This window comes from Cervus canadensis, chromosome 8 (assembly GCF_019320065.1).
Source record: "Cervus canadensis isolate Bull #8, Minnesota chromosome 8, ASM1932006v1, whole genome shotgun sequence".
Lineage (NCBI taxonomy): Eukaryota > Metazoa > Chordata > Mammalia > Artiodactyla > Cervidae > Cervus > Cervus canadensis.
This window is the reverse complement of record NC_057393.1, coordinates 56782182-56849667: the sequence shown is the minus strand read 5'-3', so window position 1 is coordinate 56849667 and position 67486 is coordinate 56782182. Positions and strand designations below refer to the sequence as shown.

The following is a 67486-nucleotide window of genomic DNA, read 5'->3' as shown; positions in this document are numbered from 1 at the left end:
CTGTGTCCTAATCTTTTATAAAGACATAGGTCACAATGGATTAGGTCCATTAGGTGCTAATAATGACCTCATTTTACTTACTCCTTTTAAGGTCTTATCTCCAAATAAGATCACATTCTGAGGTTCTAGAGGTTAGGACTTTGACCTTGAAATTTGGGAGCAAAGGACACAATTCAACCCATGACAGCATCCATAACTGAACACCTCAGAGACTCCCATGGAAAGGTCAGTCAGGATTCCACCATCTGCAATGGACCGCCATCCTCTCCCACCAGCCTCATACCTGGACCACTTTGGTGATGTCACATTCCCCTGTCAATGCATCCTTCTTAGCATCTGCCATCTCTCTCTTCCTCCTTCTCTCCCCATTCTCCAGCTTCCTCATTTTTCCTTCTTCCTGCTGCAATGCCTTCCCCTTCTTTCCCTGCAGAGCCCCACTTTGATGATCTTCTTCTCTTCCCAGTTTCACTTTCTTTCAACCTTTCTCTCCGTTGACCTCCCACCAGTTTTCTCGCAAGATCTCCGTCTCTCACTCACAGCTGTCAACCTTGATCAGAAATGACGACACACCACAAAAAGAACTTTGCAGTTTAACTCTTGTGAGTTGGCTGCGTTCTCCTCGTTCATTATAATGTGCTCTTAAAATCAAAGCTAATTTAATTCAGAAGAGCCAAAGTTTAAGATGTCAAGAGCTGGGCTTTTGAAAGTGTGGTCTGTAGACCACAAATGTGGAGGCTGAAGGACCCTTGTGTCACTTCTAACCTCAGGTAATGTTTGATTAAATGTTTTATTGCCTTTTTATTATAAAATCCATACTTCCCCAAATAGAAAACAAAGAATAATGCATGTTACAGGAAAACTAAAACTTACCGACAATAATCAACTGGAAATAATCACTGATATTTCATTGCACCTGCAGTATTTCCATGAATTTCTATTTATCTAGTAAATGGACAATTTTCCATGTTATTTCCTAATTAGTTGCATTTAATACAAACAAAATTTTTGATATCCATTTTGTCTCAATCTTTCAATTACCTCTTTTTTTAAATTATTTGAGCTTCCAAGGTAAATATATTCTTTTTCTAAAAAAAGAACAGAATTTTCTATTATATATAACATTTTTGTTTCATGTTTTATTGAATTGATTGTAACTTTCAGAACAATGTTAAATAAAAATTGTGATAAATTACATATTCTAACTGATTTCATGATCCAATGGATGTTGGCAATTTGTTCTCTGGTTCCCCTGCCTTTTCTAAACCCAGTTTGAACATTTGGAAGTTCACGGTTCATGTACTGTTGAAGCCTGGCTTGGAGAATTTTGAGCATTACTTTACTAGCATGTGAGATGAATGCAATTGTGCAGTAGTGTGAACATTCTTTGGCATTGCCTTTCTTTGGGATGGGAATGAAAACTGACCTTTTCTAGTCTTCTGGACATTGCTGAGTTTTCCAAATTTGCTGGCATATTGAGTGCAGCACTTTCACAGCATCATCTTTTAGGATTTGAAATAGCTCAACTGGAATTCCATCACCTTCACTAGCTTTGTTCATAGTAATGCTTCCTAAGGCCCTCTTAAATTCATATATCAGGATGTCTGGCTCTAGGTGAGTGATCACACCATCGTTGGTTATCTGGGCCATGAAGATTTTTTTTGTATAGTTCTTTGTATTCTTGCTTCCTCTTTGTATTATCTTCTGCTTCTATTAGGTCCATACCGTTTCTATCCTTTATTGAGCCCATCTTTGCATGAAATGTTCCCTTGGTATCTCTAATTTTCTTGAAGAGATCTCTAGTCTTTCCCATTCTATTACTTTCCTCTATTTCTTTGCATTGATCACTAAGGAAGGCTTTCTTATCTCTTCTTGCTATTCTTTGGAACTCTGTGTTCAAACGGGTATACTTAGCAACTGAAAAATCACAGCAATCATCTGAAGAAATTTACTATCCTCAGTTCAAAAAATAATATAGGAATTATTGCTGTATTTGTTATTTTTAATTGCTATATAATTTGCATACTATAAAATTCAGGTTTTTAAAGCATAAAATTCAGTGGATTATAGGATATTCACAAAGTTGTGTAATCACCACTGCTATCTAGTCCAAGAATGTTTTCATCACCCCAAGAAGAAACCACAAATCCATTAGCAATCACTTCCCATTCCTCTTCTTCCCTTGAATCCCAAGCAATCATCAATCTGCTTTCCATCACTATAAATTTGCCTGTTTGAAAATTTCACATAAAAAGAACAATGCATTTGTAGCCTTTTGTGTCTAGCTTCTTTCACTTAGAATAGTATCTTCAAGGTTCATCTCTGTCATAGAATAGATTGGTACTGAATTCTTTTTATGGTTGAATAATTGTGTTTATCCATTCATCACTAGATGGTTATTTTCACTTTTTTGTATTAGAAATAATGTTGCCACAGTTAATATTTTTGAAAGACTGAAAATAAACTTGAGTTTCTATTTGCAAAGAAAAAAAAAGAAATAATGTTGCTATGAATATTCATGTACAAGTTTTTATGTGGGCATTTGTTTTCAATTATCAGAACTCTGGGCCATATGCTAACTTTATTTTTAGCTTTTTGAGGAACTGCCAGAATATTTTCTGAAGTAGCTGCATCATTTTACATTCCTACCAGCAGTGTATGAGGTTCCAATTTCTCCACATCCTCATCAATGCTTCTTATTATATCTTTATTTTTATTATAGGCATGTCACTGTAGTTTTGGTTTGCATTTCTCTGAAGACTAATGATTTGAGTATATTTTTATATGTTTATTAGTCATTTGTATATATCTCCTTTGAAGAAATGTTTTTCAAATTTTTCCAATTTTTTAATTGGGATGCTTGTTTTTTTTTGAGCTATAAAAATCTTTATATATTTTGGATAATACTAGATCTTTATCAAATATGTGATATGCAACTATTTCTCTGATTTTGTGGATTGTTTTTCACTTTCTTAATAATATTTTATGAACACAAAAGTTTTTAACTTTCATGAAGTCCAATTTAAATATTTTTTGTTTGCTTGTGCTTTTGGTGTCATATCTAAGAGAAATCACTGCTTAATCCAAGATCATGAAGATTTACACCTCTGTTTTCCTCTAAGAATTTTATAGTTTTAACTCTTACATTTAGATCTTTTTTATTTTAACTTTTATATATGGTATGAGGTACCATACCAACTTCACTCTTTTGCATACAGTTATTCAGTTGTTTCAGATGAAAAGATATTCTTTCCCCAGTTGAATTATCTAGGCACCATAGGTGAAAAACAAGTGACCATAAATATATGGGTTTTTAAATATTTTTCTTTTTAATGTCTACTGAAACTATCATAAGATCCTTCTTTCCATATGAAGTATTGTTAGATTTAATTTTGTCTTTACCGTCATGTCTTGGTGAATTGTTCTTTCCACACTATAAATTTGATTTGATATCATTTAGTGTTTCTAAGTGAGATCAATATATTGTTCACTGTTTCAGCGCCATCTTTATCAGGCTTTGTTATCACATTTCTGTAAATTTCATAAAACAAGTTCCATCTCTGTTTATAGTCTGGGAAAATAAAGGGTGTAGAGTGGTTCAAGATCTAAAATGTTTGAGATCCCACGATCCTCTGGAAAGGTTCCCCTTACTCACCCTGATGCTTGTCTTATTTGGTGGAGGTCCCAGGTCTCTACAAGATGATAAGTTTAAACCACAAATGAATGCTTTCTTGAGCAGAGTTTAAGATATGTTTTAAAGAAAAAGAGACACAGAAATACAGAACAGACTTTTGAACTCTGTGGGAGAAGGTGAGGGTGGGATGTTTCAAAAGAACAGCATGTATACTATAAAAAAAAAAATAAATAAATAAAGTCATTATCTTAAGAAAAATTTTGTCCCATCCTTCCTTCATCCATGTCAGCTAAAGTTATCCCCTACATTAGAAATTTGTTTCCCCATGGTTCTTGTCATCTTTCGTTTTTCCTGAACACCCGTTATTTTTCCCCTGATCTCCAGCTGCTACTATTTAATCCAAAGAAAATACAACCTGTGGAGTTGACATGTTTGCTTTTATAAATACCTTGCATCTGTCTTTATGTTAAAATTTGGCTTCTCCGTGCGATCGTTAGAGTGCAGGCTCTCGAGCCAGGCTGCCTGAGTGTGAAAACTGATTCCGCTGTGAACCAGCCCTATGACCTTGGCAAGGTCTCAGCTTACTCACCTATAGGACAGGACTGATCATAAGACCTACACCTCGCTGGATTGTGGCGAGCATTACATGACTTAATATTCATAATGTGTTTAGAACAATGTTTGGCCCTTAGAATATCTGTGTGTAACACAAAAATACACTTGTCTTTTAAAGGCTGAAATTCCAGAGCTTAGATACTATGCCTCATTTTATTTCCTTTGTAACTAATTTCTAAATAGAAAAGTTCTCCTCCTTACCAGTGCTCATTCTAGCTCAGCTTCTTCCTCCTAGATTGTCCTCAGAGTCTACCTGCTTATTGCTCCTACTTAGTCGCTTCAGTCATGTCCGGCTCTGTGCTACCCTATGGACTATAGCCATGTTCCTCTGTCCACGGGATTTTCTAAGCTAGAGTACTGGAGTGGGTTGCCGTGCCCTCCTCCAGGGGATTTTCCTGATCCAGGGATCAAACCCAGGTCTCCTGCATTGCAGGCAGATTTTTTTACCGCTGAGCCACCGGGGAAGTCCGCCTGCCTACTGCTGCTGCTGCTGCTAAGTCACCTCAGTCGTTTCCTATCTGTGCGACCCCACAGACGGCAGCCCACCAGGCTCCACCGTCTCCAGGATTCTCCAGGCAGGAACACTGGGGTGGGCTGCCATTTCCTTCTCCAATGCATGAAAGTGAAAAGTGAAAGTGACGTCGCTCAGTCGTGTCCGACTCTTCGCGACCCCATGGACTGCAGCCTACCAGGCTCCTCTGCCCATGGGATTTTCCAGGCAAGAGTATTGGAGTGGGGTGCCATTGCCTTCTCCGCCTGCCTACTAGACTCCCTCAAACACCACATAGTTCTTCTGATAAGATCTTGACAAAGTTTGAACCATTGTCCTATCCCTTTTTTCTTCCTGAGGATCCTCTAGCCTCTTTCAAAGTGAATTGAGAAAGTCTCTGCCCCTGCCACATCTTGAAAATGGTGCTGAGATATCATTCCCATGGTTGACATCTGTTCCAAAATGACCCCATGGCTCCTGTTGCACTGGGACCTGTAGAGAATGCATCTAACACTAGGCCACATAAAGCACCATGGTAACCACACATGCATAGATGACCACAAATCCATCTCATTTAACGTTCTTCCAAGTCCCAGATCCTTCTAACTAGCTCCCTTCCAAAGGTTTCTATCACAAACTGAGCTTATTCAAGAGTGGGCTCATCGGCATCCCAGCAAACCTTATCCTTTGGTGTTCCAAAATAGAACCTACGCTCATCAACCACACAGGGGGAAAAGAACAAAACTTGGAAGTCATTGTGGACAACTTCCTCTCACTACCCTCATCAAATATTTACCCAAACCTTAGGTGATTCCCATCTCCTAAGTCTCGTGAACTCACCCTGCCTCCAACCGTTCAACTGCACCCCTTGTCACCAGTGATGTTCTCTCATCCATTCTTGACCCTGCTCACCAGAAGATCTTTCACAGAGGCCAACCTGATTTGCTTAAAATTCCTCAAGAGCTCCTTGCAGTTTCCACAGGAAAAAAAAATTAAGTTCCGTCATTTTGGCTCCCAAGCCTTACGTGACCTAACTTCCCATGTGCCTATGAGAGAGGACATGAAGGGACCGTCCTCAGGGACTGGTCTCTGCATCTGGTCAGGATCCAGTCTCCTCTCACTTACTTGACTCCTCTTTTCTCATTTTTCTTGCACTCTCAGCCTCCCCCTCTCCTCTGGATCATTCCCACTAGCATATAAACTTTCTCTCTCCCCATCTTTGCCTTGTTGCAGTTTCCTTTTGTCCAGCTAAACTACCATTGCTTTCCTTTTTAGACAGACTTGCTAACAGAGCTGGCTAATGTTTGTGTTTAGTGTTTGTGTGTGTGTGTGTTCACTACTGCTCCATGCCCATCTGGCTTCTGCCCCTCTTAGTCTCCAACCCTGCTCTCCTATAGCCATCAGCAATTTCCATGTACAAAGGATAGGAAATGCTTTAGTCTCAGCTCTATACCACTTGCTCTCACTATTAACAAGGCTCACCCACTCCTAGAAACCGTCTTTCTTAGTTTTGTTGATCTGAAGAAAACTCCCTGTCTCACTAATTCTACCTGTCTTCCAAATCTTTGTGAGCATCAACCTCTTTGGAAAGTTTTCTTTTTCCTTATCAATCAGCATGAGTTTGGGAGCCTTCCACTGGGAGCCCTCCCCTTCCCTTTGCAATTGCCTATCCTAGCTACCGCTCACTGCAAGTTGGACTGCATGCCCATCAGCATGCCTAACACACAGTGGGCCACCAAATATTTTCCTGAAAGAATACAGCCCCATGAAAGGGCAAAGGCAAATTTTGCAGCAATATTTTAAAACAGTTCTGAATATTTTAAAACATATCTGAACTTAGGGTCAGCAGGACTTATCCAGCCCCATCTCTACCTCTGGGAACCTGCCATTCTCAAGATGTCCATGCCAGTGGGTAACCTGCAGAAATGGCAATTTCCTGTGGGTCCAACCCAATAACATGATTCACTTCATTAGTCATTGCCTTAAACTTTGGGTTATTCAAGTTTAATTCCAGTAAAATAAGATATAGAATTAGGGCCTATGATGAGTTCCTAACAATGAAAAAGATAGGGCTGAAGTTTCATTTGTAGTTCTCTCTCCTGTGAGTCATGACCTGCTTGACCCACCAGCAAAAATAGAAATCCCTGTGGCCACAAGCTTGCGGGTTTTCAGGTCTTGCACCCACTGTAAGAAACACTTGATTCACGTTTTGAAATGGATTCTGGTTGAAATGCTGTGCCCTTTGGGAGGGTGACTTCCCCGACGTCCTCACGGCCTTCCCACCTCTACACTCCGCTCGCTTCCTTCCCCGGCCCTCATCCTTTCTCCCTGCCCCGGTGGCTCTGGTCCTGATGGCCGGGGAAGGAGCGACTGAGGTGCCGGAGGTGAGGACAGGGCAGGGCACATACCTCCGGCTCAGTGCTTCTGCAACTGTGACTGTGACGAAGGCAGCTTGACACGGGGCCTTGGACATGCACTGCTGTCCGAAGCGCTCTCTTGTGCCTCCTCTGGCTCTTGTTCCTGCCCTTGGTCCCGGGCCCTCCTTCTCTCCAGCATCTCCTCGAAAAAGATCTGGCAGCTGAAGCCCTCTTGGATGCCATACTGGGCGTGCTCCAACAGTGCCTCCAGCGTGGGGAAGACCCGGCAGCAGGCCACGCACCGCAGCCCGTAGTTGGTGGTGACCAGCCAGTCCGGGGTGTCCCGCAGCTCCTGCAGGCAGCACTCCAGGGGCGCCAGCAGCTCCGTGTCCTCTGGCTCTGAGCTGGTGTTGTTCTTGCTGGCTTCCAGTTCCCAGCGCAGGTCCGTATTGGAAGCCATCTCAAAGGAGGAGCCTTTCCGCCTCTGCCTCTTGATGAACTCGGCTTCGTGGATGCGGGGCTGTCGGGTGACTGGCTCGAAGCCACTGTCGGTCTCCCAGGCCACGGCCACACCCTGCACGGTCTGCACGTGGGTGTAGAAGGCGCACATGCTCTGCTGGGCAGCGTCCTGGTCCCCATAAGTGCAGGAATAGCAAGACTGGTACTGGGAGTAGGACTGGTACTCAGAGGATGACTGGGATGATGGCGAGCTGCTCCAGCTCAACATCCCCCGACCCTTGCCTGGGAAGTAGATGTTCTCTGCGTGGGGAATGGCTGGGCCTGGCCGTGGAGACAGCTGCTCTCTCTTCATGGGCCCTGGGAAGTGGAAGGACATTTTTATCAGTGCCACAACCTACCTCAGGTCTCTGAAAGGATGCAAGCTCTGGGGGCCCCAGGCAGGTACTTTTTCTCTCTGTGCCTGTTTCCCCATAAATTAAGGATGATATATACTTTCCTTTTGGGGTGATGATAAGGATCAAATGTAGAGATGTAGCTGCGCCTTATGGATGTGATGACAAAGATCAAATAGTGTATGAATGTAACATCTAAGCCCTTGACTAAACCCCAAAGGGCCACCACCTGAATACAGATTGTGGGACAGCACAATCTTCTTCACTGATAAGAAGAAATGAACTACTGTGGCATGCCAAACATTGATGAGTCCCTAAGGCATTCTGCTAAATGAAAGAACTTAGGGTGAAAAGGTCAGAGAGTATTTGATTCCATTTAGATGACATTCTAGAAAAGGCAAAACTGTAGGGAGAGAGAACAGAACAGGGGTTACCTGGAGTGAAAGGCAGCAGGGGAACTGACTGCAAAGGGTCACTAGAACTTTTGGAGGGTGATGAACATATTCTGCATTATGGTATTGATAGTGGTTAAACAAATGTGTACCTGCCAAAATTCTTCAAATTGTACACAAAATTGATGTGGTTTGTATATGCGAATCACAGCTCAATAAAGGCTGGCAGGGGGAGTGCTTTGGCCAGACCAGTCAACCCTACCTTCCCCCTGGCACCTGTGGGACATGTCTCATCTTCCTCCAGGGGAATCTCACACTTTCCTTGAAACCCTCATTGGATCCCATCACCATATAAATGCTAAGTGCTTATCATATTTTAACTCCTTCAGTATTCAAACAACCCTAAGAAATTGCATTGTTCTGATTTTTGACAAGTTAGAAAACTGAGGCACAGAGCATTGAAATGATTGATAGAGCTGGTGCCAGTACCTTGGCCCCAAGATAGTGTGACCCTTGGGTGCTACCCATGGTCACTTCAAAATGATGTTACGGATTAACTTTCATCCATTTATTATAAAGGGACTTTTTATATCACTGCTGAAATCACAGAATTGGCACATCAATTCTGGTTTTTCCAAAGCAAGTTAAAATACATGACTCACATTTTAGGATGTCACCCTCATACCTCCTGAAATCACCTTGTGTACTCACAACAGCGGCCCCAGTAAACCCATGGTCCATGTTGATGGCCAACACAGGACTTTGGTGCCAACACTGAGGGGTGGCCTGGTGCCTTGCCTTCCCTTCCCCTTCCCCGCCAGGACCCCTGTCCTCTCAAAGACATGCCAGCCACACCCTTTCTTTCCACCGACCTGCCCGGTGCACTTCTATGCTCTCCTCCGTGGACTCTGGGCTGGCCAGGCTGAGGGTGGACTGGTCCATGGGTGACTGTTCTCCCCTACGGTCTGTAAAGTGGTGCTTCATGATGACCCCAGTGCCCAGGGGCACACACTTCCAGCTGTTGGGCGAGAGTTGGCTCGGCCAGTGCTGAAGCCTCCGCTGGCCTCAGCCCGAGTGGCTGCTAGGTGCCCATGGTCACTAGGCTCCTGGCTTTATTCTGTGACCTCATCAGTGACTTTGGTGTGTTCTGTGACCCGTGGCCAGGACAGAGCCCCAGCCAGGCTGCCAGGAGAGGCTCCCCATCAGGATCTCATTCCCTGCAGGACCGTCCCTGCTTTGTGTATTGTCAGAGACGCAGACATAAAGTGCTCACACGCACACACACACATACACATATAAACACATGTACATACACAGAGACACGAATGCCTAAAAATACACATGCAGACACTTATACACACGTGAACACACATACACTCATGCTAACACACATAATCACTCAGGCACACATACACTCAAACATACATAAACACACATTCACACACACACACACACATTCAGACCATGTTCGCTTAACCGCACACACGCTCACATACATACGATCATCACCCAACATCAAAGTGGGCCTACCTTGAACTGTGGCGGCAGCAGGGGACAGAAATCTTGCCTCCTCCTCACTGCTTCAGAGTCCCCACCGCTGGCTCTTTAGGGGTTTTGGCGCTCCGTGGCCTGGGTACCCAGGTGCCTCCTCACGTCTCCCCACTCTCTGCTTACCCTCGCTCAGGTCTAGGGGCTCAGGCACACACCAGGGATGCTCCTGACCCCGGGCTTTGCATCGACCCTCCCTTCTGCCAGGAGTGCCCACCCCTAGGCCCCACAAGGCTCACGCTTCTCTGCAGTCTCTGAAACAACTCCTGTCAGGGCCTTCTGGAATCCATTCCCCTTAGACTCTATGATGTGTGCGTGTACAGTCATAACCACTTCCCAGCATTCATCTGCTGCTACTTAAATGTCAGCTCCATGAGGAGAGAGACATCATTCATTCATTTTTCCCCCATTATATCTCCAGCATCTAGTAGAATACATGGACACATTCACAAGGATTCCATAGATTATTGTCAAATTAATGAATAAATAGTGAGCGAACATGTCGGATGTATTTGGAGGGACCGACAAGGGCGAGTCTGTCTAGAGGAGTTGCCTTCTCTCTGTACCTCAGATCCCTGCAGCCCCAAGGCACGCTGGTTCTCATCCCACAACTCCGAGTCCCCTCCTGCTTCTCCACCTGCACAAACCTCACTCCACACTCAGGCGCTCTGGCACTTCTTCCAGCTTGCCATCTCTCTCTGCTCCAGGATGTCTTGAGCACACTTCCCCCAAAACATTTCTCCCCATATCCCTCCAACCCCTGCTCAGTCTCACCAACTCAGTTCCTCCGGATCCCAAATTCTCAACAGCTCAGAAGATGATTGGTTGAAAATAATCCCCAAAGCAACACAACCACCGCCAGCACAGACAGCACCTAGGAATATTCTCCTCTCCAGAACTAGAAGCCACTATGTAAAGAAAAATGCCACAGAGCTTTACTGAGTGAAGGAGAGTCACACTTGCACCTATAAAGAGACAGAGCTCCCTGGCAGGAAGAGGAAACACTGTAAGTGTATTCTTTCTCCCTTAATAAATCAAGAGACTTGCCTTATAAAAATAAACAGTAAGAGCACAAAAATTAAATAGATCAATGGAAGACAAAGGTAGTCCAGAAAAAGATCACGTTATGTATTAATATTTGAATTTTTAAGAGATGAAGTAAATAAAGGTCTAGGAGGAAAAAAAAAGACTCAGTCAATAAATGACACTGAACATTTTTATTCACTTTTTAAAAAATCAACTTTGGCCTTACCTCATATAAAACAACTAAGACTAATATCATGTGACTCTGGGGTTACTTTCTAATGTAAAATATTTAGAAAGAAAATATAAATTAACATTTGTTATTATAGGATGGCTTTTCTAAACTTAAATGCATCAGTCAACATGAGCATTGAGAATCTTTTTAAATTTCATTGCTTAAGAAAAACACAAAAAACTTGCTGTTTCAGTTTCCACTTCTCTGCTTTTTAGTAAAACTGAAATGAATAGTTCAGTAAAGGAAATGAATAAGCAATCCCCAGGAGAAGGGCAGATGGCTGATAAACATATGAAAAGATGTTCAACCTAACTCTAGGAAGGAAACGACAAATTAAAAACACATGCTATATAGTATATTGTTTTCACCCACAAGGCAAACAAGAATTAAAAAGATTGACAGTTGTTAAGTGCTGGTGAGAACAAAATGAAATGAATATGTTTATATTCTACCTGTTAGTGCATGGCTTGCCTTTCTCAAGGGAAATTTGGTAGCACCCATTACAATGAAAAGCGGGCTCTTTCAACTCAGCAATTAACATCCCTTACTGGGAAGCATTCACATTTTGTGCTAAGTGCATAAAATAGCACATCAAGAAATATTTATTACAGTAGTATTCATAATAGAAAATAAAAAGAAACTTGTCAAAGATCCATCAACATAAAGCAATAGTTAAATAAATTACACCATAGCCAAATTGTGGTATACTATACTGCAATAAAGAGATCTACATGTGTTAGTAAGTAAGTTCATGTTAAGTGAAAAAAGCAAGAGATAAGTGAATCCCACATATGTAAAAACTAAACATGTAACCCGTCCCCACAAAACCCTAAACCAAGCCTATATTGTGTATGAATGCAGAGGCACAAAGGAAGCAGTCACATCCCAGTGGGAGCAGTGGTGACTTTAAGGAAAGTGAAGATTAGGTGGAGCTATGGGTGACTGGAGGTATTTTCCCCACATGACCACACCAGTGCTCCCATCCCACATGCTCTTCTTACAATGTGAAACTGACAGCCCTCCATTGAGAGACAGAGTCCCTCTTCCTGAACCAGAGCGGACTTGGTAACAACCTCCAGCAACTGAATGCAGAGGGGTGATGCTTGGAGACTTTGCTAGGTCATAGAAAACAATATCACTTCCTCTGGGTTCTCTCTGTCTCTCTACTCTCCTCTGCACTCAGCTGCCGTGTTGTAAGGAAGCCTAGGCCACATGGAGGTGTTCCAGCCAACAGTTCTGGCAAAAATCCCAGCCAGCCACCAGACATGTGAACGAATATGCCATCAGATGATTCTGACTTCCAGCCTTTGAATCTTCCAACTGGTGTCCCAGACTTGTCAGGGCAGAGAAAAGCCACCACCTGTGAATTTGGCCATCTTCTGCCTGAATTCCTGACCCTCAGAAACTGTGAGCAGCTTCACACACTAAGTTTTGGGGTGATCTGTTACTCAGCCATAGTAATTCACTAGTCTGATTTTCCATGCACTGTTGATGTATGTTCTGGTGAGACGGCTCATTGAGCAGCAGCAGGACTACGGTGTACTGTCCTGGCCCAGCTGATCACTGTGGCAACCCCAGAACAATTTGGGAGGAAGGTTGCCATTTGGTTTCTAGTTGAAAACACCATTTTCCAAAGGTACTTGGGTCAGTTCCTTTATTGCCCCAGAATCTACGTATGTTCCTTCTAACCCTCCTAATAGCCCCACCAGCGAGACACTATTAACTACATGTTACAGATGGAGGCTGGGACTCCAAGTACAGGTAGGAGACAGGAGGATGGACTGCTGACCCCTCAAGCCCAGAGGCAGGACGGCTTTGTCAGGCTGCCCGCTGCTCTTCCCCTTGGTCTACTTCCCAGGGGCGAGGTGTGGTGGGGGGGGATGCTTAGAGCAAAGCTGCACCAAAATGTGCCACTGTCCTTCATTTTTACACGGGCTCTGAGCAGCATCTGGCCATGGGAAGGCTCTCTGTCACAGCCTCATCTTCTGCTCCAAGTAGATACTTATCAGAGGCCACCCATACAGGGTTCCTGCCCTCCCTGGGCAGGGGGAGGGAGGAGAGTGGAAGGGGAGGATGGTAACAGATCAGGCCCACCCAGCCCCCTAATGTCCCAGCCCCCGCAGCTTTCCAGCTGGGTCTCCAACCTCGCCAAGAACTTCATGCTCCACCGCCAGAGCCGGCAGGGTTGGTGTGCAAAACCCCAGAAGGACCAACACAGCACTTTCTCGGAGCTCTGACTCCTGGCCAACTCATTTCACACATCACATGCGAGTCTTAAACCTCATCAAGAAGGCCTGGAGGATTTTCCAGTCTCCACTTCTCTTCCAAAACCTCCTCTTCTCAGCCCCCCTCCCTTTTCTTTCTTAGCTGAGAAGAAACTAACAGGAAGCGAACCAGCCACAGCCCCAGCAGGAAACAGAGACGCCACTTCTTGCTTCCCTTCACTTTTAACTCTAGAGATGGGCTTGTGCCACAATTTAGGCTACAGGGAGAATCGGATCATTCATCCTGGAGCCAATGAGCCTCCAGAAATAGCCTGTCCACTTGGCCAAGGGGCCTGACGTTCCCCGGGGTGGTGTACAGGACGCAACATTTCTGAGGCTGAGCCCATCGCTGTAAGTGTTTTAAGTGGACAACACTCCTCTCTTCAACTAGAAATTAGGGCCACCTTGTCACTGCCCCTCTCAAAAAACTTCTATTGTCAGACTGAACACCGAGGGAGGCAGGGAAGTGGTGAGTTGCCTTAGACGCTGCTTGCTAGGTATAGGGCAGGCTCCAGACTGGGAGTTCATTCCAGTGAAAGCCAATTTCCCAGGAATTGTTTATGACCTTAGCCTGTGCTAACGCTGCAGAGAAAGTGCCAGAAGATAAGTTGAGGATCAGAGTAGAGAAGTATCATCTTTTGAGGTCATTTTCTGTTGCTTCTTGTCACTATTTAAAAATAAGTGAGTCAGTGGACCACGTAAGGAAAAACTCAGCCACAGAGAAATGTGATACGAAAAGTTTTCCCTCAGCCTCCCCAAGTGAATGGGGAAGGGACTTTTGCTTTTGTTTTCCTTCAGACTTAATAACAGGCTGCTTCTTCTCCGTGGTTTGTTTGGAGCTGTCTCCGGGTTTTGACCTTAACCTCAGGGCGCCCACACAAATGGCCTAGGACTCCTCTGTCATTAGGCAGCAGGGAGGGGCACACCCGTGTGGGTCTCTCAGGCACATCCCTGGCTGTGCCCCAGAGCCCCAACCTGGCCCAGAGCCCCTCCACCCCAGCTCTGGCTCCATGAGACTGCAAAGATTCAACAAGTTTGGGGGATTCAGAAGTGTCTTTCCAAATTGTGTTTCCTTGAAAAGGTGACCTCAGCTGGGAGGAAGGACATCCCAGCTGAAGGTCACGCATGCACCCAGGAGCTCTGGGATCCCAGCTGCTGGTCCCTCCCCTTGACTGTTCTTACAGAACCACAGGGAGAGCTCTGGGGAAAGGTCTGGGTCTTCCTCCCCTGTGTCTAAAATGTGCTGGCCATAGGCCACCTCGGATACAACGCTGAGGACATCAGCTGCTAACTCGTTCTGAGAGAACTTTCTGGAAGCATGGCTTCTGCATGGAAGGGGAGATCCCAGGACCCTAAAGACCATCAGTGAGACAACACAGTTTCTAAATGCGTTGGGCTGACTTCCTGTGCAGCCTTCAGCTCACATCCTAGGTATCTACAGCCGGAGCAGAACTGGGATGATTTCTTTTTATCCCCAAGATCAGAATGGCTATTGCAGACTACTCTCTTAAGACTGTCTTTTTCCTATCCCAGTCATTCAGAAACTGTCTCTTTCGTAAGTTGATGGGCATACTTATTGGATGGTAGAGGTGTCCCAGGAGAGACAGCCACTGTCCCTCCCCAGCCTGCCACTCACAGCCTTGCAGGTGGTCCCACACCTTCCGGGAATGTAAGGGAGTAAGGTGGGAGGATTCCAGGAAGGCTGGATCAGGCTGTGTTTTCCTTGAGAACAGGAAATTTCCCAAGAAAGGAACCCAAAGCCAAGAATGAGGGGCCAGCAGGTAAAACCTGTCCAGTCCGCTGCTGGCTGCTTTCCTGCAGTGCAGTGAGACTGGTTCCAGCGACGCCTCCACAGTGGGATTTGTATGTGTGTTTTCAACGTACAAACCCTGCCTTCCTTGATTAAAATTGATTCCTACGTATTTTATTCTTTTGGATGCTGTGTAAGCGGATCCGTTTTCTTAATGTCTTTTTTGGATTGTTCGTTACTATTGTATAGAAATACAACTTTAGAATTCAGTTTTGTTGAATTTGCTTATTCAAACAGATTTTTTTTGCGAAGGTGTGGATTCTTTAGGGTTTTAATACATAAGATCATGTCATCTGCAAACAGAGATAGTTTTACTTCTTCCTTTCCACTTGGATGTCTTTTATTTCTTTCCCTTGCCTAATTTTTCTGGCAAGAACTTGAGTATTCTGCTAAATTGAAAGCTGGCGTTCTTGTCTTATTCCTTATCTTCAGAGAAAGCATTAAATCTTTTACTATTGACAATGTCAATGGTTTTTGTACATGGCCTTTTTCATGTTGAGGAAGTTCCCTTCTAATCCTAATTTGTCATTGTTTAGTCGCTAAATTGCGTCCGACTCTTTGTGATCCCATGGACTGTAGCCTGCCAGGCTCAACTATCCAATTAGGTTTCCCAGGCAAGGATGCTGGAGAGGGTTGCCATTTCCCTCTCCAGGTGGTCTTTCCTACTTAGGAATCAAATTCATGTCTCCTGCATTGGCAGGATGATTCTTTACCACTGAGCCACCAAATCCTAATTTACCAAGTGCTTTAATCATGAAAGGAAGTTGATTTTTTAGAATGCTTTTTATGTATCTATTGGCATGATTTTGTCCCTTCATTCTATTAACATGGCTTGATTTTTCAATTGTTGAACAACCCTTGCCTTCCTAGGAGAAATTTCACTTGGCTTTGCTGTGGTGGGCAGGCTGCTCCATGTGATCAGCATGTCCAGATGGGTGAAGTGGAGGGCCCTAGTGTCAAGGAGGCAGCCCTAGGCTGTAACACGCCCACAAGTGCACAGATAATGGGCAGAAAGTAGTGAGCAATGCTCCTGACCACCTGTCACCTGAACCAGCCAGCATCCTGGGCAATATGGCACCAGTCCTGGAGAGGAAAGATAAGCCCTGCCAATGTGGGTGAGAAGGAGATTAGCACTGATTCACATCACAAAGGACAAGACAGCTCTCCTCAAACGCTGTCCCAAGTCCACTCTGGTTGTCAGAAATTCAATAAACATGCTAAAGATCAGAAGGGAACATAAGTGAATTATTTATTATTTACAAGAGAAGAGTAAAAGCATCTGCATATTATTTAAATTTTGGCTTATAGCTTTAAAATGACTCCCTAAAACTTGAAGTTAACTCAGTAAATATATTATTACTTTACTAGCTACAAAACACAATAAGCTGTTGTTACAGCACAAATTCACAGGCAGTGGTACCTGACAGTGAAACAGCAGTGTAGAAATCTCAAAATAAGTTTTTATATTATTTACCTGCCTTTGTGAAAAGAGTATGACTAGCTGGCGTTTGAACCACAATATACATACAAATCAAGTCAGCTTTTTGGAAAATGACAGTCCATGAGCATGTGATAAGGAGCAGTCACACTGCAGGATTCACCACTCAACGCACAACAAATTAAATTGATCATGATAAAGCTAAGCAAAGAAAATTAAAAGGCAAGAACGGCAGCAGTTGAAAAACCCATCTTTCAAGACCTCACTGTTGAGGTTCTGGAAACAAAGCCTACTTCTTCCACATAGCTGGGTTTCTCTCTACACGACCAGAGTGTGCAGGAGGAGCTTGCACTGGAGTGTGCAGGAGGAGTGTGCAGGAGTGTGCAGCCATGCACGAGAGCCAAACGTCTTCAGAGGACCCCAGACCCCAGTCCTTGCAAAGGCTAACATTAGACTACTTTATACATAAATGTCAAATGTTCAGAAACCAAATCATTCAGATTGCCAGTGTTTTGCCCACAGTCAAATGTGAAAAAATGAAGTCGGCATAACTAGATGCTATTCTTCCAGAAAGATAGAAAAGTGACTTGCATTTTTAATGAGTTTATAGCCAAGAGGGGAAGCCAGTGGTGAGCTGGGGCCAGCTAGGACTGGCTTATGAAAGCCAATTGTTAAATCTTTCAAGAATTTTGAAAGTCAGTTGTGAAACAGCTTTTATCAAAATCAGAATCATATCAACTTATAATTAGATTATATAATGCACAAAAGTAACAAATGTTCAAAACTTATCAATTCCCAATTATTTTACTACATTTCATGAAACATTGGCAGCTTGTAAGAGGACTTGGAGGGAAGATTTACATCATGGTAATTGGCAAAGTCTAAAATCAAAGTCTTTCCTGCTTGCCCCACTACCACCCCAGAGAAGGGACATGTTTTTAAACATTTACTGTCCCACCACTAGGGCCTCTTGCATGCAGTTAATGGAGCCCACAATTCTGGCTGGGAAGACAAGCCTTTTAGGCAAATTTCTCTTGGTAATTCTAACTTTAGGGAAGTTTCCACAATAGGGGCTGCTTCTTAATTCTTCAGGGAAGTGCTCAGACCCTCTCATCTCCAAGTGAGTCACAGTGTTGAAAGGGCCCTCAATCCTACCATCATTTTATGATTCTCACAGCAATCTAGAAATGTGATCAAAGGAGGATTCTTTCTCCATTAACAGATGAAAAAACAGCTTCTGTGCAGTTGGTGCCGTTTCCTGGGTCTACACAGCCTGTGGGAGGGGAATCTAGCTTTCTAGATAGATTAGCTAGATCAGATGGATACATTTTATTTAAAAAAAAAAAAAAAAGAATTAAACAAACGCAAGGTCCAGGAAGGGCATACTCTGGTAGAAATATAAATTGAAACAATGTTCTGGTAATATGCAGCAATAGCTTTAAACCTGTGATACCCTCAGTCTCAACAATCTCACTTCTAGAAATTTATCTTTAAGGAAAGTAACAGTATGCCAAGATTTTTTCTGACCTATTTTCAATAGAGTGCTATTTGTACTCACGAATTCAGAAGCAACCAGTGTCCCAGGAAAGGGATTTCGGTTGATTGGGTTGCACCCTTGAATCCTTGGAATTTGTTAGAAATGCAGACTCTTGGGTTCAACCCCAATACATCCAGGCTTCTGGGTTTAAATAAATCCTCTGTGTGACTGATTCGAGTTTGAGAACACCTGGGTTGAATAAAATATGGGATAACTAAACAAAGTGATGCCATGATGTTGATGAAGAGGGAAAATATGTTCACAATATAGTAAGTGCAACCATATATAACTGACCCTTGAACAACTCTGGTGGTTGGGGCACCCATCCTCTATACAGTTGAAATAGGAATATAACTTCTAGTATCCAAGTTTCCTCATCCACGGATTCAACCTATTGTTGTACTTACTATTGAAAAAAATCCACATATATGTGGACTTGCAAAGTTCAAACCCATGTTGTTCAAGGGTCCACTGTACCGTACAAACCCAGTTATGGAAACCTAGTATGTGTGTGTATATTTATATTTATATATATACACACACAAGCTCAGATATGTAAAGTTGAGAATGATAAACACCAAAAAGTGAGCAACATTTATCTTTGGAAAAGGAGTTCCCCCATCCTTTTATTTATCCTTGTTTTTTTAATTTTTGTACAATAAACATGTAAGAAAATAAGCAAAAAATTGTTGTTGTTTAGTTGCTAAGTTGTGTCTGACTCTTTGTGACCCCATGGACTGTAGCCCATGGGCTCCTCTGTCCATGGGATTTCCTACTGGTGTAAGTATTGCCATTTCCTTCTTTAGGGGAATCTTCCAGATTCAGGGATTGAAGCCAGGTCTCCTGCATTAGCAGGCAGATTCTTTACCACTGAGTCACCATGGAAGCCCAAGCAATAAATTACCCCTAGTTTTATTTAAATACTACTGGATTTTTAAAATAAATACATACGTATACACATATAAACCTAAGATTTTGTAAAACTCCATGCCTCCTGCCCGTCCATCCCCGGGATGCTTCATATCAGGTCCTATAGACAGGCCCCTCAGTCTAGGACCTGGGGACAGATGTCAGAAGGCAGCATTTGGCTCACTGGGTGCAGGAAATAGGACTGGGGTGAAGAGCAGAAATCTGGTCCTGTCTCAGTTCAGTTCAGTTCAGTTGCTCTGCCGTGTTTGACTCTTTGTAACCCCACAGACTGCAGCACGCCAGGCTTCCCTGTCCATCACCAACTCCTGGAGCTTACTCCAACTCATGTGCATCGAGTCAGTGATGCCATCCAATCATCTCATCCTCTGTCTCATCTGGTTCTGTCTATACAGGGTTAAAATATAAACTGGTTAGGGAGAAGCCCGTGGGAAAGGCATGACATTTGTTTGCAAGGAAACATAAACAAGGACAAATGAAGACAGAAAAGTGGCCCAGTGAGAGACTGATCAAAGCCAGCTGGGCAAGCAAGCTCCTGCCTTCAGGAAAGACAGAGAACCAGAGGCGGGCCTGGGGCAGGGCATGGCAGCCTCTCTAGCCCTAAACTGCCCAAAGGAGCCAGCATGGGGAAATGGAGCTTCAGGCACTTTGGGACCGGAATTAGCTGTTCCAGTTGCCTGGATGGGAGGAAGCACCATCCAGATTCCGTCTTCTCAGCTCCAAGTTCATACACAGAAAAGAATCCACATCTATTTACCACCAGCCACAGGCCAGGTACAAAGCAAAGCTTTTCATCATGTTATTTGATCCCTGTGATGGTCCTGGAACGCCCTCAGCCCTCTCCACACCTGCCATTTGCCCATGCAACTTGTCCAAGGTCAAGCAGCTCCTGAGTTGTGGACCAGATATCCAAACCAGGACCCACGTCCATCTGTAGAGTGCAGGCTTTCCCCATCGCCGCAAGCCAGGTGGTCCTCAGTGACTGCCAGAGTGCTTCCAGAACTCTCCCCATGTCCCTTCCTGCCCCCTCTGGACACCTGCCCCAGTCCACAGCTCTTCCATCCACCACCATCCACCAACTCTAAGCATCTGAGCCCCTTAGAGAGCTGAGCCCTGGCCTTGGTATCATTTCTTGAAATGATACATATCTTGTAATGAACATGTAATGATACATATCTTGTAAAGAAATGATTACATATCTTGTAAAGGCTAAGGCAGCTTTACAATGCTTCTTTTCAATCATGCCAGGCAAATGCTCAGAAGTAGTGTAAATTATCATTAATTTGAAGAGATATTTCCCTTTGAAAGACAAAATAGCTCACTGATTTCATGAATGATATCTGAAGCTTAGAAGTTACGCTGAAGTTTTCTCCCTCGTCCTTGGCCTAAATCTGACCTTTTATTCCTTCTCCTCACTGCTTTTAGAGCAAAGACACAGGAATCCCCCCGCCCCCGCCAGGGAGGAAGTGGCGGAGGGGTTCCCTCAAGACCAAACAATGTCCTAGAGCATGACCTGCCCCCGGCTGCAGGGCCCAGGTGTCAGTCACCTGCTCTCACCACCCCTGTTCCTCCTCTCCCTTCTCACCCCTCTTTCCTCATCTGGGTGAGTCACTGCCATCCTCCGAATGAGGTGAAGCTGATAAAAGGAGGCAATCTCAGCCTGCTTGGGGTCACGTCCATCTTGACTGGCACCCATTTTTCCTTATGGGGACTTCAGGGGTTTAACATGACTCAGCTTCTGATAAAGCTTCTTTAGATATTATTTCCTCTCTAAGGAGTTTCATTCACACAGGAAAAACTCTTTTTTTTAGGGGCAAACTCCCTTCCTGTCATTCTGCTCACCTCCCCTTCTGGGAAAATGGAGTTAGCGCCTTCTGCCCAGACTTTCTTGGGAGGGGAGGCACCTGCAATTGAGGTGCACAAAACCTTCCACATGGTCCTCTACACCACTGATGGTTTTTTCAGGGCTGAGCCATTAGGAAATGCGTGGTCACCATGACAGCTGAGAGTGTCTGGGTCATGTGGCTGTTGTCACTCCAGAGATTCCCATACTGATTGAAGGCCAGTCCATATCAGTTCATCCAACTGATGGAAATGACAGCCATTATGTCTAGGTGAGTTACTCCTCCCAAACTAGAGGAGAGACATCGGTGTAGCCTTGCCCCTCCTCTTGCTTATTCTACTGCTCCTGACACCCACAGGTACCCCCCCCCTGCCCCCCCACCGGCCTGACTCAGCCTGTGCCTGAAGCTATCCTCACAACATCCCCACCCTCTGCCCCACCAGGCAATGGGCTCTCCTGTCCTCTACCAATTGTTTTTACCATGTTGCTCCCTTCTGGATAAAGTGGTCTTACAATTTATTCCATCAGCTTCCCTCCCAGAGGACTTCCCAAGACCACTGGAAGCCACCCATTCAGGCTGGTAGAAGCAGCACTTATTTCCCTTACTCCTGCCCATCGCCATCTGGCACTGGAGCCAAGTCTGAGGTGGAAACTAGGATGGGGAGGCCAGAGAGGGATGTAATTTCCTTATAATATCTGGGTCCAGCATCCTTGGAGACCAGGCTTCTCAAAATGCTGGCGGATAATATCATTATCCATAATACTGTTCCTCAGGCCATTTTCACACTGGTCATGCCACCTATGCTTTGCAGTTTTAGGAATAAAAATTGTATCTGCCCCAGAGAAATTTTTATGTCTCTCCCAAAAGAATATACCCAAGAATTTTCATTCTTCCTCTTCCCCTCCTCCTCTTCCTCCTGCTGCTACTTCTTTTTCTCCTTTAGAACTGACTCATTGGAAATGACCCCGATGCTGGGAAAGATTGAAGGCAGGAGAAGAGGACGACAGAGGATGAGACGGTTGGATGGCATCACTGACTCAATGGACATGAGTTTGAGTAAACTCCAGGAGTTGATGATGGACAGGGAAACCTGGCATGCTGCAGTCCGTGGAGTCGCAAAGAGTCAGACATGGCTGAGTGACTGAACTGAAGGCTTGTAATTGTTTAGATGTTTTTTATCCCTCCACTGTTTTTTGATTCTAGGGGTTCTTCCTGAATTTACATTATGCAAATTCAATACTGTATTTTTCTAATATTATTGAGAACTAATCAATATTCTTTATTATGTCCCTGAACAACTTAATGCTTTTATACCTGTCTTTTCTCTTTCTCCCACACAACCTCCCATATTGAGATCATGTGAGATTTTAATGTATTATAACGGCACCACAATTTTTAAAAATAATAGTTGCTTATGTAAACTTACATATAAATTCTGCTGGTTTCTTTGCTCACTGCCACTTCTTTTATCTCACACATTCCTCTTAAATTCATTTTTCATTTTGCTGAAGTCCATCTTCTAGTCTTCTTCTTTTTTTTTTTTTTCAGAAAAAAATTTGGGAGTAGTAAATTTTTTTATTTTTTGTATTTTTTTTCCATTTCACTTGATGTTTTTTAGGTATAGAATACTATGGTGCATAATCATACCCCTGAGAATTTTGAAGATATTGGTTCTTTATCTTCTTTCATTCAATTCCACCAACAAGAAGTCTAATTTCTCTCAAAATCTCGTATTTTTATGGATCATCTGCTTTTACTTGTTCCTGATGATCTCAAATTTTACTTTGGTTCTGCTGTATATAGATGGTTTTGCATATGTCTCACTACATCCTTCCTTTTAACCTATTGTCTAGTCCCTTTCAGCAGTTCTGCTCACTTTTATTCTCTCTCTTTTGATATGTCTATGTTTTTGTTCTATTTGCTCATTCTTCCCAGAACACCTAACAAATGAGCACTAGGACTTCTGTGATCTTTCCAAGCCACTGAACTTCTATTTCACATATTCACTTACTGTCTTTCTGAAACTAGCTTCATGAAAGAGAAAATGGATTTCACATATCCAGACAACCAAATGGCATGATCCACTGTGTCAGTGTATCAGGACATTGTGCATCAGGAACCGATTTTTCCTGACCGTCCTCCTGTGCAGCCTAAGCCCACACACAGTGATTGCTTTGCCCTTTCTTCATTTTGTCCGGGTCTTTTATACTCCTGGGTGTTGGCATCGCCAGAGCCAGTGAAAGTCGCTCAGTCGTGTCTGATTCTTTGTGACTCCTTGGACTATACAGTCCATGGAATTCTCCAGGCCAGGATATTGGAGTGGGTAGCCTTTCCTTTCTCCAGGGTATCTTCCCAACCCAGGGATCGAAGCAGGTCTCCCGTAATTGCAGGTGGATTCTTTACCAGCTGAGCCACAAGAGAAGCAGGTATTGGCATAGCAGGTTCCAAAATGGTCTGCCCTCCTCCCTGACTCATAAACTCCTCATGTCGAGGCCTGAGTGACTTCACTGCACCCTGCACACACAGCTTGGGAGAGACCTATTTGTCATCCATTGATAACATCCCTGTGAAAAGTCATATTCTTGAAGGATGCTTAATTTATCTGACAAGCCCTGGGATTATGACAAATAACTCAGAAGAGAACCGGTCGGGGGATGGGCCCTGAGCACAGGCTGGCCCTGGCCCTTCTAGGGTTCATATCATAGGTACCAGCCCCTCAGCTTGCATCTTCAGCTCAGCTCAGCTTCCCTCTGTCTAAACAACCCCTCTGCACACTCCACCTCACTGTTAAAGAGCCTTACAGCTCCTCCAGGCCGATTCTTCCCTGCTTTTCTCATGGATCTCAGAGCACATTCTAGAATAATCTCTGACATGTGTGCTTTTAACCCCAGTTTACAAGCTTGAACTCCCATAGGAACATGGGATTCACTCTCTCTCCAAGTGCAGCCCATCTTTTGGCTCACCAAGAGCTGACCCAAGAAACCTGAGAGCAACTGCAGACCCTTTCCAAGGTTAGCATTCCCTGGGGCTTCTACATCCTTCTCCATGGCACCAAAATCTGGGACTGAGGCTGAGTCACTCTTTTCTCCACTCCCAAATCTACATCTGCAAGCCCTGGGACCCCCTACCACTATACCCCATCCAAAACCCATCCATCCTCTGCATCTTTGCTGCCAACACTCCAACCCTAGTCACACTAACCTCTTGCTTATACTGGGGCAAGGACCAAGCAGGACTCTAGAACCTGTAGAGTGATATTAATGTGTCATGACTCATTTAAAGATCAGAATAACTGATACTTTCATCTCCATCTGTTTAACTTGCTTATATACCTCTCAGCTATTTTCAAGTTTGGATGATGAAAAGGGATTTTTTCACTTACTTATTCAAATGTCCATACATTCTATGATAGAATATAATTCCACCATATGCATACTTCTAACACAAATAGAAGAATATATGCATATATTTATTTTATTTTTATATATTTATTTCAATTTATAGATTCCATGTAAAATATATTTTTAACTTGAAGATACAGAGATTGATGTGTGCGTGTTTAGTTGCTGGGTCATGTCTGACTCTTTGTGACCTCATGGACCATAGCCGGCCAGGGTCCTCTGCCTATGGGCTTATTCTGGCAAGAATACTGGAGTGGGTTGCCATTTCTTCCTCCAGGGGATTTTCCTGACCCAGGTGTTGAACCTGTGTCTCCTGTAACTCCTGCATTGGAAGGAGAATTTTTTAACCACTTAGGCATCTGGGAAGCCCATAGAGATGGATACATATTTGTAATTTGTTGATCTTGCTAGATAATTCTCTCCCATCTTACCTTCTCCTCCAGGTACTGAGTCACAGAGGCAGCAAACCACTGCTATGCCTTTAGATCCTGCCTGGTTGTTGAGATCTGCAGTTCACTCCACCCACAGGTATTTGAGTATCATCTGTCACTTCTCCTTTGGGCAGGATGTTCTGCCTGTTGAGATGGGCTGTCTGGGGTCTGCATGTGTTCTGGGGGACTCAGAGCCTACTGGGCTGGGAGGGCAGGGTTTATCCTAGTCCTTGGCTTCTTGTAGTATCCTCCTAAACCACAGCGTAGGACAGGAGAGATGGCTCTCACTCAGGACATTGCACCTACAGACACAATGACTTAGTGTGGTTGCTTCAAAAACATATCCAAGAGTTTCTGCTCATTGGCACCTCTATCCCCAGGAGCTGCTCCCATCAAGACAGGCTGTCAAAAATGGCTTTCTGTAGGACTGCTACAGAAGGAAGTCACTGAGCTTGGAATTGGGATATAAGCCAAGGAAGCCAATTGCCTAGAACCCCCAGCCCATTCTGCTTCCCTCAGCATGTCTGCCGTTAGAAGATGAGGAGAAAGCACCAGTATTCAGCAAACTTCTCTGTGTTCTTCACACAGGAGACTCTGGGTGGGACTCAAACAAAACTGGAGGCTGTGAGTGGTGCTGGGAAAATGTCATGATGTGGGGTGAGGGAAAGGACCCGACATTCTATTGAGTTTATAGATATTACAATGATTACTGAGACTCCAGAAGCATTCACCTTCAGTTCCCAACCAGCTGTCTTAATTAAAATGCTGCTAAAAGAAGCAAATCAATTATCAGATACCTTACAAGATGGTTTATTCTATCTAACACACAGAAAATTGCTTATGAGTATCGCATTGCCGCTTTAGGTTATCAGTTAACCAAGGCTGCTAATGAACTACATTGTTATCAAGTCAGATAAAAGATGCCCTGGGAGTTCAGGCAAATTATTACAACAGAGCGCTTTGTTTTGAAATATAACTCATCTTTTACCACACACAAGGTGAGTAACCTAATCTAAGGAGAACCAGTCCTTGTAGCCCACTGGATTTCTATTGAATGAAAAGGCAAAGAGTATTCCTTAATGCAGCCCAGAAACCCAGGGTTAATATTAAGGGGAGAGAAGTGTGAATGGGGTCTGCATCATGCAGCCTTGCATTTATGTCTCTTCTGGTTATGTCCTCCATGAGGTAAGGACATTGTCATGACTATGACAATAACAATAATAACAATAACAACAATAATAACAATAATCACTTTCTTTGGTATAGCTCACTACAAGCCATGGCAGCTGCTTTCTCTTTTCATCCTTTCTGGGTACCGCCATTTGAAAGCTGCAGAGCTGTGGGGCCATTCCACAGCTGTCAGATCCCTTTCTCCCACTCCAGCCCAGGCTGCATTTCTTCTTTTGGAAGGTCTCTCAGTCATTTATAGAAATGGAGACTGCCCAAAGATTTTCAAGTTTCAGTTCCCTTGAATGTTGACAGATGGATTCTTCTGACAGCTAAGAAGTTGAGGCCAATAGTTCTAGCCAAGGCTGTTCACCTCTTGGTAGACTGGTGCTAAAGAAGCTGTGTCTTGAGTTTGGTTCTCATTCCATGAGCCACTTGCTACTGATAGGATCCACGGACACAATGTCATCATGAAGCATGAACAACTCTGACACTGGAAACCAGGATAGGCAGTGAGCATGTATTGACTTCCAAACTTTCTTACTGCTGGAAAGAGTACTCTTACATCCCTTTATGCAGTCAGCTCTTTGCAGAAGAGAAACACTATTTTCTTTCAGGACAGAGGCACTGTAGATTCTATAAGTTTATTTGCTCCGTATTTTGAGTTCCATGTAAAGGTCCATCACCAGCTTTGGATGCTCAAATTCAAGCTGTCTCCAATGAGTAGCTGTCCAAACTGCCCTCCTGAAGAGGCTGCTCACTCAGAGCTCAATCACTTGTGCATTTCTGAAAAGAAAAAGAGCCACCTGGAAGATTCATTAATACCCAGACCTGAGCTAGGTGCCAAAAGAAAAAGAGACTTTTGGAGACTCTAGGATTATAGTGGCTGCCTAAATCCAATTTTCCACCACATCCTCCAAAATCATACAGATAATAAGGAGAGAAGCAAAAAACTAAAGTAGTAACAAGGGTGCCTATATGTCCTTGTTTTCCTGGGACCATCCCAAAGAATGTCTCCTGAGGTTAAATTAATGCCTGCTAATGCTGAAAAGTCTTTTAACCAAATCCCACACAAATTCCTGAAAAAAAAAAAAAAAAAAGACTCAATAAAATAGGAATGGGTGGGTTTCCTTAAGGTGATAAAACATGTGTACTTCAGCCCTAAAACTAACATCTTACTTAATGAAAACCACTAGGGAATTTCCCACAAAGGTCAGGCAAAAGACAAATACACTCACTGTTTCCACTATTATTTAACACTGGTGATTTTAGACAGTGCAATCAGAGAGGGGAAAACAATTAGAGGCTTATTGGAAGAGAAGATCTACAATTTGGCAGAAGACATAATATGATGAAAACTCAAGGAAATCAAGAATAAAATAACCAAAACAATAAAAGCATTCAATATGTCAGTTGCTATCATGTTAATACCCCAAATCAATGACCAAGTAGGAGACATGATGGGAAGTTCCATTTACTAAAGCAACTAAAATATGAAATATTTAGAAGTAAACTTAATAAGAAATGTGAAAAATCCATAAGAGTAAAATCTGAAAACTCTCCTGAGACACACAAAAACAGACTTATAAAAAGTATATATTTGTGTCAGTGAAGGATAATATCCTCAAAAAGTCAATTGTCTTCAATTTAATATGTAAACATAATGCAGCTCCAATAAAAATAGCAAGATGTTTGTTTCTGTAACTAGATTCTGAAGTTGACTGTAAAGTTTATATGGAAAGCAAATACACAGGAATAGCTAGAATGGAATAGCAAGGTGTGTGGGAACTAGCCACACCGGGTAATACATGAAGTCACCACAACAAAGAGAGTGATAATAGCACATGAACAATCACAAATACCATTGGAGAATAATATGAAGTCTAGAAATAGTCCAACTACATGTGAAAATTTTGAACACGATAAAGGTGACAAATAAAACACTGGGGAAAATACAGTGATTTTGAAAAATGATATTAAGATAACTAGATTGCCGTTTGGGAAAAAGATAAAATTTGATCTATATCTCATACCATGCACCATACCAAATGAATCAGAGATCCAAATAAAAATAAACCCATACAAGAACCAGAATAATATATATATGCATGTATAAACATTTATCTAATTGTATATATGCAAATCTTTTAATTAAACATATTTTTGTAAAAGGAACACAGGGAAGATAAAACAGGAACTGTTGACATTAATTACCTCAAAGCAGTGGGTGGGAGCAGGGTGGGATGGACAGGAGAGCAGAACATCTCTAAGTTTACCTATTTACACATTTTTAGATTAAAACTATATATGTGTTTCACATACTCAAAAAATAAAATTAAACTACAAAGATTAAGAAATGAACCAAAGACCAGCATATACACTGAAACAAATATCTCTAACTATATATCAAATTGATGGCATAACCACACTGAGAAAATAATTAATTCAACTTGAACACAATACTCTGTACATATGAAGGGCTAAATTCTAAGAACAAAGAACAGCAAAGAAATTTTTAAGTGAGTTTGCAGTTGTACAGTATTGTAATTCTTGAAGTATGTATTTTGTGTGTATTATAGGATAGAGCAAATGGATAAAAATATGTATATGGTTTTGAAACAGGGTTTTCACTTTAGAGGAGGCAAAATAGAAATATGGAATGAGGAAATCTTAAGAAGAATGTTATGATGCTGAGTTTTTGATGTATGTTGGTAAATATGCATGTGCTGACTGTCCATTGAGAAGGTCTCCAAGTGATGATGCCTCAGTAGCCATAAGCACCCATTGTGCTCAGATCTTGGTTTCTAAAAACTGCTCAATGTTAAAGAAAAGAAGGAGGTTGGAGGAGGGGGTAGGAAAACATGGATCTAGTGGAAATGCGTGATTCCAAATCTGAGCAGGAACAGTGTAAGGTGAGCCTGGAACATTGTGTCATTTCAGAAGTCTATGAAATTCTTAGTGACTACTGGAATCCAGTCTAAAGTCACCAAGAAGTGATTTGTACTGATAACTTGGGAGATTTTAAACATCAAAAAGATTCATGGTGGTGATGAATTATAATGCATTGAAGTCCTTAGGAATAATATTCCACAAATAAGAAAAGAATGCCAGCTATTAAACATAGAAGGAATGCTGGAATTAGAAACTCGGTACTTTGTAGCCCTCAGTGCAATAACTATTCAAACATGGGTCACAAACAGAGGTAAAACCATTGGGTGAAGAATTACTTGGGTCAGGGTGTTCCCACGGTCTCAAAGTCCCACCCCTTAGATTATTTACTCATTGCAAACCAGGGATTTTTCTCTCTACCAGGAGAGATCTAGTTGTCACTTCCTTAGCCAAGCAATTAAAAGCAGTGTCACTAACAGTGACTCTGTTAATGTCACTAACAGTCATGTGACTCCTGGTGCAGTGCACTGAAAGATATGTACCCAATATCACCTCTGCAGTAATCATGACAAAATTCTCAATCTGAATCTTCTCAGGAGGAAACAGACAAATCCAGGAAATAGAACATAATGCAAGAATCTCAAGTCCTTCAAAACTGACAATGCCGTGGGGAGAGAAAGCAACATCGAGAGAAACTAAAAAGGGACAAAATCAAGTACAATGGCTCCTGGCTTGGAGAAATAGAGCTGTAAGAGATACCTGGGAAACAGAGAAATTTGAATACAGGCTGTGGAAGAGATGATAGTATTGAATTACTACCCATTTCCATTCATTTCTTACCATTCCTGTCATTGTGATTATGCAGGAGATACAAGATGGGTAAATATGATATCTACACTAGTTTTTAAGTGAATCAGAAAAAATTATGCATGCAGAGTTAAAGCAAACAGCGCAAAATATTTTTATTGCACTGTTCTTTCAACATTTCTGTGGCTTTGAAGATTTTTCAAAAAGGACAGTGAGAGCATGTGGCTGGTACATGAGGTGCAGGAAAGCAGGACTAGGGGAAGTGAGTTGTGAACCAACCATTCAGATAAACCTGAAGGAGATGCCTTCCTTCCTGGGAACAGAGCTCCTTTAGCCATAACCTCAGATCCTGTCTCCACTTCTATTCTGAGACTTCACAGCAGCATCGAAAATCTGACACCTCTGCCAAACTGATGGCTTGGTGACACAAAGAAAATTTTGGATTTTTTTTTTTTTTTATCAAATGGTTTAAGCTGGCTACAGTGGCCTGGCTTCTCTCAAAGAGAAGGTCTTAGAAAAACAAATCAGATAAAAATTTAACCATCTTGCTGCTAAAACTCAGTTTTCTCAGCTCTAATCAGGCAAATGCCCCACAACTTCATTTAAAATCTTGCCAAAGTACTGCCAGATTAGGACTTGCCACAACTGTCCCAAAGAGATGCTGATCCCTCACCTCACAGCCAGCCTGACACCAGGACCTCTGGCCCATGCCTAGCGATCCCCCTCCCATCCCGCAGGGACCATGCAGGAGAGCCTGCAGCCTGCGCAGGACAGGAAAGGCACTGCCTTTCCTCCTTTCAGTATGAGCCGTCCGTCACTCTTACAACTCACCTTTCAGAGAAATTGAGGTTTAACCTGCAAAACAGGAAGACAGGACATTTACTAAAGCATTCCTAGATGGCCAAAAGCACGGGCAAAATTCTGCTACAGGAGAATGGCTTGCGTGTCCTTTGCTTTTCCATTCTCGGGTCTATTGGCTTTCCGACTAAGCCTGACTCCATCTAGTGTCAGTTTTGGAAACTTGAATTGTGTCTTCCTTCTCAACAGAAGAGCTCTGGTGTGATTGATAATGCTGAGAACAGTTCCCTGCACGTGGTGGGGGAAGAGATGCAGGGGAACCCGCGTCCAGCCATTAACTCCCAACCACACACCTCTCCCCATCTTTCATCTCTTCCCTGCCTTCCTCTGCCCCTGCCTTCCTCTTGCACCCTTCACACTCCTTCTCCTGTACTTCACTCTCACAATGGTTATTGTTGGATGACTATGGCAGACACCTCGCCTGGGTGATGGAAATTTCCTCCTACAGCTCCAATGTATCAAAATAATTCAGCACATCCAAATGTACAAAAGGGCTTCCTGGTGGCTCAGTGGTCACGAATCCGCCTGCTAATGCAGGAAATGCGGGTTCAATCCCTGGACTGGGAAAAACTCCTGGAGAAGGAAATGACAATCCACTGGAAAATCCCATGGACAAAGGAGCCTGGCGGGCTATGGTCCATGGGGTCACAAAAGAGTCAGACTCAACCGAGCAGCTAAACAACAACAAATATACCAAACAGATGCTCCTCTGACCTGATCATAGGTAGGAACATGAAACCATAGTAACTGTTCATTCAATGCTCTTGAATTGGTTTTTGATGTACAGTCACAGCAACATCTTTGCACAGCAGCATCTGTGTGTCAGACGTTCATTATGAGTCATCACAACCTCTCACATTCCCTCCCCCAGCAAGCACATACGCATGTACAAAGGCACCAGGATTAAGAATTAGGTATTGTGAAATCTTTCCGTTTTGTGAATCCCATGACTAAGATGTCCCTGAATCAAAGTTTATACCAGTTCTGGGAACTTCCAGGGGGCACTGGAGCTTCCAAAGCACGATGCCTTTACCCAAAGTGTCCCCCGATAAGAGTGAGCTGTTTGGATGATCAAGACAGCATGGCTCATGGGTGGTTGAGAAGATCACTCTGTTAGAACCTCCACCAGCCCACTCGATCATCCTGACACAGGGCCAGAGCTGGCCACTGCAGCTTGCAGCCACATGCCAGGGTGCCTCAGCCACCCAGTAGAGGGCCCCTGAGAGCATGTTGTGAGCAGAGTCTGCCATCACAGGCACAGCAGCCAAAACTGACCCCATCCTACACGTCCCACCACAGAGATGAGCTGGGCCCCAAAGGCAATGCAGATTCTGGGTCTGGGGCTCATCTATACATTCCCAGGTCCCCTCACCCCCACCATCAAGAGCTTTAGGTCCTCAGAAATTATTGACAGACACCATAACATCTGAAGGAGGGCAGAGCCTCAACAAAGTGAAAGTATTGAGAAAATCCATTTCCAGCTCACCCCCAGGGCATCCCCCTGACTGCAGCATACCACACATCCATCTCTCCTTCATCCATAGATCCACACATTTCTTCAAGAGATGCTATTTTGTACTTACCAAGCCCCAGTTTCCAGGGAAGAACTGGAAACCGGGGACTGTGCCTTGCATCCTTCTAAAAGCCCACCAGCCCATCTCAACTCAGATTCTGTCCTGAATACCAGTCACTCACTGAACATTTCCTCCATGAGGAAATCTCCAGAAGCCTCAGATTTACCATATTCAAAAAAGGTAGTCACCAACATATCCCACCCCCACCTAGCCCACTGTCCACCCCTGCTCTACTGCCTACTTCCCAAAGGGCATCTCTAGCTAGGACCTCCCCACTCCAACAAATGCTACTGGTTCTTGATTCTGGCCTGCACCTTCACCTAGCTCCAAGAGACTGGCTGCCTCCTTGGTATCACTCAAATCCTCATTCCAGAGGGCTTTGCAGAAGCTTGTTGCTATCTGAGTGAAGAGAATTCCATATGATACAAAAGAGCAAGTGCAAAGGTCCTGAGTTGGGATTGTCTTTGGAGAACAAGGGCTCTATACAGAAGAGTAATGTGGCTGGATGGCAGCAGGGAAGCTGGAAACAGAACACGTGTAGCTTTCCAATTGGAACTGAGGACATGAGCATGAGAGTAGGTGATGCACTGGGAGGACTCTGAGCAGGAGATAAGGCAAAATCTAACCAACAAGTGCAGAAAAGAGCCCAAGCTTATTTTGACTACTTAATACCCTGTGGGCTCCCCACTCTCATGACATTTGAGGACTGCCCAAAGGAGGGGAGAGTGAGAAGAGGGAGGCCAGGGGTACATCCTGGTCCCCTAGGAAGCATTTTAAAGTGGGAAGAGAGGCAAGGATGTCAGGCAAGGGAGAGGGATGGATGAAACAGGAGGGGAAATGAGGAGGACACAAGTTGGTCGTGGCCTTACCTTGAAGCTCTCTTCTTTAGTGCAATGGTCTCTAAACAGAGAAAGCAGGCTGTTAGGAAGGGGGCACTGTGATGGTGGTGCACCTCTCTCGGTGTCAGGCCAGCAGGAGGGGGTCAGAGCCCACCAGACTCGGGTGATGCTGAGAGGTTCCTGGGTTTGGGGCCACTGAGGGGGTGGTCTTGGGCTGAGTGCTCTGCCCCCTCCCCAGTGGCACTGCTGAAGCTCCTCTATCCAGTCCCTCACCGAGCCCCCCAGCTCAGCACCCGGGTGAAACTGAGGCTTCCCTAGAAATAGACCCCCTACCCCCCTGGCCAGTTGTTCCTCACCTCCTCCCTCCTTGAGGATCCTGGGCCCTCTCACCCTTAAGAGATCTAGAATGTCTTTTAGCGTGCTAAGAGACTATTTTCTCTTTCCCCTTATTCCTAGGGATACAAAATCAATGGCAAGTGAACTATGACCGATTAAGTTCCCTGTGCAGTTGGACACACTGTGGGCCCCCAAATGCAGTCTCCTCCTTGCCCTGTCTCCCCTTTTGGGTATCTTCACAGATAACAATCACATTTTCAAGAGACATGGTGAGGGTCCCTCCTCCTTATCCTCTGGAAACTACATTATCATCCCATTAAGCAGTCATATGGGGGATGGATTTTGCAGGTTCCCCCTTGAGAGACAAGGGGTGCAAATCAATGTTGTATTTTGCTACTGAAACTCATTGAGTGTTCAGCATCTACCTAAGGACCCGGATCTCCACAGCTGCCACAGGGTGTGGAGAACCACGCTGGGCGCTCATAAACCCAACTCTGCTTGGGTCATGAGGAGACAACTCCACTTAGTGCAGGGCTTGCCCAATTTATGGGGAAAAAAGTGCAACTTGGCCCAGGTCATCAGTGCCGGCCACACCTCCCGCCACCCACCCATGCCAGGAGCAGCCTCACCACTTCCTGGGATTGATTTCATCTCATCACATCATTTGGGTAAAAGAAAAGAAATTTCAGTCAGAAGCCAACTCAGCTCCCTTCCCCACATTTCTCCAAGAAAGTTGATTCTTAAGAATATCAAGAATGACTAAATGGAAAAGTACAGAGAGACAGAAGCAGAGAGAGACAGAGACACAGAGAGGTCACTGCATTTCTTTTCGGTCCATGTTTTTTATTCTCTCTACAGCCAGTTTTACCCTCAGAGCCTCACACCGGATAACTGGTCAGAATACGTCTTGTCTCAGGAAAGGGCAGAACCAGGGTTGAGCATCACTGTTTCCTTACCGTTGAAGCCTACGTTTGTGCTTCTCAGGTCAGAGGAATCGTTATCAAACATGTGCTTCCTGATCATGCAGAACTTCAGGGCCAGGAAGCCAGCTGATATGGCGATGCCCACAGCAGTCCCGATGATGGCATATTTGATATCTGGAGGGCAGGGAGGAATTGAACAAGGGGCTTTAATCAGTCATCACCCAGCAAAAGTCTTCCATACCTCCTTTTACATCGGAATGAAGTCCAAAGGCAAATACTTGGACCTTTACATTACACAGTCCAACCTGCTGCATGCATGTGTGTTCAGTTGCTCAGTTGTGTCCAACTCTTTTACAACTCCATGGAATGTAGCCCACCAGGCTCCTCTGTCCATGGAATTTGCCAGGCAAGAACACTGGAGTGGGTTGCCATTTCCTCCCCCAAGGTATCTTCACGACCCAGGAGTTGAACCCACGTCTCTTACATTGACAGGCAGATTCTTTACCACTGAGCCACCTGAGAAGTCCCAACCCACTGAGGCCAGCCTAATTTTCCAGTCTCCTGGGAACATGCTCCTTCCCTACCCCTCCACCCACACTGCATCTCCTCTTCCTGGAACTCCAACCCTGGTCCCTTCAGCTGTGGGGATCATTCCCAAGTGGCTTGTGGTTCCTTTCTCTGTCTTCTTGCAGTCATCCTCACTTATCCCTGCATCAGTTCACCCATGTGTATGCCGATTGCCTGCTCTGGCGAGTGCTGACGACAATTGAATGAGTCCCTGACTCCATCCTAAGGGGCCCGCAGTCAGCAGCGGAAGACAAGAGCTCACTCGAATGCCGAGTGACAAGGTGGGCTGATGTGGAAACTGACAGTCTTCCCAGAGGAGATGACATGGAAGGTGTACCATACCTGGAGAGCTGAACTCTGAGTTAGAGAGAGGCTGGGATGGTGCAAGTGGAGGGAGGCACTGGCCAGGGCAGAGCCTGCTATCTGGGGGCTCACGACTGCAGTGCAAGGCTGTTCATCTCACAGAGAGTGGGCAGAGGTGGCCCTGATGACTCATGTCCCCTTTGAGGACAGGCTCTTATTCAGTCTCATGCCCCCAGGATAAGGCCATGTTAGCCTCTCAGACAGGTCTGGGGGTGAACACTGCCCTGGTTCCATGATGACTGGGAGGAAACGGGTACCAAGATGCCCCACCTGCCCATGCATTTTGGAGTGCCTCCTCCTGCCCCTCAGCCCTGCATCCAGAATCCACTGGGCAGCCACCTACCAGTTTCAGCTCCAGCAGTCTTGCCTGTTGCTAACACTTGAGCGGCCCCAACATCTGCAAAGACAAAAATCCCAAATTCTGGTTAGAACAGAACTGCTGGCCAAGATCAGGCTGGGAGTCTCAGGCCAAAGCCCTGTCCCCAACCATCCACTCCAGTAGGTCTGGGGAAGTCTGCCACAGGAAACCTCCTATTCAGCCACCACATGCAGGAGCACAGAGGTGGTTCCTGATTGTCACAGTGTCCGGGAGCTTTGCTGGGATGTCAGAACCTGTGCCAAAGCAGGAATGAGAGTGTACTGAGTTAAGTTAAACCAGATCCTCTTAATCCCATTAGAAGACTGCTTTTTATTTCATTCGCTTTATAAAAGATCTTTTTTTTTAGGTTAACAGTTTTTTTTAGCTGTAAGTTAAACCAGCTCTTTAACATGGTTTCTAAGACCCACACTGGGATCCCTGCCTGCCTCTCTAGTCTCTTTCTCACTCCCAAGAACCCTCTCACTCTGGCCAGACTGATTGATTCCAGTTCCCTACCAAGGCCAGGACCAGCTGCCTTTGATTCATATCCTTTGCCCAGCTCTATCTTCTCCCCTCTTCCTTCTTTACCTCATCTTGGTTCTGTGTCACTTTCTCCTGACACCCCACACCTGGCTTAGCTGCCCTTCTGGGTGCTTCACAGTGGCTGTACCTACGCATTGTAACTGACCACACCATTTACTTAAGAACATTATATAGCATTGCTGTGTGCCAGGCACTGTCCTCAGAGCTTCTCAACTATTCACCCACCGATGGGTCTCCTGGCTGGTCTTCCCCCTAGGCTGAGTGGCTCCCTGGGGAGTGCTTTATCCCCAGCATTTGACACAGTGTCTGGCCACAGGAGGCATTAATAGACATTTGATGAATGAATGAATCATGGTAACAGAGCATGCTGCAGGGGGGCTCACTCTTCTAGCCTAGACTTGAAACCTTAAGATAGGAGATGTGACTCACAAGCAGGGCCTTGGTCCCTGAAGATGGGCTCTAGAAGAGCTAGGATTGACCCACGGGCCTTGGAAAGTGTACATTAACTGACTCCTTACTCTGAGGCAGATAGTAGAGATAGCACTTGCATTAATACATTCAATATTCAGAACAAGAGCTCTGTGAGACAGGCACTGTCATTGCTACCATTTGATGAGTGAGGAATCCAGCACTGAAAAATTGAGGATGCACCCAAGGGCCAAAGAGAAGTGGAAAGTGGCAGCCCTGCCACCTTAACCCAAAGTCCCATGATGCCCTGAGAACTCAAATCCCAGGCAGCTAACTAATAGAATGATGCCAAAACCATCAAGACCGAGGACTGGAGGGCTGAGACAGGGCAGGTGGGTGGTGAGACCCAAACTCAACTCTTAGGCTCAAACTTCCAGGCAAAGTCAGAAATCCCTGTTGGTCCTAAAAGGGAGCAGCTGACTTCATTGAGAGGGACCACATCTTCCCCAACTTAGCTCCAAGAGAAGTCCACCTTCTGACTCCTGACCTCATGGAGGGCCAACGGTGGCTGCTTGGTCACCAAAGTGACAAGACGTCCATGTGACCACGCTCAGTGCTGCCTAGGGGTTGGGCAGACACTCTACAGAGGACATCTTCTCTGAGTGCACTGATGGGGAAGGGACCATTGTAATAGACTTTAGGGGTTTTCTGATGGCCTCACCTGGTGATGAAAAAGCTGGAGGACTCTGAAGCAAAGGTACACAGCCTTGCTCTAGTCACTAGTCTTCTTGGAAATCTGGTGACTTCTGTCACTGATGGGCCCACACGGGCCCCATCCACTCACTCACATACCACAGACACCACAGAACACAATATGACCCTGGTTCTATCAGTTCTTTGAAGTCCCCCCTGAGCTTCATTGTTTCTTTACATTTATTCTTCACATTAATCCTGCCACTCTAGCCAGGTTGAAAACCTTTCCAGGGATTGGACAAAGCCTTGTATGTCACACACGGTTGGGCTAGGCTGCTAGAGTCACTGAATGGAACTGACTTCTGGGCTGATGCTGGAAACCCTGACTGGTGTGGCTGCATGCTCACCAGGGGGCCTTTCCAACACATCTACCCCACGCGGCCTTTGCTGGACAGAAGACAAGGGTCAGGGGAGGCAGGCATCAGTGTGTGGGGCCATGTCCACTAAGGGCCAGCCTCTCCCCCTGCCCCCTCAGACACAGACATTTCTCCTGGGTCCTCCCCCAGGGGTCTGCTCCTGGTGACCACGGCTCTGCATGACCATCACGCAGCAAAAAATCTTTACATGAGCCTGAAATGAAACTTGAACAGGGAAAGAAGAAAGGACATAGATCAGAAAGAGTGGAAAGGTGGAAAGAGTCAGAGAGACACAAGGACACATGGAGACAGAGGGACACACACAAACACTCTGCCAGAGAAGCTCAGACTGCTGATGAGCAGGCAGAGAAGGAAAGAGAGAAAGAACGCCTAGTGTCCAAAAAAGCCTGGCCCTGGCCTCCCCAGCAGCACCAGGCCCCCAGTCCTCATCAGGTTGCCCAGTATCCTTCATCAGTCTGCCCAGCAAATGCATCCTCCTGAATGCTCCAGTCTTTCTGCCCCTCAGGGGTCCCTGGCTCAGCTCAGCTCCCACTCTCACCCCCACAGTCTCAGGCTCCTTAGACCCCTCCCTCCATACTCTCTCCTGGGTCCACCCCAAGAGAGGAGGCTGCTCCTAGTCCCTGACCCCAAACAGGCTCCCTGGGCCTCAGGGACGGAGTGAAATCCAAGGTCAGAGACTGAGTGAGTGCCCTCCCTGGGGCTGCAGCTCAGACAGCTGCCGGTGCCAAACCCCAAGAGTGCATCAGCCATCTCCCATCTCAGTAATTCCTGCTAGCCATCCAGATGGCCACTTGGCGGCAGCCTTTTCCCTCCTCCGGGAGGGAAATCCTCCAAGCTGCCCTCCTCCTGTGCTCAGGATCTCAGCCTTGCATTCTAAGAGCCCTTGGTGAGGACCTGTCAGAACCACACTTATATCAGCCACCCCTACCCCCGCCTCCTGCCAAGATCATCACCTCCTGCACTGTAGACCCCTGCAAACCCCCAGGGATGATTTCCCCTGGCTCTGCAAGGTAGCTGGAGGATGGATTGCTGGTCTGCGAGCACAGCCAGAGGCCTCCTGACTGCTCCTGCTTCAGGTCTGTCAGAGACACAGAGGAAGCCACACCACATTTTCTTTACTGAAATTCTCTGGGTTCTCTCATGCAAACATGAATTGGCAGCTTAGTATCCAGAAAACAGTCTCTCAAAACCAGGGGAGAGTTCAAGGGGGTTGAGCAGGGGCTGACTGAACCAAGGCTGGTGTCCCAGGGGGCACACAGGGACCCTCTGACTGGTAGATTCACATGGCTGTAGTAGGCACATGCGTGCATACGTGCTAAGTCACTTCAGTCATGTCCAACTCCTTGCAACCCTATGGACTGTAGCCTGCCAGGCTCCTCTGTCCTTGGGATTCTCCAGGCCAGAATACTGGAGTGGGTTGCCACACCCTCCTCCAGGGGATTTTCCTGACCAGGGATTGAACCCCATCTCTCATGTCTCTTGCATTGGCAGGCACAGTGCTGCCCAAATCTGGCTTGACAGTCAACACTGCACTAGGACTGTCTACACAGCCAGGTCAGAGTGCAGGAGCCAAGGTCCTGGGGCGCAGCTTTTGCTGGTGTGCAGAGTCGGACGTGACTTAGCGACTAAACAGCAGCAACAGCAGAGCAGAGAGTAGGGGCACTGCCTCTAGATGGGCCTGTGAGGCTCCAGGGCCTCTACCCACATGGTCCCCAACACGCTCAGGTCCAGCCCTGCACCCCGGCACTCTCACCAAACCACTCACCTGAGGCTATGCCTGCCCAGAAGATGGTGACTTTTTCTAAGATGTACAAAGACACCATTGCAGCTCTGAGTCGAGTGGCTCTTCCTCCCAGGCCCCCTTTGGACAGGCAGCTGACAGAGACCTGATACCCCAGCCCTCCCTGCAAAACAGCCAGTGTCCCGCCCCTTCTCTGCAGCCCTTCCCCGATACAGAGCACAATCTGTTCTCTACAAGTGGTTTCCCAACAGGAAGGAATCTCCTGCAAAAGTAAATAGTCCTGAGGCCTGGAGGCTCCTTGGCTCCCCCTCCTCCAGGACCGGGAGGTTAGCTCAGAGGAAGAAAGAGGCAAGGCTGCTCCGGGGAGTGAGTGGGAGGCACGGGGTGGCCTGCTCCATCTCAGCTGGAATCTGACCCCTGAGAGCCCATCCCCATCATCCAGACCTCCCGAGCTGCCCACACCTGTTGGGTCCACCCTTCCTGGGAGCTGGCCCTCTTCACCACCCTTATTTGGGCAGAATCAAGCTGTGTGTTTCCAGTTGTGGGGCAGTGGGCGTGCGTGCACGCAGATGTCGTTCTATAAGTATCTGGACTAAAAATAGGGAGAGGCTGCCCTAAGTGTTTGTCAATTGATGCCTGGCCATTTTCATCTTGAAACTTAAATATTACAGAATGGCTCCTAACTTTAGATCACATAAATTCCAATGTTCTCGGCCCAAGGAAGGAGTCTCATAACTAGAAAAGACATCTATCCTCTCCTAACAGAGTACACACATAGGAATGAAGTACCTTTGGTGTGCTCCTCATGGCCCTGGTGACCAGGGGGATCCAAGTGCTCTTGGACAAAAGACCCTGGCCCCCCCATGAAGGAGCTCACACAGTGATGGACAGACAAGACTGACACTGAAGAAAAGATGAGACTGCTGCGGGAGATGTTCAGCATCTTCCTGCAAACCTGCGTCCCCAGGAGCTGGAGGAAGTCTCAACAGGAGTGTGTGGGGTGAAAACTTGCCACGTGGTCCCTCCATTTCCTGGCCCTTTGGCTGCAGGCAACACCTTAGCTTTCTTTTGGGGAAACACCTGCCTGTGATTCCCTTGAGGCTGGTCCCAGGATGGACATGTGAACCATCCTGATTAGTCAGATATGACATCTTCCAGTGAGCAGTGACTGGTCAAGAGGTAATCCGACTCAGGTCAGTAAGACTCAACCCTGGGACTTTGTGGAAAATACTGAGAATGAAGAATGCCTTCTGGAATTGGTAACTTTGGGGTTGAGGGAGACCCACAGGCTAGAGGGAACCTGCTGAGACTGAAACCCCCACTGAATAGGGTCATGCTAGGTTTAGGTTTCGTCGTTAAGTCCTGTCTGACTCTTGCGACACCATGGACTATACAGCCCACCAGGTTCTTCTGTCCATGGGATTTCCCAGGCACAGTGGGTTGCCATTTCCTTCTCCAGGGGATCTTCCCAACCCATCAAGTGAACTCTGGTCTCCTGCCTTGCAGGCAGACTCTTACTGACTGAGCCACCAGAAAGGTTAGGCTAAGACCAAATCTAAGACAGGTTTTGAGCCCCTGAAACCAGCTGTGCCTGAAGCTCCTCTTCTTGACTTCTTAGTCACCTCAGTAAGGAAACACCTTTTTTATCTTATAGTCTAAACTGAGCTAAGTAAGTGTCATCTGCAAACATCCTGATGACTGAGGTGGCAGGTCCTTCACACAGCAGAGAGTGCTGTCTGTGAACCAGGAGCTCATGAGACAGCCTCAGATAAGCCCAACTATGATCCACCAGCTAAGCAAACCGATGTGCCTCTGGGCCTTTGCACATGCTGCCATTTGATGCAATACCTTTCTTGTCTCCATGGAAAGCTCTTACTTATCCTGCAAGACATAGCACAAAGCCACCCTCTGGAAGTCCCCTGCTCTCAGCTGGCTCAGGATCTCGCTGCAACCTCGTCACATATCTGCCCCTGCCCTGTCTGTACCGTCCCGCAGAATGCTCTAGGGCATGAAGGACACCCTTCCTAGCCCCAGTTCCTCCCCGGGCCCAGGATGATATGTCAGACTCCTCGGAGCTTAGTTTCTCCTCCAGGGAGGTGCAAGAGGAAGGTGAAAGGGGAGAATCTCGAACTGACGGGGAAGATTCCCCGAAATTACTGTTAAACCAGAAGTGGCTTGTGTGATAAGATCAAGTTTACAGTACTGAGTGATAATAATAAGGGCTCAGGAGGAAGTAAAATTCAGCCACAGAGAAATAGATCGTGTAACAGCATTGCTCCTATGACTCTGAGACCAGGAATACCTGTGGACCATGTGTGGAACACAGATGGGACATGTGGCTGCTATTGCTGTGGATACACCTGAGGCCCTGGTCCAAGTACCACACAGCCAGATCCCACTAGGAGAGAGGATTAGAAAGGGGAGTGGAAGTGCAGAGTGAGAGGGGATGCTCCCATTATGCTTCACATCCTGGAAAGAGCCTGGACCTCACTCTTCTCAGCTGAACATGGGCCCTGACACATAGAAAGGACTCACTCAGACAGCTTTCTTTCATCCGTTTGTCCCAAACCCTTCCTGCAGTGGAAGCTGACCCTGGGGTCCCAGTAGGGTTCAGGGCACACTTCTCTAATTGCGCTGGTTTGGGGGACGCTGGCAATCCCGTCTCTCCTCAGAGCTCACAGATGGGTCTTCTTCTCAGAAAAACCAGGTCAGTGGCCCTGGCCCTTTTGCCCCTCCCCGGGGCTGTGAGATGCTAGAAATTAGACATGTGAAACCCTAACACAGGATGGAGGCTCTAGTCCTCTCCTGAGCAGGATGCCAGAGGACTGTGAGTTGGTCTGGGTTATTCAGTGGCCCCTGCTCCCAGTGGCTGCTGGCTTTGCCCTGGGGTCTATGGCCTTCCTCTGACATTCTGTGACTTACAGGAACCTCAGGCTCCCGGCTCACAAACCTAGAAACCACCTTGAAACTGCTCTTCTTCAATACCCTTTTCCGATCTCAATAAAGAGGCTGCAGCTGCCAAACTTCAAGTAAACAGGACATTGTCATTCCTATCCCATAACTGTGGGCATTCCTTTCTTCCTATGAAAGCACCTAGACTTTGAGCAGAACACAAACCTGCAAAGCTGCACAGGTTTGAGAGATGGAAAGCAGAAGGAATGCAGAGGATCTAGGAGAACAAGGCAAAGATGGTTCCACGATGGGCCTGGGAGACTGGGGATGCCTCCTTGGTTTCCAGGGATCCCCATTCAGGGCAAGAGCACACTGAACCAGAAAGACCTTTCGCTCCCAAACCCAGCTCAGGACCTCCCAGGCCCTGGACTGCAGTGGGCCCTGACTCCTGGAAGATGGGCAGTGAGTAAGGAATTCCATGCAGGGGGTCCTTCCTTACGCACAGAAGCATACAGCCGTTAGCATCCAGAAGGACTAAGGGGGACCTAACCCAGCCTGGGCATCCGTGAAGGTCCAGGAGTGAGCACTATTTAAAAACAAAAGGAAAAGTAGGACGAAACCTTGGGAATAAAGAAAGTGGCTCAGTGGGTCAGAGCAGTGAGGGGGCATGGGTAAACTGAGGCTCTCAGTGCTTTCTAGAGGATGCAGACAGGAGAGGCAGCTGGGAAGGACCTAGAAGCAGGAGGCCACGGAAGGCCACCAGAAGGATGGAGGAGCCCATCTGAGGCAACAGAACACAAGGGGAAATGTCTCCAGCTTCCAGAAATAGCCTCATAATTAAGAGGAAAACATTAATGGTGGGTGACCAGACGGTATCAAAACTTGTGCCCACTTTATTTTTCCTGAGCAATCTTCGCTAATTAATTCTTAAAGATTCACACACTGGGATTAAAACACTCAGCTGCAGAAGCCAAACTGATCAATACCCTTCCAGGCTAATGGAGGGGCTGGAGGCAGGGAGCCGGCTCTGGCCCAAGGTGGAACCAAGGGTGCTCCAGGCCCTCAGAGTGCTCCCAAAGGGGTAGCAGGCCACAGGGAGTTCCAGCCATGCTCAGTGAGGAGTGGTGATGCATAAATGCTATCACCCCCAGCAGAAGAGCTGCTGAATCCTCAAGGGGGTCAAAGGTGCTTTGGAAGCTGGGAGGAGATTGAGGTTGCCCACTGGGGTGGGCAGTGATGTCCAGGAAAGCCTGGGTCAGAGGACCCCCCAGTTGGAACACCCAATCAATTCTACACTTACCAGTGGATGGGTTCTCTCCATCTTTGAATGTCTCTTGGGGGGACATGAAACCTACCTATACCCCCATGGTGGATGGGAAGGTGTGATGCTTGGAACCAGAACATCTGTGTCCCCTTTCTGCCCCTGCTCAGCCAGTGGCCATGGGCCCCTCATGGCTCCCATTTCAGTGGCCCCTGTGCAGTGGGGCTGACCACAGGAAGCCTGCCTGCCCACACAAGGACTGTGACTGCAAGGATGCCCTCACAGGTGGGTGGTGTAGACTGAAGTGTGGGCATGAACCATCCTCCATGGGCACTTGGCCACTGCTTGACACAGGGTCCTCAGCTTTCCAGAGGGCTGCAGGACAGGCGGGGACAGAGCATATCAGGAGGGGCTCTGGAGAGGCACTTGGATCAGAAAGGAGAAGGTCCTCCCCACCAAGGTCTCAGGTCTCTGCTGTTGCCTCTGAGAGACTATGGGGTTCCAGGTGGGGGTCGGCCCACCCACCAACATAGGGGCCTCAGACCAGAGAAAGCCTGTCTTCAGGAGCGATCTCAGGGCCCGCCTTTGCAGAGAGAGCAGGGGAGGCTGGAAGCAGTGCAGAATAACTAATTAATGATGGTAAAGTATTGTGGAAGAGGAAAGCGTTGCATAACCGCTAAGTGGTGGGGTTATTATTATTCATGCAATATTCATAGTGTGCTCTTCAGTCTCTGGGAAGCTTCGCTCTGGAGTCCTCGGGGACTTGGTGGAAGGGGGCATGTGCCCAGGGGGCGGGGCTGTGGGATGACAGCTGGCCTAGCCCTCAAGGAAGGGGCTGTGAAGCTGCAAAGGAAACAGCCACACCCAGCCAATGAAAGTCCAGGGAGCTTGGCAACTCTGAGCCGTCTGTCGCCATCACTGGGCCATACTGTGTGCCAAGGTCTGTGTCAGGCATTTCCACCATAGTTATCTTTTTAAAGGCTGCTTCTAACCTTTGCAGAAAACAAGGTACACCACACACCTAAATATTTAAAGATTAGAGATCAAGCCACATACAGGGCTGAACCGACTTCCTCCAGCACGGCCCTGTGGTCCACTCGCCAGGGGTCACCTTCTGGAAACGGAAGCTCAGCCCTGCCTACGGCCCCAAGGGCTGCCAAGGTCTTCTGAACAGAGCAGGGGGATGCTGGGCTTGACCTGGACCTGCTGGGAAGACCAGATCCCCAGGATTCAGGATGGAGCCTGGCTCAGTCTGACGCCCCCAAGGGCCTCACACCAACCCATGCCCTGCTTTTCCCAATGGACTCTGGGGCAGCATTAAGACATCGTCCCACCCTGGACCACCAAGCAGAGGGAGGGAGTGGAGCTACCTAGGCGTTGGGTCTGCATAGGAATGCCCTTGATCATTGAAATAAAAGCAGCAGCCCACCCTCAGTCTCTAGTTCACAGCTCCCCACCAAGCCGTGGTCCCCATCCCATCACACTCCCTCAGCACACACACACAGATCCCTCCCTTACATCTCTGTGCTGACCCAGTTCTGGAACTTTCAAGGATTTTCTAACATAACCAAAAAAAAGAAGAATTCTTGCATTTGTTTGTGTGTGTGATTTGGTGGCGGGAAATGGGGAGGAGCTCTAAAGCCAGGTAGGGGCACAGGTCTCTCTTAGGGACCACTGTCGTCCTTCCAGGGAAGTCCCAGTAGGTGAAAGCCGTGTCATGTCACACGGCTGAAAAAGCGCGCCCTGGGATTTGAACCAGAGCCGGCCAGGCTCCTCAGAGTCTCAGGCCAGCTCACAGTGTGGACGGTGGCTCCAGGCTGACCACAGGTTCTTAATGTGTCATGGGTGGCTCAGTGACAAGGGCTCATCTACAGCTCTGTAAGGGGGGGCTCTGTTCTTCGTACCCCAGGGTCGCCTCAGGGGCCCTCTCTGAGCATCTCCAGAACCTTCTCTGGGTCAGCTTAGCTGCCCAGGGCTGTCTCCACACAGCCTCAAACCAGTTGGTCCTACATCGTCTTCTGCAGCACAAGCTGTGACAGATGAGGCACCTTGGCCACACCCTGACCTCAGGCCACACGCAGTGGGAATGCTGGTGTGAGTGTGTAACGAGGCCTCAGAAGCCAGCATAGACCCTGCGGGTGAAGCCCAAGGTACATCCAGGCTGTCTTCTCTCCTAGGTGGTCTCCTTACTACTAGCTCACCTGCTACACTGATCAGGGAGGTGGTGGGGCGGCTCTACTTCCAGGGCTGCGAAAAGGCCCTCAGGGTTAGACCTGTTTCCTCCCGAGGCTCACACTCCTCCTCCAGCTAACCCCTCCATCATCCCTGGCTGCACCTCACACTCCTCTCCAGACCACACTGCCTTCCCGCAGTCCTCTTGGGCCAACCAGATCTGTCCCTGCTCACGCTTCCTGCAGACTGGCTCCTGGAAGCCAAGCCTCTAATTCATGCACTAACCAACTCAAACAAGTGCAGTTCCTGGGCATGAGGTGAGCGGTAGCTGGCAAGATTGGATCCCTGACCTGACCGAGGTGACAGTGTGGCAGGGAGTGAGATCCCAAACAGGCGTGGAAACAGCACTGGGAAAGAGCATCTCTGGGGTCCTGGGGTTGTGGAGTGGCAGGTGGCATATATCTCACAACAGAGGCATTATGAGACTGGACAGGAAACTGGACAGGAACTTGATGGATATTCTTGGGGTTGGGGAGCAGGAGCCCTGGGATGGGCCACATGATGGGCTAGGAAGGCCCGCCCAGTGACCACATAAATGCTTGTCAATCCTGGCAACAGCAGGAAGCTGCTGAAGGATTTTAGTCAGACAGAGATATAATCAAATTGCTCTCAGGAAAACTCCTCTTCCAGGAATCCCTCCTGGATACTCTAGTTTGGCTCAAGGTCTCCTCTCTGTTCCCTCCCTGTTCCTTCATCTCAGCACTTACCATAACACATTGCAACTGTCCTCTCCATGAACTGTCAACTCCTTCAGATTGGGGCCTGAAATCATGTACTTTTTGTGTCCTGGCAGAGTCTGGTGAAAATCACTATTTGGTTAACATAAGGGACAGCCCTGATGTCCACGTGTTCCAGTCCCTTGGTATAGCCCATGGGTCCAGTTCTAGGTCCTTCACCTCAAACCCTGGACATCAACTCCTTGATGACATGGCCCAAGGATTTGCACAGGTCTCTGAGGTGGGTGCAGTCAGGTTCCAGGCAAAAACTCCCCCAGCTGCTCATCTGTTTCATTCAGACAACAGGGAGAGCGAGAGCCCAGTTCATCTTACTGAGAACCATTAGCCGCTTATTTAATGGAATCAAATTTAATAAAAGAAGCAGTTCAAGCAATTCTGGTGGATAAATGAGGGCCTGGGTGTGACAGAGATGCTTACATGACTTTACAGAGGAAGCTTGCATGGTTTAATTTGAGAGCAAGTGAAGAAGTCTGCTGATCAGTGTGTTAGCCAGGTCAGCAACAGCTCTGAGCCTCTCAGCTGTGGCTCCCACCCAGGGTGCAAGGAACAGGGGAATATTCCTATAGACACACACACTGCTGAGGTGGCTCCTCCTGCCTTCACCTCACACGGCACTTCCCTTCAGGAGTGTCTAGTATCAGGGATGTGTGTCTGAGAGACTGGAAACAAAAAGAGTAGAGAAAATCACTGAAACAAAAACCTGGTTCTTTGAAAAGATCAATCAGACTGACAAACGTCTAGCAAGACTAACAAAGGAAAAGAGAGAATATACCAATTACCAATAGCAGAAATGAAACAGGGAATCATATAGATTTTTCAGACCTCAGAAGGTTAATAAGAGAATACCATGAAAAACTCTATGCATAAAATCCTGATGACTTGGATAAAGTGAACCAAATCCTCAAAAAGTGAAAATATCACAACTAAACCAAATGAAATAGGATGAATAACCTTGTAGCTATTAAGGAAATTAAATTCATAATCTACAAATTCCCAGAAATCTGCAAGACCAATTTCATGAGAGAATTCTAGCAAATGTTTGAAGAAAATATTCACACCAATTCTGCACAGTTCCGTCCAGAAAATGGAAAGGAAATACTTCCTAATTGATTTTATGAAGCCAGCATTATTGTGACATTAAAACCAGACAAAATTAAACGTAAAAAAAAAGAAAACTGCAAACCAGTATCACTCATGAATATAGATTCAAAATATTATCAAATAGAATTCAGAAAGATAAAAGAATTATGCATCATGACCATATGGAGTCTATTTAGGGATGCAAGACTGGTTTGATATTCAAAAATCCATCAGTGTAATCCACCATAATTACAAGCTAATGAAGGAAAAATTGCCTGACTATATAAAGTGATGCAGGAAAAGTATTTGACAAAATTCTACATCCATTCATGATAAAAAAAAACTCTCAGAAACTAGGAATAGAGAAAAATTCCTTCAACTTGATAAAGAATATCTACCCCAATCCTTACAGCTAATATTATATTGAATACTTCATGGTGAAAAATGAAATATTTTTCCATTAAGATGGAGAATGTTCCTGTTAACATACTACTAGAAGTTCCTGCCAATCTAATAAAGCAAGAAAAGGAAATATAAGGCATACTTTTCAGAAAAAATTAAACTGTCCCTGCAGGTGATATTATGGTCTATGTAGGAAAATCTAAAAATTAAATCCTAGAACTAATAAGTCAATTCAGCAAGGGGGCAGGATAAAAGATGGACATATACAAATCAATTATACTTCTATACACTAACAACTACACATAGAAAGAGGAAATTTAAATACCATACAATTTATAATCACTCAAAAGAATACTTAGATGGAAATCTGGTAATATATATACAATGTCTAATATGCTATACATTCCACAATGCTGAGAGAAAGTTAAAAGCATCCTAAATAATTAGTAATACATACTGACTTCATGAAAAACGCAACATAGTAAAGATGCCAGACTCCTCAAACTGATCTATAGATTTAATGTAATTTCTATCAAAATTCCAGAAAGACTTTGGTTGATATAGATAAGATTATTCTAATATTTACCTAGAAAGGTAAAGGAACTATACTTGCTAAAATTTTTTTGAATAGGAAGAGAAAGTAGGAATGATCACTCTACCATTTTGGAACCTGTATACTTAACAGAAATCAGTACTGTGTGGTACTGGCAGAGGGACAGATACAGACATCAACAGAAAAGAGAAGATAGCACAGAAATATTTCACACAAATACGACCAACAGATTTTTGAGGAGCAAGCAAAATCAATTCAATAGAGGGACAACCTTTGTGTCAAACAATGGTGCTGGAGCAACTGGATATCCATAAGAGGGAAAGAGGGAGGCAGGGAGCGAGGGGAAAGAAAGAAGAGTAGAGAAGAAAGATAGAAAGGAAGAAAAAGAAAAAAATTACCTTGACTTAAATTCTCAAATGAATTCAAAATGGATCATAGATTTAACCATAAAATATAAAACTATATAACTTTTAAAAGAAAATGTAAGATAAAATTTTTGAGATTTAGGGCTTGGTGAAAACTCAGCTATCAAAAGCATGATACACTAAAGAAAAAAATCAGTAAATTGGGCAGTTAAAATTAAGTAGCTTTGTTTCATGAAAGACCCTGTGACAAGGATGAAGAGACAAGCTTGTGGCTGAGAGAAACTACTTGCAGGTCACGTATTTGACAAAGAACTCCAACCCCAAATATATTAAGAACTCTTAAGATTCTACAGTTTAAAAAAAAGCAGTCAAATTAAAAAATGGATAAAAATTATGAAGAGAATTCTTACCACATCAGGAAATTTCTCCTTGCCTTCCTGGGGTCCTAGCCCCTTCCTTTACCCTCTGCTGACTTTATAAGAAAGACTCTAGTGCATATTTTCTTTTGTTATATTTATGATCATTTGTTACATAGTCAAAGAGAATAGAGCAGGAATTCTTTCTCACTGGAATGCACATACCACATGATTCTGAACCATTGTCTTGGCAAGAATCTGGAACAGGGGAAAAGCTGTCAGGAAAGATTTTTACAAAGATCTCAGGGAGTAACAGCCAAGGCATAAAGTGATGACTTTGACTTGTAAGATAAAAACGAATTTAATTCTCTTTACCCCGGCCTTTGCCATCTTTTCATTATAAATTAAGGGGGGAGAAAAGCTTCTGCTCTCTTCAATAACTCTGCCTCCTCCAGTGAAGAATGTTTTAGGCACTGGAACATAATTAAAGTGATATTGTATTTCTTTTATTATCATGATTATAATAATACATAGATTTCAGCAGGTACTTTCCAACAGAATTAAAACGAAGACAGATGGCTGACATTTGGGTGGGAATTAGAGTCTACAGGAATATTTTATACAGCAGCTTTCTAAAAAGGAAGGTGCAAACCACTAATAAAATGCCTAGAAATTTCACTGGATATTTTCAATAGCTCTTCTTAGGGCAATATTTTAACAAAATTTTAAAATATTGATTGGTTGGTAGTTAAGTGGCAAATTATTTAGAATTGTGACAACTATTATCCAAAACCTGGTTGTAAGTCTTTTATCATTATGTCAAAAGTACATCAGCCTCTCTCAGGAAGCTGTCCTACACTTCCCAATGTGAAACCCTAAGGACGCAAGATCAGTTTATGGAGCTTTCTGATGGGGAATGGACCCCTGGAATCTGATCATTAGGATATCAGACAAACTCCCAATTGAGGAATGTTCCATGAAAAAGAGGAACAGAAACCCTCAAACATTAGTATCATAAACGAACAAAATTTGTGGAGATGTTCCAGGTTAAAGAAGATTAAAGAGAAAGGGCAAACAAACACAACACCAGATCCTCGCCACTGGCTCCTCGCCTGAGACACAGCGAAAGCTGCAAAGATCATTGTGAGGTCCCCTGAAATACTGGACTATGATAGAGTACATGAAAAATTTTGTCAATGCTAACTTTCCTGAAGTTGGTAACTGTCCTGTGACTGTAGTTTTGTGAGAGATTGTGCATGCTCAGTCACTCAGTGGTGTGTGTCTGACTCTCTGCTGCCCCATGGACTATATAGCCTATGAGGCCCCTCTGTCTGTGGAATTTTTCAGGCAAGTATGTAAGAGTGAGTTGCCATTTCATACTCCAGGGGATCTTCCCGACCCAGGATTGAACCCTCATCTCCTGCATCTCCTGCATTGGCAGGAGGATTCTTTACCACTGAACCCTATCTTCAGTTTTAAAAAATACACATTAATGTATTTAGGGTTTTTTCAAAGTGATGTATATAAGTTAATCTCAAGTGGCTCAGGAAAAAAATCTCTGTGTGTATGTGTCTCTCTCTGTATATACGTATATGTATAAATATATCTACTATGTATAATAGATATTTTCTGTTTCATAAAAACATAGCTATTATCTACATAAAGATCAATAGAGATTATAAGTACAGATATACATATAACCACATTTGTTTTATCATGTGTTCTCCCTATCTACAGAGAGAGAGAGAGCATATGATAAAGCAAGTGAGGTCATTTGTTAAAGAAATCAGCAAATCGTACAACTGTTCTTTGCACTATTCTTTTTTTTTTTTTAACAATCAACTGAAATTTAGTGAGAACATGTGTTGCGGGTTGGGGGAGGACAATGGGGTCTTCTCTATTCAGGTAGAATGGGAGAGAGGTGAAGCAGCCCCATCTTGCAGGGTACATTGGTGCCCTCCCAAACATCTCAGAGCTGGCAGTCCAGGCCACGCTGGAACCCCAGGGTGCAGACTCCTCCACAGCTCAGAGCAGCCCATTCCACTGCTGGGCACCTCCAACTGTTCACATTTTTCTCCTGGCAGCCTCTAACTTATAATGGGAGGTGAGGGGTGGACATGTCACTCCAGACCAGCCCTTGAGACAAGAGAAGCAACTGGCATGGAACAAGGGTAGAAAAGCAATAAGTTAAAGCCAAGAACTGCCAGAGATGTGGCAGAATGGGCGAGGGTGCTCCAGGGCTCCTGAGAGTCTCTGGCTTGACCCAGGAGGCACTGGGGAGGTGGCTGATAACAGGGTTCCAGGCAGGAGGTGAATCAGAAGGTGGAGTTGTCCATGCCTCTGCGTAGCCCGGCATATTCCTCAGGCCTGAAGCTGTAGGGTGGGGGCGGCTCCAAGGGAGGCAGACCCAGGACAGGCTTCAGAATTATCTCACTGTAGGGGGGTGGGGGCTCAGAAATGGGTGCTGTGACCCTCTCTACAGGAGCAATGGGGGGCTGTTCCAGGGGGGCTGTTGGGGCCTCCTGCTCTGACTTTAAGAAGAGACCACACGTGGCTGCAGCGATTTTGGCAGAATGAATGAAAGAACATTCATTGACAACCTGGTTTCAGTTCATCCTGGTTGCTCCCAGGCAGTGGGGGGAGGAAGAAAAGCAGGCTGTTGGAGGCTGGCCAGCAGGCCAAGCAGCAAGAGCTGCACTATTCTTATTCTTGCAACTTTTCTTAAGTTTGATATTATTTTTAAATAAAAAATTGATAGTTTGAAAAGTCTTGTCAGTTTTTGCCTGATGATCCATTTTCTATTCTTGACTGATGGGCCAAAAATATAGTCTTTGGGCATCAAAACACTTCCATTTGAATCCCAATATTCTCACTTACCTTGACTTCTGGTAAGGTAGCAATAATGCTCTATTTCTCTGTTTCCTCCTCTGCGAAATGGGCATAATGATGCTGCTCATGAACAGTTCAGACACATATTAGATGAGGACAGAAGTATTGCAAAGTAGAAGAAAAAGGAAAGATGATTAAATAAATGATAGGACAATTAATATTCCATAAAGAAAAAAACTAAAATTAGCCCTTACACAAAAATAAATTCCAAATAAATTAAAGACCTAACATGAAAAATTCAATCACTTTAAAGTTTAAAAAAAAGTTTCTTAGGCAAGACAGAAAAACAAAACATGCAAAAAGGAAAAGACCTAAATTTGACTGTATCACATTTAGAGACTTCTGCAAAGAATACCACAAATATAAAAGAAAAGCAGTAATACAAGAAAAGCAATAATAAGAGAAAATATTTGCAATGCATGACATGAACAAAAACTTAATATCCAGAAAAAGTTACATAAAAGACCAGTAACCAAGTAAAACTAGCAAGAAGTTCAGAGAAAAAGAAACCTGTCTGATAAGTACATAGAAAATGGTTCTTCACACTAGCAATCAGAAATATATAACCTAAACCCTTATAGGTAATATTTCACAACTCTGGCAAAAAAAATTTAGAAATGTGACAATATCAAGTTTTATTGAATCAGTAGCAGGATAGATAATCCAGACCTCACTGGTGAAGAGCAATTCCGATGAAGAGGAGAATCACACATACCAATGAAAGTCACTCCTTTCCAGGCATGCCTCCTAAGGCGCACACTGCACATAGGTTCTAGGAGACCGGACCGATAAGGCTTATTGCAGCTATAGCTGTCATGAGAAAAGTTAGCAACAACCTGAACTGGGTCAGTACTGGAATGGATGACGACATTACTGTGTGGTATTTCAATAGACTCGTACAGATAGTTAAGATGAAGACACCTGATTCATAGGCTCAGCGTGGGTAGATGACACAGAAGTTACCCATGCTGTGAGGGGGTTCAGGTCAACATTTTAACACCTAGAAAACAACACAGGAAGGAAGCACAGTCAAAGCAGGTGTGCTACTTCCTCTGGAGAGAGAGGGAGGTAAATAAGACAGAGGAAGTGAGACAAAGGGTTTAATTTCATCCCTGATGCCCTGCTTCTCTGATGGATGTGTTCATTTATTCATCTCCTTTTAAACACGGATATCTTAAAAAAATAAAACCAAATTTTGAAATGTGTTAATTTAGGGTATTGTGTCCATGAATGTTTGTCACCTTGATCTAGATTTTAGAAATAGTTTCAAAATATTTGAGGACTGGTTTTTCAAAAGCTCTCCAACTACTCCATGTATGGGAAACAGTGGACCTGGGCTGTCTTCCCTGGCCCCAGGCAAGCCTGTATGTCACCGAGGTTAAAAGGTGGAGATGCCACTCTACCTCGCTGTGTCCCTTCTCATGTACAGTTCTAACATATACCCTGGGATGACCAGCCTGGTCTCCTGCCTTCACAGGCCATCTGTTAATGGGTTACACTAGATAATCCTTAGGTCACTTTCACCAGTCCATAAAGGGAAAATTTTGTTTGTCTTATAATTTTCAATAGGTTGGTAGTTATTTTTCTCTTCATAGAAATGTATTTATTGGAATGAAGAATATATATAAACATTATGAAATTCTCCAACACAAAGAAACTAAAAGATGACCCATAATCCTATTTCCTAAAAAGAGTTGAAGGATACTTTTAACCATTTGCTATATTTCCTTCCCGTCAATTTTTGGAAAGGTAAGAAAACATGGGCAAAATACGACGACATAACTAAAACTCTGTAACTATGACTTTGTCTCTTCTCTTCTACCCAGATCAGTTCTGAGAAAGTTAAGTCTTTCATTGAAACTTACTGGATTCATTGGAAATTTTAGAGCATACTTGATTTAGCTGGATTCTGACTGGTAATCAGTAGTTTCTGATTTTCACTGTGATCAGCAGTGCTGAATAGCATCCTATTAAATATTTTAGGGAGCTTTTACCCTATTAGGTTATTAGGATGAGCTCCTGGAAGTGGAATTTTGGGGTAGAAGGCTGTGAACAGCTTACATTTTGCTACAAATTACCAAATTGTGATTACAGAATCTGGTACTCAATAACGAATGCTCCCCTCACCTTAGATACTGGCTACATGCTTTAAATATGATAACAGATTGAATTCTCTCAACCTGTGGGGTCGGTACTCTTTATCCCCAAGTTACAGATGAGAAAACTGAGCACAGTGAGGATAAATATCCTACCCATGCTCTCTGGGCTGGTAAAGAGCAGAGCAAGGATTAACATGCAGTGTGTTTAGAGCTGGACGCACAAGGCCAATAACTGCTATCTCTACTAGTAGTGTTTGAAAGCCCTAAATTGTTGTGATGCTTTGGCCAAGTATCACAATGCAAACCTCATCCATAAAACTCAGATAATAGGGGGACTAATTTCAGAGTTGTCCCGGAGACAGAATGAGCTAATATAAACTATTGAGCAGAATATATATGACTATGCAGCTTATCAGATGCACTCCAAAATGTTTGACGTTACTATTTCTTTTGTTACTTGTGAGCATGAGCATTTTAAAGGTTTATTTCTATTTGTCATTCTTCAGTGAATTGCCTGTTCATATAATTTGCACCTTTTTTCAAGAGGCTCCTTAAATTTAACTTCTTCCCCCCATGCTTGTGCATCTACATAGGTCAAAAGCAGAAACAAGTGTTAAAACTTGCACTACCTTCTGGCACTTTTACCAGGTACACCTCCCATGGTCTGTCCTGTACATCCTTAGTTCTGGCTGCCTGGGTTTCATCATCCTTTCATTGCCACCAACGCTTGTTTTACACGCCATTTCCACATGTAAACTGACAGATGCCGAGGCTGCTATCTGCCTGACATGCTAACACCCGGAGGTCAAGAGCTTTATTCTCTCCTGGGCTTAGTGCAGGCTTTAGACAAAGTTCTGCCCATGAGAATAATTTTGCTCATGTCCAGGATACAGGCTGTTACTCGAGAGACAGAACATTAAATCGAGACAGACTGCTTGCCTCTGAGTCTTGACTCAGTGCAAGCTTTGGCAAAGAGCTTCTTTGTGTAGATGACAGACATCCATTGCCTTTTTAAGAAATAACAGTTGACATTAAAGACAATTTTGCAGAGTCTCAAGACTCTTTCCTTTTCTGTTATCTATGCATTTTTCTAACCATCACTCTGTCTTGATTCCTATCTCTTTTGGGTTTTTCCTCTCTGTTTCTCTGGCCTGATTTTTCTCCCTCTATATCTCCCTGTTTTTCTATTAGTCTCTGCCTCTCTCCCTTCTTTCCTCTTTTGATCACAGGATTAAAAACGACTTTAAAAAACAAATACCTCTGAGTAAATAAGAGCATGCTTTATTGCATAATAAGACTGATTCACCATTAACAATAAAAAAGCATCTACATATCTACATTTTCTCATTTTACATAATTATTTTCATTTGACTTAATTAAATTTAACTTAATTTTCACACAATCCTAGAAGGTAAACATTATTATTCTCCCTTTTATTGGTTCAGAAACTGAGACTCTAAGAAGCTCTGTTTTGCCAGCAGTGGAGCCACAGTTTAAAGCTAGATTTGTCTAGGTCTCAACCCCAAAGCTTTTTCTGCCACAGGAAACGTCTTGTCCTCTGCAGCCCCAGAAGCATTTGTCAGCTGCAGCTGGAGTGAAACAGACCAAAAGCTTTTCTCACTGTCCCATCAAAGTGAGAAAAGCCATCTGTCCAAAGGGACACATGCGTTCTTGAGGGACTGAGACCCAGCGGGCTAGCAAGCCCCAGTTTCTGACTCACCGTGGAGCCCCCGACCCAGCCAAGAAAGGGGAACGTGAGCCCCCTTTCTACACACCACTTACCAAGGAGAAGGAGGAGGACTCTCAGCATTCTGGCCGCAGAGTGCATGTTGGCGTTCCGCTCAGGGCTTCTTAAAAGGGCAGAAAGGGGTGACTATGTGACCCAAAGCTCTGGGGAGGCCAAGTCCCACGTGACAGATGGGGAAGGAAGCTGCCGCCACAGCCCAACACTGCTAGTTCCTCTCAGCCCTGTCATCCCAGCAAGTGCAGGCAGCCAAGGGGAGCTGGTCCACAATGAGGGCATCTGGGGTGAGAGGGGGGCACGGGGGGAACAGGACTGATCATTACCCAGTATTATCTCCTACGATCTTCCCCTCACAAGTGTGACTGGGTGCAGATTCTTCCCCAGAGACCCCAGCTGGTGAGTCTCAGAGAGGGATGCGGGCAAAGCCGGCCTGCCTGGAGGTGCAGCTCATGCAGTAGCTCCCAGCCTGCCAGCCTTGAGGCAAGGACAGGAAGTACCCCCAAGCCCACGGCGTGGCCAGTCACTGTTTTAGGACCACAGACTCCTTTAGGTTCCAGAGGCCTATGGATTTCTTCCCAGAATAACATGTTTAAGTGCCCCAAACAAGGTACTTAGGGATCCTTTCCCAGGTGGTGCTAGTGGTAAAGAACCTGCCTGCCAGTGCAGGAGACAAAAGAGACACAGGTTCAATCCTTGGGTCAGAAAGATCCCCTGGAGAAGAAAACGGCAACCCACTCCAGTATTCTTGCCTGGAGAATCCCATGGACAGAGGAACCTGGTGGGCTATAATCCATGGGATCACAAAGAGCCAGATACGACTGAGTGATTTAGCACCTGATTTAGCACATGCACACACACACACAAGGATTATAAAAGAAACCAGTTATTTTGAAACACAATTATCCAAATATCTAGAAAACAGACTTGTGATACAGAAATATATGTGCTTCGTTACCCACCCAGTAAATAACAAGTCGTAGCATCAAGTGAAATAATTACCAGGATCTTGATGCCATGATAAAATGATATTGAGAGATGTCTCTAACAACTGAAATATGGATGGACATATTCACTGATCCTACTAGTAATAAAATCACCTGTCTGGTAATGCCACTGTGGCTTAGTGGCTGCACTTGAATTAGCAGGAAAAGCTAAGTTTCCATTAGAGGTTAGAGGACAGAGATGGAATTTTTTTCCCATCCAAGTTCACAGATCCCAGGTTAAGTGCCCAACCTCGGAGGACCCTTGGTTGTTAACACAGACTCAGCCCACAAATCTGGGGTCATGTGTTTCCATACTTCTCCTTGACACATACTTAACTATCAAGGCACCAACTCCACTGTGCAAGAAATGTCACTTGCAAAAACATAAATCAAATTAATGACAGTTGTAGAGCTCCATTTAAATGAGTGGGCAGAAACTGAACACTTTTTTCTTGGGATCCCTCAGCCAAATCCCTAACACAGCTAACTCAGTGAGCGCTTGCAATCTTAGAATGTGAGTTTGTTTGACCCTCATCCCAACCCTCTGAGTCAGGTGTTAGCACTGGCCTTCCTCTGATGGAGGAGGGAACGACATCACTGAGGTGTGTGGTACCCCCAGGTCCACTCAGCTGGGTGTTGAGCCCAAGGCTTTGGCTGGCAGTCTGTGCCTCTCACACTGGACTGTGCCTTCCATGGGTGGGCACCACCCACTGCCAAGGTCCATCTGTCCCGCCAGAGGCCATCAGGTTGCACTGGCTGCCGCTGACACCCACTGACGGGACCCCTTCAGAACTGCCGTGTTTGCTCCTCTGAGTCTCCACAGGAGTGGAGTAGACCGTTTCTGGGGAAACGCAGGTTTCTTCATTTTGGTGCCTTTAAGTTTCATCCTTTTACCCAGATACACTTTGTTTCATTTTAAACACTTTGGCTCAGTCTTTACTTGCACCAGGAAATGTACTCTCTCTTGCTTCTCCTGAAACATGTGGATTTTTAAAATCTTTATCCTACTTAATGAAGACATTTGTAGGAGAGATATTTCAGTTTCCCCTAAGCGAACTAAAAGAAAATGCCAGTGCAGACATAAGAATCTACGGGCAGTGGCTGTGGGCTGCAGAAAACACACCAGTGGAGCTTCGGGTACACAAAGAGGTCCCAAGCTGATGTGACATCAGACTTTGCAATTTTTGGCAACTAATTTTAAAATATCTCCACAGGCAGTGTGCATGCTCAGTCGCTTCAGTCGTCTGTGACTCTTTGTGACCCCATCGACTGTGGCCCTCCAGGCACCTCTGTCTATGGGATTTTCCTGTCAAGAATGCTGGCGTGGGTAGTCATTCTCTTCTCCAGGGGATTTTCCTGACCCAGGGATTGAACCCGTGTCTCCTGCATCTCCTGCACTGCAGGTGAATTCTTTATTGCTGAGCCAATAGGGAAGCCCTCGCGTGTGGCAAGTCAAACCGAATAGCAGTGTGTAACTTCTGCTCTAGAATACCTCTCGTGATCTGTTCCAGGGCTCAAGCATTCATATTTAAACCCATGAAGGGAAGTTTCTGCAGCAACTTCTTTTTCACCCAGCCACAACCTCCTAAGGCCAGAAAATGCAGCATCTGCTACCCACCTGAGGAGAAGAGTGGAAAATGCAGAGACTCAAAGTGGTCTCATAAGCTGGAATCTGAAAAAACAGCCTGACATCATCTAGCCAGTGGACCTGGGAGTGATTGGAGTCTCAGTGTGGTCTGGTGCTCTCCCGGCCAGAATGGGCTACCCCACCCCATGCACCTACAGTAAATGCCCAGCTCTTAACCTGAGGCTGCTCTTTCATAGGTGTTGGGATGCCTCCCACTAGACTGGGAGCCTGTGAGGTCAGGGGCCAGAGCACTGAGCCCCACAACTGACACAGCATAGGGTCTCAAGAGCTTTTATTGAATAAAGGAATCACTTTACTTTGCTCACACACAGATTGAGCCAGCCCAGCCTCCAGCCTAGAGCACAGCCGTGGACCTCACCTGCGGTAGGGAGGTAATCTGCTCTGCCAACCAAAAGAGAAAGAGCTCTGCAGTTCTGATATTCTGCAGGCTCTGTCCCTTCCCCAGCATGGGCCCCTCAGGCCCAGGAAGCTTCTGTCCTCTCCCAGCGGCTTAGCACCAGCCACACTACATGCGATTGACACATATGTGTCTATAGTATTAGTCGGTTATTTCTGCTGCTTGGTTATTTCTGATTCTCTGCAGCCCCATAGCCTGCCAGGCTCCTCTGTCCATGGGATTCTTCAGACAAGAATACTGGAGTGAGTTGCCATTTCCTACTCCAGAGTATCTTCCCAACTCAGAGATCAAACCTGCGTCTCTTGCCCTCCTGCATTGGCAGGCAGATTCTTTACCAGTAGCTCCACCTGCAAAGCCCAGTACTAGTCGGGAGAAACGGTCAAATCCACCAAGACTGTGGGAGACTTTGTGAAAAACTAAGTATAGGGAAGATTTTTAATCACATATTGATGTACCACACTTAAATAGAAGGCCAGTCCAAAAAAATAGAAAATTGTCTTTTCAACCATACATACAATAGTTACAAAAAAAAATCTGAACCAGGAAGCCATTCTCAAAAACTTCAAAGAATAGGTGCCAAACAACCCATTTTTCTTACCATGGTGCAACTGGATTAGGTAACAGTGGCCAAAAATACATTAAGTTTCCGTGTTTAGAAATTTAAAAATGCATTTCTAAGTAACTGATAAGTCAAAGAATAAGTTACAATGAAAATTAAAAACAGCTAGAACTGAATGATAATGAAAATGTCTTTTATCAGATTTGTGGACTGCAAGTAAAATAATAATTAAAAGGAAATGAGTAGATGTAAATTCTTAGAAAAGAAGGACTTAAAAAAGCATGAGTTACATGAATAAGTCTGGTTATCCAATGCATAGAAATGCAAATATAGTTAACAATACTGTATTCTGTACCTAAAATTTGTTTAGAGGGTAAATCTTAATTGTTTTCGATACACATGCCCACACACACTGAGGGGACAGATATATTAATTAGCTTGACTGTTATTTCATAATGTATACATACATCCGAACACCAAGTTGTACACTTTAAATGTGTCAAACTTTTATTTGTTGATTAATACTTTAATGAAGATGGGTGAAAATTTTGGGTAATGCTTAAGTTCAGCTGAGAATGTGAAAAAATACAATATAACATTTTTGAAAACAATTTTTATTCTCTAGTGAAGTTGAAGATTTATCATGTTATTCAACAATTCTACTCCTGAAGATATAGCCAGATATACTCTTACACCTGTACATTCAGAGACATAGAAAAGAATATTCACAGAGCCTAATTTGTGATAGCAAAAAATATCTTGAAAGAACTACAGAATCTATCAACAGGAGGGTGGGTAAATAATTCAGGATGAATTTTACAATGGAATATTATATAACTATTAATAAATTGGAAAAGACCCTGATGCTGGAAAAAATTGAGGGTAAGAGGAGAAGGGGGGTGACAGAAGATGAGATCGTTGGATGGCATCATTGACTGAATGGACTTGAGTTTGAGCAAACTCAGGGAGATAGTGATGGACAGAAAAGCCTGGCATGCTGCAGTTCATGGGGTCATGAAGAGTTGCACACAACTTAGCAATTGAACAACAACAAATAATAAACAAACTACAGTGACAGAGACAACTTAGATAAAATTCAAAAACGTAATGTGTGAAAAAATCAAATTGCAAAAGATGACAGGCAGAATGATACCATTTTCATGAAGTACAGAAGCAAGCAAAACTAAACAATAAAGAATCCAGAGAACACATACATATTTTTATTGAATAATATTTTTAAAAATCATTAAAATTATAAACAAAAAGTTCAGGAGATGAGATATAAGGGAAGGAGTATGAAGGTGGGCAGTAGAGGCAACATTCCAGGTCTTTAATTTCTAGTCAGGTGCATGGGCTATTATGCTTCACTAGTAGGAAGACCATATGCTGAGTTTTGCCCAGATAAGTCCTGGTATATGTCCACTATCTTTGTATAGTTATAGTAGCATCCTTTTCACTCCCCAAAGTTTGACAAGGACCAAAAGATTTGAATCATAATTATATAGTCTATTTATTCATAATCCAAAGATGTTAAAGAGAATTTTTTATTTATTAAAGATTGAATAATTAAAATAAATGTAGATACTGGCACAGTTGTTTGATAAGTTTTAAATTATTCCAACCATTCTAGTTATAAGCATCTACAGCTTTAAAAGTTTACACAAGTTTTGGTCCATTAATCCCCCTGCAAGAAACATAGTTTACGGCAAGAATTGAACAAATGTACAAGGATGAATATGTAGCTTCCCTGGTGGCTCAGCAGTAAAGAATTTGCCTAGGAAGTAAGCCTTGAGTTATCTACAAATTCTCAATTTGCAGCTAAGATTCTGCCCTGGAAACACAAGAAATTAGGATAAATACCAGTTTCTTTGGTGTTAAAAGATGTCATCATATAAATAAATATTTTGAAAATGGAATATCACCTTCCTTACACAAACTCAAAGATCTAACTCCATGGGTAATATTCCTGCTAGGATACTGCTTACTAAACAGTATGACTTGAGATGGGGAAAAAGGCAAAGATGTTGGAGGGAGAAACAGTGCTGGGGATGAACCATGCTTTTTAGAAATTCTTTTAGCTCTATATATTTTTATATACACATTTTCTGTATACATATTGAACGTCAATAAAAATTTAAATATGTAAGTAGGGATAACTATAAGATAAACACTAACATTAAATTTTTTAAAATTCTGCAATATGTTGTCTATTTGTTGCTAAATAAAGATCTATTTTAGAAAGAAATTCATGAAAAGTTGAAAATTAGAAACAAAAAATTTAGCAGACAAATACCAAAAATAGGGTAGTGATTTTAGTATTGAATAAAGCAGAATTTATGTGCAAAATCACTTAAGTGAAAAGATGGATATTACACATATGGTAAAAATGATGAAAGAAAGTATAATAATCATGCATATGCAGGCACCTAAAAATGTAATCTCAAAATATCTAAAGGAACAATTGAAAGTATTGCAGAGAGAAATAAGCAATTATACTTAGAGAATGTCATGTATCTATTTTAGAAACTGAGACATCAAATAGACAAAAATAAGCAAGAAGTAAACAGTTTGAATAAAGTAAGTTCATACTAATACATTTACACTCAAAAAAGAAAGAAAACAAATTTTGTAGCACATTTCATCTTACATCGTTTTGGCAAGAAATTAATCATGATCAGACTTAAATGCAAAGAGACTAGGAAATAAAGTCTTTCATCTAGGTGCCCTGCATAAAATTTGGGGATTTATTACTAAGGTAGGAAGGGGGGGGAAACCTACACAAAACAAAGAAGTAATGAAACACTGATTCTTCTTTTTTTTTTTTTTCATTTATTTTTATTAGTTGGAGGCTAATTACTTTACAATATTGTAGTGGGTTTTGTCATACATTGACATGAATCAGCCATGGATTTACACTTATTCCCCATCCCGATCCCCCCCTCCCACCTCCCTCTCTACTCGATCCCTCTGGGTCTTCCCAGTGCACCAGGCCCGAGCACTTGTCTCATGCATCCCACCTGGGCTGGGGATCTGTTTCACCCTAGATAATATACATGTTTCGATGCTGTTCTCTCGAAACATCCCACCCTCACCTTCTCCCACAGAGTTCAAAAGTCTGTTCTGTACATCTGTGTCTCTTTTTCTGTTTTGCATAGAGGGTTATCGTTACCATCTTTCTAAATTCCATATATATGTGTTAGTATGCTGTAATGTTCTTTATCTTTCTGGCTTACTTCACTCTGTATAATGGGCTCCAGTTTCATCCATCTCATTAGAACTGATTCAAATAAATAATTTTTAATGGCTGAGTAATATTCCATGGTTTATATGTACCACAGCTTCCTTATCCATTTGTCTGCTGATGGGCATCTAGGTTGCTTCCATGTCCTGGCTATTATAAACAGTGCTGCAATGAACATTGGGGTGCATGTGTCTCTTTCAGATCTGGTTTCCTCTACAGGCCAATATCACTGATGAACATAGATGCAAAAATCCTTAACAAAATTCTAGCAAACAGAATCCAAAAACATATTTAAAAAATCATACACCATGACCAAGTGGGCTTTATCCCAGGAATGCAAGGATTCTTTAATATCTGCAAATCAATTAATGTAATACACCACATTAACAAATTGAAAGATAAAAACCATATGATTATCTCAATAGATGCAGAGAAAGCCTTTGACAAAATTCAACACCCATTTATGATTAAAACTCTCCAGAAAGCAGGAATAGAAGGAACATACCTCAACATAATAAAAGCTATATATGACAAACCCACAGCAAGCATCACCCTCAATGGTGAAAAATTGAAAGCATTTCCCCTGAAAATCAGGAACAAGACAAGGGTGCCCAGTCTCACCACTACTATTCAACATAGTTTTGGAAGTTTTGGCCACAGCAATCAGAGCAGAAAAAGAAGTAAAAGGAATCCAGATAGGAAAAGAAGAAGTGAAACTCTCGCTGTTTGCAGATGACATGATCCTCTACATAGAAAACCCTAAAGACTCTACCAGAAAATTACTAGAGCTAATCAACGAATATAGTAAAGTTGCAGGATATAAAATTAACACACAGAAATCCCTTGCATTGCTAGAGAAATGAGAAAATAGAAAGAGAAATTAAGGAAACACTGATTCTTTACAAATGCTAATTCAATAGACCTCTAGCAAGACTTATCAAAGGGGCAAGAGAAATAACATAAAAATAAATAAGATACTATAACAAGAGTCACACATGACTGAGCAACTGAACTGAACTGATTACATAATTGAGAGGTTTTAAAAATTTTATAAAGATCTCCAAAAGCAAGTTAAAAACCTCAAAGAATGGACAAAAATTGGTAAAAATATAAAATGCTAAAATTAGCATAAGAAAAACATAGACAAATTAAAGGTACCATAGCCATCCAAAAAATGGAGACGTTGATCAAAGACATCCCACCTTTATAAAACCCATGTTTACATGTGCTTATGAGTTCTACCAAATTCTACAGGAACAAATAATTCTTATACAAACTTTTACAGAGGAAAATTGACTAAAATCTGTCCTACTCATTTTAATAAAAGTTCATATTAATGATGCTAAAATCAGATAAGGACAGTGTTAAAACAAATATTCACATATGAATATAGATAAAAGATTTTTGTAAAGTATTAACAAACCAACTACTTATTTTTAAAAAACTAATAAATTGTGATGAAATAGAGTTTATTCAAAGAATTCAAGAATGACTTAAAACCAGAAAAATCTATCAATTTAATTCATTATATTTATTTTTCTTGTTTTTATTTTCTTTCCAGGGTGTTTTATTTTTTCATATACCTGGTTGTATTATTGAATCCCTGATATTACATATGAACATTAGAGAAACAAAATAATTTTAAGTTTAGGATGATATTATACTCCTTCAAGTAGATTTGTATTTCTTTTGACAGTATCCTATGCTTCACTAGCAAAATTTACCACACCGAATACCATACCAGAGACTAAAATGAATAAAAGTTGGACTTTACTTCTTCTGAGGGACAGTTTATTTCTGGTCCACTATTTCTACTAGGAATTAGCCCTTTAGCACCCAGACCCAAAGCTAGGAGGGTTTCCAAGGGTCCTCTTTCGTAGTAGGTTCTGGTTTTATCCCCTCAAAGTTATTGACAGCTCTCCTTCCTTCTCAGCCTCCCAGTCACCTCTTCTGGAATTGAAAGGTGCCTCCAGGAGAAAAAATTGTCAAGTTCCACGCACATTTGGAGTTTCTTCTCCCAGATCTTGTTCTCATAATTCTTTGTTGCCTGTTAGCTCTCTGACAACTTTAAACATATGTTTTAAAATTTATTTTTTGTCTAGCATTTCCAGTCATCTTTAATAAGAGGAAAGATCTGAATTACTTAGTCTATATTCTCAGAATTCCAAGTCCACCATAGCCCAACTTGTTGCAATACAAGATAATACTTGTATCTATGGAGGCACCTTCAAAACTCCTTATTCACAGAAATTAAAAAAAAAAAAAAGACTGAGCAGATGCATTCCTTGAAATTGCTAATCAGCTGCTAAAGACTCAAAAGCATCTGGTTAATGATATTAGCCTGAATGGATCACATTACTGAGCCCTTTTAAAATGGAAATTCAGGCCATCATCCCTAAGCAAACTTCTGGTAGCAAGGTCTTCACTTACCTGCAGAAAAATAAGCTAAAGATTCTCAAAGCCAAACATAACTTGAAAAAACATCCTACACCCTAGGCTCATCTTCTAAAGCTTTGCGATGCTTCTGTTCCCAAGAGATCCCAGACTCTGAGCATCTTCTCTTTTAGACAGAATCTAGTGTCAGTCATTACTCACCCAATCCCAGCCTTTCTTGCGTAAGAAAATCTCAGTCCATTCCTCTTCTGGGCTCCCTCCCCACCTATCTGTTGCAGCTCAGGATATATACATTTAATTAATTCAGCTTTACCTCCAACTTGTAAATAGTGAGAGAAGTGTCAGATATATGGTGGGTAAATAACATGGGTTTTCCCAGGAGGCTCCGTAACTGTAATTTTCAGCTGTGAGTAATTGTACATAATATAATCCTAAATGATTTTTCTTCTGTAATTTCATTAGAGTTTAGAAATTTAATTAGATTTTGAATCACTCTGAAATAAAGTAGCAAAACGCCGAGAGACTGAGAGCGGTGGTTATTTTGTCCTTAGAGGCCACATTCTTGGTCTCAAATTGGCATGTCTTCATTAGGAGGAAGTTTGCAGAACTTCTTGATATATTATTGTCTTTCAGAATGGACTCTGAATAGGTCTTTGGAGAGCATTAGAAGAGTACACAATTATTATGCACACTCTTCTTGAGGTTTAAGATCATCTGCCTTGCATATACTTAATAAAAATATGTCTCTAAAGTTGTTTAAGAAACTGTGGAGATAGGAAAGATGTTCCTTGAATGCCCCAATGCTGTTCCTGGATTATTAGCAACTACCTGTACATTATGATGCAGTGAGGGGCTGTTTGCTTAACTTTAATGATTATGTAAGGTTTATGGTTATTTTTATTGCTACAACATATGAACTGTCATGGTGGCTGTAATTAGAGGCAAGCTAAAGTGTTGCTGTTACAGTCCTCCGGGACTGAGGAGAAACTACTTCCTTCTTATCAACTTTACCTCTGTGCAAGAGTCGGGAAAAAAAAAAAGAGGGGAATCAAACTAAATGAACAGTTCTTACCTCAAAGCAGGTTATGACACAGAAAAATTGAAGAGAACATTAAAACTCCAGGCCAACAGCTTGTACCTAACGAAGCTGCAAGGAAACAATCTTCTTTTCCCCAAAATATCCTAATTTGTTTAATTCTCTGAAAGGCCATTGCCCACATCTTTTCCCAAAGGCCATCTGAGAAGCATGGTGATGGTGGAATTGCTCCAAGGGGCTCTGTATATCCCAGCCACTCTGCTGCAGCCTCTATGCAAATATCCTCTCTGCACTCCAGGCTGGGGATTAAGAAACTCAAGATGGCCTAAGACATACGGAGAAAACAGCTCAAAGGCTCTGGGAGCCCATGAGAAGTTCCCTGGGATGCAGAGAAAAAAATCAGAAGCCCCAGGAAATAAAACAAATTAGGCAATCCGACTTCCTGGTCAATCTGAAGAAGGTAGAATGGTTTGGGTAAGAAGCTGAAAGCACGTTACGAACTCGAGAATTGAGAGTTATGTGATATGAATACAAGGGTCTTTCAAGAGGCACTGGGAAGGAGGTGGGAGGAGAGGGAATGAGGGGAAAGCAGGAGCCTGGGAGGAGCTCATTGGGTGCAGTGGGAGCAAGACCGTGGACATCTCCACAAGGGCGGCCTAGCTCTGTGCTAGACTCTGGCAGCAACAGACAGGAAACCTGGTGCCCGACTGCTGCTGGACCATCTGCCTTCTCTTCCAGACTGTGTGTTGTCTGAGCAACAGGGATGTGTCAGATTCATTTTTGTTTGAGCTACACACACAGAAATTCCTGTTCTATAGCAGGGGTTCAATGAATACTGAATAAACGAATGGGGTCAGAAAGTAACAAAGAGAAGACAAAGCCTCTGCCCTAAGAGGGTACCTGATGGTAAGTTCATGTTTGCCCAGGGATGGTAACTAACTAAAAAGGGCCTCCTTGAGAAGGTCAGTTGGTCATTTTCAACAAAAGCTTTCAAAATGACAGTGTTCTTTGCCATGTGAACCATGCTGGGGATGTTTTCCAAGGAAATAATCTCAAAGATGGAAAACAGCCCAATGCACAAAATATACCTTTAATAGTGAAAAATTAGAAACAACCCAAATGTTCAAAGAGGAACACACCAAATCAGGAAACATAAACATTTGATAGGAGAGAGTACAATTAAAAACAGCAAGTTTGACAAAAGGCTAACATGGCCATTTGAGGAGAAAACAATATACAAAATCTGTTTACACAGGATGGTCACAAAAATTCATGGGAAAAATGATGGTAATGAAGCAACAATATGACAAAGAATAGCTTT

At 44.0% G+C, this 67486-nt stretch overlaps 2 protein-coding genes across 9 annotated transcripts; both read right to left on the bottom strand.

The window, feature by feature from the left end:
* Positions 1-6776: 6776 nt before the first annotated feature.
* On the bottom strand, positions 6777-32990 carry LOC122446514 (protein FAM170B-like). Its single transcript, XM_043476837.1, has 3 exons — positions 32959-32990; positions 30489-30512; positions 6777-7909 (listed from the first exon to the last, which is right to left on the bottom strand). Exon 3 carries the CDS (start codon positions 7902-7904, stop codon positions 7152-7154), a length of 753 nt encoding a protein of 250 aa, XP_043332772.1. The 5' UTR covers positions 7905-7909; positions 30489-30512; positions 32959-32990; the 3' UTR covers positions 6777-7151.
* On the bottom strand, positions 25589-56072 carry TMEM273 (transmembrane protein 273). Of its 8 annotated transcripts, XR_006270889.1 has the most exons (7): positions 55946-56072; positions 35461-35514; positions 34221-34361; positions 32959-32989; positions 31230-31330; positions 30489-30512; positions 25589-26747 (listed from the first exon to the last, which is right to left on the bottom strand). XR_006270889.1 is itself a non-coding variant. In XM_043476840.1 (6 exons), the coding sequence occupies exons 1-6, from the start codon at positions 55989-55991 to the stop codon at positions 26734-26736; spliced, it is 330 nt and encodes a 109-aa protein (XP_043332775.1). In that variant the 5' UTR covers positions 55992-56072; the 3' UTR covers positions 25589-26733. The 8 variants fall into 8 exon arrangements, 6 of the variants coding, with proteins under 6 accessions (XP_043332775.1, XP_043332776.1, XP_043332778.1 ...); XM_043476840.1 differs by lacking the exon at positions 31230-31330 and having other exon boundaries at positions 25589-26767; XM_043476841.1 differs by lacking the exon at positions 31230-31330.
* Between the last annotated feature and the right edge of the window lie 11414 nt (positions 56073-67486).

What these genes read in the sequence shown, in the direction of transcription:
- LOC122446514 (XM_043476837.1), bottom strand. Translation starts at nt 7,904, where the DNA reads ATGAAGAGAGAGCAGCTGTCTCCACGGCCAGGCCCAGCCATTCCCCAC.
- TMEM273 (XM_043476839.1), bottom strand. Translation starts at nt 55,991, where the DNA reads ATGCACTCTGCGGCCAGAATGCTGAGAGTCCTCCTCCTTCTCCTTG. An exon ending in AGTCCTCCTCCTTCTCCTTG is followed by an intron (nt 35,515 to 55,945) that starts GTAAGTGGTGTG and finishes TTGTCTTTGCAG; the next exon opens with ATGTTGGGGCCGCTCAAGTG. An exon ending in CTAAAGAAGAGAGCTTCAAG is followed by an intron (nt 27,041 to 32,958) that starts GTAAGGCCACGA and finishes TTTTTTTTTCAG; the next exon opens with GAATTTGTGTGGGATTTGGT.